This window comes from Ammospiza caudacuta, chromosome 1 (assembly GCF_027887145.1).
Source record: "Ammospiza caudacuta isolate bAmmCau1 chromosome 1, bAmmCau1.pri, whole genome shotgun sequence".
In the NCBI taxonomy this organism is placed as follows: Eukaryota; Metazoa; Chordata; class Aves; order Passeriformes; family Passerellidae; genus Ammospiza; species Ammospiza caudacuta.
The window spans coordinates 47,410,540-47,482,628 of record NC_080593.1 but is presented as its reverse complement, the minus strand read 5'-3'; the positions used below and the strand labels follow the sequence as shown (position 1 = coordinate 47,482,628).

Sequence of the window (72,089 nt, the reverse complement as noted above, 5' to 3'; positions counted from 1 at the left end):
AAACACCAAAAAAAGCCCCAAAAAAGCATAGGGAGGCAAGAATGAGAAATACCTCTCTTACCCAGCCCTTCAAAAAGAATTTACTGAATTTACTGAAGTGAGAAGAACTGATGCTGAACTCGTTGCTAAGAAGGTGTAATATGTCATATTACATTATATAAACTCATTGTTTGAGGTGATTACAAAATAGCTTCTTATCTCTGGGATTGTTTAACTCCTGAAACACAAGGCTTGAGGGCACAGCTACTAAATTAATGTTTGCTGGGCCACGGTCAGCCAGAAGAAATACCCAGGTCCCAGGACAGCTATCACACATGATGGCTTCACAACAGCCTCCTAAGACACCAGGAAAGCTGTGAGGAGCACACTCTCCATTTCTACCAAGTTGAGGGGATTACTGGTAAGGGTTCCAGTAGGAAGAATTGTTACTACTGGTCTTAATCTAGATCACAGCTTGCTATTTGAGTAGTCCAGTCCCAGGTGTCAGTGAGGCTGTTTTCTCTGTTTTCTCAATAGTGCAACTCAGGAGAGTTGCAGTACTGCTCTAGAGAAGTGAACATGGTAAAGTTCTCTGTCAGCACTCACAAATAGCATCTACATAGCACTTAAAATCAGTACCTAGCATCCGTCTACCAGGTGTGGAGCTACAACACCTGCTTACAAAGACATGCTTCCCTGTGTAGGAGAGCATATCTGGGGTAAGGAACTTAATTGCTCTCAGGTGTTTATGTTTTCATTCTAGGTACCCTTAGGCAACCGTTGGCCTTGCCACAACCAACTGGGAAGAGTAGAGAAGTTGTGATATGTCTATTTCCTGGTTAGCAAGCAAGTGGACTGATTTCAGCCCTCAGATCTGGAGGTCTTAGGGCTGAAAAACATCTGTATTTTCTGTGGGGTTAATGGTGCCAAAGATGAAAGGGCCATGAAAAGCTACCACTTTCTTGCTGAAATTTGCAGTGGTGAGTGGAGAGGAGATTTCTGAAATAATAGGGAAGGGGATATCAATGTAGCACTAAAAATTCCATAAAACATATAACTTTTATGTTAGCAGTCATCTACTTCTACATTCATGCTTCCTGTATGCAGCTGAGAACTGTACCCACAGAGCAGCTCCGAGGACAGCTGTACACAGGTAACTCTTCCTTGCTATGCCATTTTTTTCAAGTTGGTGCTATGCTGGTTCTCCCTTACTAAAATTGTCCTTTTTTGACCTGAGGAGCTTGCAAGCAGTCATGTTACAGCTTCTACAGCTGTGGTTAACAGGCTGTCTGGTGCTCCCTGAGAAATGCCTTTTAAAACTCAAGTTGATGCTTCATATTTTAGCAGAGTTCTGTTTAACTAATGGGAGATTGAGTGTAGCATGGAGGTTTGGGAAAAAAATTGTCCTTAAATGGAAAAATAATCAATTGGAATTTTTATTCTATGACAGTGATAAAATCATGCACTATGTGAAGTGTCACTGATTTCTAGTCAGTGTTGGTCTCCTCCAGCCTATTCATCTCCCATATTCCTTCTTTGCACATTTTCTAGGATATGTTTTTGGGTGAAAGAAATGCTTCTGAGGATAGTCTTAAAAGTACATTACTCTTGGAGTTTGATCTGATTTTCTTAGTTACTAAATCTTAGAATAAAATTCTAAAACACAAAACTACTATTAGGATTAAATAATTTTTAAACTAGAATATTGAAAGAGGCAGTAACAAACAAAGACTCTAGGATATTGAATTGATATACCATAGCATTACACTATGTCCCTAAGGTGATGGTTTTCCTTATAATCTCTTAGTTACCTGTTTTTCAAATATTTGCTAATTATTAATATAGCCAGGAGAGCACTACCAGCAGGCTTTCATGTTGAAAACAGCATCATGTTGAAACATAGGTGGAAATAAAGAAATGGAAAAAATCTATTGGTGAAAAAGGGGTATAAAAGATTTTTATTTTCATTTTTAATTTCCAAAAGGGCTGCTACAGTGAGCCAGACCAAAAGATCCATACAAGCCAATACTCTGTTAGTTGCTTTTCTACAAGCTGGCTGAGCAAAGACAGAGGGATCCCTTTTCTGGCATATTTTTCTAGCTTAAAAATATTAGTGATATAAGGACCACTATTCTTCAATACACACTGAGGGAGGGCTTTATCCTTTACAGGTTTGCCTAATTCTTCTCTGAATCTCTTTTTATGCTCCTGACCTTCACAGCCTTCTGTGGCAATAAGTCCCAGAATTTAACAATTTAAATGAAATAGTACTTCCTTTCCTTTAGGATTGCTTCAGGGTTCTTTCATCAGCTACACCTTCAAGTGCTTTGTGAGAGGCAAATACCATCACTTCACTAGTTTTTGGTGTGACATCCACCATTTTTAGGAACAGTTACTCTTAAATATTGTTTAAATTCCTACTTTACTAAAGAAAATGTTTCTTGATGCCTGTCTGATGAGTTATTTTGCAATACTTAGTTTTAGCTGTCTTTATATGTGCTGAAAGTCAAATTGCAGCTGCACCCTTCTTCCATTACAGTCTGTCTGGATTGTCCTCAATAATATTGTCATTTTTCAGTCCTTTTTCAGTTGATGTTGTGCTCTTCTTCCTAACACATCCTTTGAAATTTATCTTTGTATTCATGTTTCACACGTGAAAAATTGTGCAAGGGAGATGGTGTCATTTACCTTAGGACACTACTTTGTAACCATGAGAGGACTGATTCAACAAGGCTGGAGGTTAAAATTTTGTAGATCATAGGAGCAAATGAACCATCTCCCAGAATTTCATTTTTGGGTGATGAGAAGGGGGGAAGAACTAATGAAGTTTAGGTTTTGTGCTTATAAAGGTGAAACGGCTTAGCTACCTTAAAGTAAATTATTCTTGGGCCTTACTTGGGCCCCAAAATGAATAACATTGAAAGAGCACCTATTTTTCTGTGTAGCAGTGACACATTCATGGGGTATGTGTGAGCTGTAGCTGAAATGAGGTTTTTTCAATAGCTTATTTGGACCAATTTTCATGTGGTACAGAGACTCAAATAATGCACTGGTGCTGAGTTTAAGGTGAACAGCGATCCAAGCTCTGCCAGTCTGAACTCCCTTTGCTAGTCCTGCCCTAGGGCTCGCTGCAGCTGCTCCAGTGCCACCTCCAAAGCTGGGCATGGCCCAAGTTAACCCACAGCTGTTAGTTAGCACAGATGATGCTAAACCCCCTCTGTCAGCTCTTTCCAGCATGTGTGCCCAGGGAGCCCCAGGGTGGACCTGGGGATGTGAGGTGTGGCTTAGTGCTGGACTGGGCAGTGCTAGGCTAATGGTTGGACTCGAGCACCTCAGAGGTCTTTTCTAACCTAAATTCTTGTTGGATCCTCTGGAAGAAGTGGTTTTGTACTTCCATGAACTACTTCATCTTTTCCTACATGGAGATGTTCAGGAGGTCTTAAGGGCCTTAAGCATAACATAACAGGAAATGGGGGACTGGCTTTTCCAATGTCACAGTAGTTTGTGTTAGTGAAAGGTGAGGACCAAAAGAAACAAAGAGAAATAAATAAAATAAATAAGACCCTTAAAGTGCTCCAAAAATAAATTATTTTAATGGTACTCAGCACCATGTTCAGGATTAATTCATTGCTCCTTGATATGAAATTATCAAATTTTTATTAGATCATTTCATTAAAAAAAAATGCTAACTTGTCAAAAAACTTTGTAAAGATTCATACGCAAAGACTCTACTCACTGCTTTTACACAATTTTGAAAGGATTTAAACATAAGAAACTAATCACAATACAGATTTCAGTTTGCAGTTATCAGGAGTGAAGAGTGTTTTTTGTGAACATTGTGACTTTAGTTTTCTTGGAGTATTAGTTAAGGGAATGTTATTTGTTTTGGGTTCCTTGGCAAACTGTTGTTTGGCTACAGCTGGAACAAATGCATCATCTCAGACTGGTAACTAATGACATGTTAGAATTTCTTGCCTATTGGAAACAAACTTTTATATAAGACAGAGCACAACATGAAAGACATCCAAAACTGCTTAGAAAATTCTGACAGACCTACCCTATGGCCAGGAGAGGTTGGAAAGGCTAGGACACTTCCAGCTTGTTAGAAAGGGAACATTCTGATAATCCAGTGCAAGAAAAAAAATTAGGTGGAGTTCTGTGTCCTGGACTCCTAATGAGTCTGTTTATCTCTAGCTAAGTAATTCCATCTTCTGATTTAGCATGAGAGGCTGGGTGATGGGAACATAATCTTCTTCTCCTCAGTCCTCCTGTCCTAGAGTTCAAGTACCTCTGTGCTTCCAAGTTCTTTGACACTTTTCCAGCACATCACTCCCATTCTTCAAGCTCCTTCCCCATTCATCCCCAAACTGTTCCCACACAGTTTTCTGCTCTTTCCCCTGCAGACTATGACATTTCACCACCATTACCCCAAACTCACCCCTTTCCTCACCTTATCCATTTCATACTGAGGCAACCTTTGAATAAAACTGTTGGTAGCACAGCGTTTGGTGAGCTCTCCCAGGATCTCCCTCTGTCTCCTACTGCAATTATACCAGATGAACTAGGTTTTCAAATATTCACTCCCAGCTGTCTACAATGGGAGCTGTTAGATGTTGAAATATTCATATAAACTTAGCTCAAATAGGACCCTATTGTAATGAACAAAGGAAAATGGTGTGAATTTCCTCCTAAGAGACAAGAGATTGTGAGTTTGGGTGTGCATACTCATGAGCATCTGGCAAAATGCTATTTGGTGATGAAAGCTTCCTTCACATGCTCAAGCCCTGACAATATCACATGCTGTTTAGTCTAAACTTTTATTTCTGCAAGTGCTACACTTTTGCTGTCAGTGACCTTGTACATCAGTCAGAGGGCATGCCACACACACTGTGATTTCCACTCTGAATGGGGAGGCTGAGGTTGAAAATTGCAGGTTGGAAACTCTACCACCCCAATACTCAGTCCCCATTGTTGCAGCTAAGCTTGTTATTGCGGAATAATTATTGTTATGTCGACAAACCAAGCACTGGGCTGGTGACCCCTGCCATATCAAGGGTGCTGTTTTCATGAGACTCATTTCAATAGACATTTTTTAGTGACCTTGAACTGCAGCAAAGATACCCTGCTGTTCTTTTGTGATTTGGATGGCCTACATGGCATAGGCACGATGCTGAAATAGATTCCTTCCACAACAATCTCTAGAAATCCTTGGCTGTTGGTTGTGTTCTGATGTAGCCCTAATGATGGGACCTAAACTGTTCTCAGAGCTGTGTTACCATTTTCCTCTATGCCTCTTTGCCTTATTTAATTTTCTATATGTGAAAGAGAAGGGGGGGCAGGGGGTGGGAGGAAATACAGTGCCATCTGTACTCTGGTGTTGTTGTTGTAAGTGTTATCTGGAACTGGTATGTGGAGAGTTTTCATCACAGATGTAGGAACTCTAGGACAGGAGAACAGCATCTCTGTCTTTCTGCATTTGTGTTTCTGATGACTTAATGCAACAGGGGATTTTAGAACTGTGGCTCTGCTCAAGTTATCTGTATTACTAAATCCATGTTGGAGCATTATCCAAACATGCAGGAATAGGATGCAAGTAACCAGATCCTTCAGAGATGGGAAGGAGATTGCTGTTGACTCCTCTGACTGCATCAGAAGCCTAAGAGAAACGTTTATTTTTTATTTGAAAGGAAAAGTTGAAGGGTCAAAACATAACACCTGATCCAACTATTTGTAATGGCTACCTATGATGGGATTTGGAATAAAGACTTAGATCTGAATGCAAATTTAATGTAGGACAGTGCCTTCTAGCATTCTTCAGGTCCCCTCTTTTCTTAGAAAGCAATTGATGAGGACATGTAGGAACAGAGGTCATGGCTGAACAGGGGAGCCTCTTGCTTAGGTTTTCAAAGACTTTGTGCTCAGAGGGAATAGGTACACCAGGTATGACACTTTGTGACATCTCTTTTGCATGTTTTCTTTTTTAAAACAGATTTCTGACATGTATTGCTAATACACCTATTGATAAAGTTCTGCAGGAAGATTTCCTGCAAGTCTGTGCTGATGTGAATGTGGAGAAAGGTGTTGAGGAGATGTCTTCTCCTATATAGACAAAGTCTAGACCACAGAAGGTTGAAAAGCCATCTTTTAAATGAAAATAGGGCCTACTGCAGATGCACACAGTGACAGTGCAAGCTGTTTTGCTACTAAGTGCTAAAATAGAGACCCTGTGCTTTCAAAGCATGAAACTAAGGATATTTTGTTACTTCAAGTGTCACAAATGAAAGATGCCAGAGGTGAATTTTTACCTGCTCTACCCCTTTTATTCCAGAGCAGACAAACATCCACAGTGCAGCTAGAGAAAATAGCAGGAGAAAGATTGTATAGTCTGTTATACGGCAGTTCTTAATATATATATGCTTATAGAAAGTTTGAAAAAGTCTGCTTTCACCTTGAACCCCTAGAAATTGAGAGATTGAGGTGACATTTTTCTCTTGAGGGATTACAAGCAAGTATCAGTGGAGTGGTATTATTCAGACTGGTAGTCTATTAAAACAGCAGAGCAAAGGTCTTCTAAACTGATCTAAAGGAGTATTAAGAAAGGTGTAGTTGGGGGGGGGATATTGATATTGTTTTTTTTTTTTTTTAAATATACATTAGTTCCTACCTATGTCAGAGATTTAAGATTGGGTTGGATCTATGACAGTGCTTTGCTTCTCTGGACTCTTCTTTTGCTGGTTTCTTCCACCTGCTTGTGGAGTGCTGTCTCTCACTTGCTTGGACAGTCTCACTGAAAAAGGAATCATATCCTAAGCAGAATTTTTTTCAAATGTCAGATCTTGAAAAAAGAATTTGAAAATCACATTACAAGTGCTATGTAAATCCCTTGTAATTTAGTAGTGACTTTTAAGAGAAATCTGATGTTTCGCATTCTGTACTGATTAATTCATGTTCTTAGCATATCTCAAAGACATTTCAAAGGCTGGAATTTCATAGATCTTTAATAACTGCATAGTTCTTGTCCAGCCAGTTGAACTTCTGAAGAATTAATTTATTTGGAGGTTGAAATGTATCTCTCCCACTAACTTATGATTCCATGCACTAAGGTGGACAGGAACATATCTGCCCTGTGTCTAAAAATAGGCTTTCTGGTTGTCCAAATTCTACTGAGCACAAGATTAAGAACTGGAAGATAAATAGGCATGTGCATATGTACCTGTGTAGAACACATTTAGTTGGAAGATGCTGGATGAAAGGAGTAGAGCAGTTGATGATCACTACTTTATCCAGTAGAGTTCAAACAGAGATCTCTGGTAGAGGTCATTGCTTGGGGCTTCTTTTCTTCTTGCTGTTAATTTGGTCTTAATCACTGTTTACCTCCAAGATATGCTGAAGTCTTCCTGAGACCATCATGTCTGAAATCAGATCAAGAGAGTCCTCACTTGGCTGAAAACTTCTCTTTCCCTTGGATTTCTATACTCAGTGGGGAAGAAAATCTGCTAAAGCTGCACAATGCCCACTTTTTCAAGTCAGACTCTGAGTAGGCTCGTAGACACACAGTGATTTCCAAGCAGTCTTCCCTCAAAATCAGAAAGCTGTGCCTTTCCACTCCTGAACAATTTCACTAAAATTAAAAGCATCAAGAAGAACAGGGGAAAAACCCAACCAACAGAATTGGAATCTTTCTTCCCTCTTTTGCGGAGCTGTCATGCCTTGATTGTAAATTAGAATTTTAGGACTTTAATGGGGAATGGAGTGTTTGGCTGCCTCATTTCATCCTAAATCAGAACTAGCATAATAGAGAGGTTATTTTGCAAAGAAAAGAACAAGAACTACTGCCCAGAAAACTGCCAGGTTTCTCCTGTCTTTGCAGCCAAGCCCTAGGGCCCCTTTCATCTCAGCCCCTGCTATAATTGTAACACCTGCTCTGGAGTTGCAGAGAGCTGAGCCGATAAAGGTGGTGGTTTGCAGACCTGAGCACACTGGAGCGCCTGAGCTTTTTGGAAGGCCCTGCTTTCCCTGGCCCAAATCCAATACACCACTTAGACATCTGCTTAACTTTAAGCATGTGAGTATCCCCTTTGAAGTCCTATGTATATTGTTTTGCTGGACTGAGGTCAATGAGCTCAGTACCTTGCAGGATTGAGCTCCTGAATGTCAGATTTGATTAAATGCTCCCCTTTTCTTCCCCCCTCCTCCTCTCCTACCATGAAAGCCTGACCAGAGCTAAAACAGCCTCAGCAAAAATAAAAAAAGAAAAGAAAAAAAATATAAAAGAAAAGGCAGGCAGCTGTTGGGAAGTGAGCCTGCCTCAGCTGTGGTAGCTTGGTTTTAAACTGTTGCAGATCTAACCAGAATAAAAGCAGAGCAAAAAATTTGATTGGAGGTCTGGTTGAAAATTAAACCATCTACACTTTCCTAAGGGAGCTGGAGAATCTCAGCTAGAAGTGACAGTGATCATGATCGTGCTGCCTTTTTCTCCTTAAACTCTTGGTGCTCTTGCTTCACAGGTATGACTGTCTGTTTTATCTACGTGCCCCCTGTTAATTGTCATCCTGTTCCTGTTTTTTTTCCCTGTGGCTCCAAAACGCGCTCTCCACAAGTGGAAAGGACCGTGCTCTCTCTCCCCCAGTCTGTTCCTTGTCAATTCGCATCAGTTTAAGGTCAGGAAAGCTAACGGGGAACAAGGCACTGCAGCATTTGAACTCAACCTTGCCTTCCCAAGGAACAAACTGACAATTAGTACAGGGATCAGCATCAAAAAAGAGCAACCCAGCGTGAAGCCTGTCTAATTAGTCATATGAACGGAGGGCTTCCCCTCCACTTCCTCAGGAACACATGCCTGTCAGATCTGATCCAAAGAGACTTCTCTCCCTAACATAATACTGAAATTAGGTTGAGAACAGGTAGCCCTACTTGTTTAAGCAACAGGAGGCTTAGCCGGGGGATCGATTTGCACACCCATATTCCCTGTTTCAGCGTGCTTACAACTATGTGCTTTGCAAGTGATTGCAGGATGTTTCCTTCCTTGCAAAACACAGGGGAAAAAAGAAAGAAAGAGTTGATCATGTTGCTAATCTTCTCGATTTAATAACACTTCTTGTTTAGATGGAAAAATGAGCAAGGGGAAAAATTAGAGATGAAAGCTGAATGACAGTCTCCTAATCTCAGAGAATTGTGCTGGTTGAGGGACTACATGTGTCTGACTTTTTTTTCTTTATGAACCAAGCATGCCTTGATCCCCTACAATATGAAAGACAAAATAAGTATAACTTTAAAATTTGATTATGGCTAATTTTGCTGTAGGATTTAAATCGTGGATAAAAGCTTGAAATTAATATCCTTTGCATTCAGTCTCTGATGAAGGTGGTAACCAAAGCTCATGCAGACTAACAGCTTGTCTAGACAGAGACACAAAGAAAAGGAACAAGGTAAATTAACCAGAAGTGTATTTTCTCTGATTAGTTTAAATTCCCAAGTCAAACTCCTAACTCAGAGTCAAAAAGTCCTTCATCTTACTCTGTGATTCTGCTGAATTTACTTTGTAAATGAAGAAAATTAGATTAAATAAAACTGCTTTTACCATGTCCTGAATCTTTTCTGATGTGGGCTGCAGAATGTACGTGGCATGCTAGCAATTCTGAATTTTCATTTTGTTCTTGAACATAAGGTATGTTTTATAGTGCTTTGGCTTATTTCTGAAAGGAGAAAGGAATAAGCTACTTGGACATGTAGAACTTTGCATCAAGGTAAAGAAACATCTGTTTAGGTGCCACATGCACAGAATAAGGAAAGAAGACACACACCTCTATGGGGAAAAAGGGTAGATATAGGTCTAATTGTGTCAGGAACTTACATCTTAAAAAAGGAACTTACTTGCCACGGCAAAACATCCAGATATGGACAACACTGGACAAACTAGACTAGTGAAGAGCATTTTTTTTATTGTTGGCACATCAGTCTCAGAACATTGTTACAATGGAGACAGGGTGTTAACACCTCGCTGATCCACAGAGAATGTCCAAAGAAGGTGGGGTGATACAGAATGACATAAAACCATCTCAGCCTAGATTTCAGCCAATCATACATAGAACAACACATATAGACAAGCATTCTATCTAATCTTATAAAACACACGTAATGGTAGTTAAAGACTGGTTCATAAGAGACAAAGAACAGAGCTCTATTCATGCTAACTTTCTAAAGACATACATTAAATAACCTTGTTGCCATCCTAAAGCCAGTTCTACAGAGGCCTATTGTTATTTGTCACGTATGCTCTACTGCTTGGGAAACTTTTCTGCTTGCTTGGGAAACTTTTCTGCTATATCTGCAATGCTAACAAAACTTCAGTCTGAGGCCTATACTTTTTTTTTAAACCATTTCCTAAAAACCCTCTAACTTTATGGATTCCAACATTTCCCCCTCTCTGTTTGACTTAGAAGTTTTTATTTTCTTGTCGCTTGCTACTTGCGTTTCATAGCTCTATTGCAAAATTTCTGCTTATTATTGGTTGGAGACTATTTGCACTAAACTGAGGCATTGCTATATTACGGCACAGCATCTTAATGCTTTGAAGGTTCAATCTTTGAAAGAGATATGAATCACGTTTGGCAATAGTCACAAGTCATTGTTCAAAAAACTTTGGTCGATTTTAAGGTCTTAATTTAAAACCTTTGTTCATGTCAATACTTTCATCTACTGCTTTCGTGAGATTTCTAACACTCTCTGTACTTCTACTTCTTAACTCTCCTGCTTGTATGACAAAAACTTCTCGGACTGTTTTGTTCATCATTCACTGTACACAACAAAGTACACAAGGTACTATCAATATCAGTATTAGAACACCTAATACATAAAGACCTATCTTGCAAAGTTGCTTTAGTTAAGGTGCAAAGCTCTAATTTTGAAACAAATCATCTAGCTAGGAATGTCTATTTTCTTTAATTTGGGCTGTCAGATCTTTTTGACAGATACAGAATGACATAAAACCATTTCAGTCTAGATTTCAGCCAATCATACATAGAACAACACATATTGACAAGCATTCTATCTAATCTTATAAAACACACAAATAGTTAAAACAAATTGTTATTTGTCACATATGCTCTACTGCTTAAAAAACTTTTCTGCTTGCTTAAGAAACTTTTCTGCTATATCTACAATGCTAACAAAACTTCAGTCTAAAGCCTATACTTTTTTTTTTTTAACCATTTCCTAAAAACCCTCTAACTTTATAAATTCCAACACACCTCCATCACTGCCCCAGTTTAGTCAGTGCATCTGCTGTGTTTTTATGATGGTGACGTGTTGCAAAAAGTTCCTCAGCAGTGGTTTCCATACAGACCATAGCCTAGACTGAGCTTGCTTCTCTCTCTCTCTCTCTCTCTTTCCTTTCTCCAAAGTGCTTTATGCCTCAGTTTCACTGACACATCTGTCCTTTCAGACAAACTCTCTGCTCCTTCTGTAGGGGCTGCCAAGCAGCCATCAGAGAAGCTTTGCTCCCACAAGATACATAGGACTGCCTGTTTCTGACAGGGGGCTGACAGCTGCATGTCCAGGTTCGAATTTCTGGCATGGCAGGAGAACACCAGTACCAGTCCAGGCATCTGTATTCAGGTTGCTCCTTTGTTTATATACCAAAAAAGGAACACAGATGTTTTTTATTTCATATAATGCTGGCCTGAGCCTTGGGAGATGTGCATACAGTTCCTACCATGCCATTTACCTTCTGGTGCTTCAGGGGACAAAGCTGGAACAGTTTATGTAGTTCTTCCTGTCTTATCTATCACGATCATACACTTATTTGCAAAGAACTTCAGCTGTCCCACTGAAAAGTGTGAAAGAAGGTCTTTTCATCATTAGTTATTGTTCTTAATGCAGAAGCATAGGCAACCCTAGCTTGAGCTAGGTGTGGGCTCATGAGGAGCATCCCTGTGCCCAAGCAGAAGTGCCCAGGACCTGAGTCTGTGATTCAGTTCTTTGTTTCCCCTTGCACCAGGGTGTGCATGTCATTTCCTCTGATACACTGATTCAGAAGTAATGCCACATGCCTGCCAGGGAAGCTGCATCTCCCCAGTATTCAAAAAGCGCTCTCTGCTTTGTTCATGCAGATGTTCCATGTATTCATTAACTGCAATCAGATATTGTTGCTTTTAGAAGCTTGTATTTGAATAGACACTTGGTGGCACACTTTCTCTGGGCAGTGCTGTGGGAATACTTAGCTCTTGTGCTAGAGACCCTTTTTGTTATCCTTCCTTGTCCTTGGCATGGTGTGTTCATACAGGCTGCCAGCCTTGTCCTCTGACTTTTGCAGCTTACCTGGAGAGGATGAGCAGGTGCTTTTACAAAACAAACAAACAAACCATTTCCCCCAGGTCCCTTTCCAGTTACCCAGAAAAAGAAGAATATTGACAGACAGAGTTTTCTGCAAGTTTTGATAACCACCTATGTGGTTCCAGCTCAGCTGAATTTCACTGTAGTCTGTGAGTGGTGGAAACACAAAGTCCTGCTCTCATGGATTTCCTGGACATTCCTTCCTGCTCCTGCATTGCTGCTTTCTAGAGGGTACAGTACTCTTCAGTATTTGCATTTACTCAACAAAACAGCAGTGTTTGCTTTAGCTAGTCTTAGAGACACATATTTCTGTCACACTCACACATAAGGAGGAATCTCACTGTATCAAAAAAAGAAAAAGTATTTGTACAAGTAGTAGGAAGATAAGTGCTTTTTGATTTTTCGTCATAAATAGTATTTACCCTGCTGCCTATCTTATATGAGTACTTGCCTAATACTGTTGCTCAGCCATAAAGCTGACTTTTGCTTCCAGCAGAGTTCAGTGGTGTGAACTGGCTAATACAGGTGTCATCTCTCTGTGAATAAGCATTACTGGATCACTAAAATAAGAATTGTGTGTACATTGCCCTGAAATTTTAGTTTTACATGATGCACTGTTGCCTTCCTGTGCTTGCTGAAACATTGGTTGAAATGTGGAAAAATATAGGCAATACCCAATGTCTGTTGAACTTACAGCTCTGATCATCTTTCCTTCAGGCTGTTTCTGCTTCAGGGATGCAATGGACTGCACAGAGCTGGCTGTGATGAACCAGCAGTAAAGGACTCTGGCAAAATCCACTGCCATTAGAGTACAAATGTGGAGAAATGGCCATATTGTAGTGTTTCATATGTTTACCCATAGACAAGAACAGAAGGAGAAGGGAAAGAACAGAGGGACAGTAGTATGTTATATATCAAAGATGTCTGTCACATGATGAATGGGTAACTAGTTCCCTGGTGTTTTATCTGCAGTTTCCCCAGCCCTGCAAGTAGTATTTTAATTAACAGGGTAGTTGTCCAAAACAGTCTTTGCTTATCTGCTCACTCTCCTTACTCAGCGTATTACAGCATTTACTGCTCTGCAAAGCTCTGAGGACTTCTGTGAGGAGGAAAAGAAACAGCAGGTTTGGTTCCCAAATGCTCTAAAGCTCCATTTAAGACCGGAGAGTGAGTAAAGGCTTCCCATCACTCACATGGGAAGGTTTCAGATGATATAATAGTGTCTTTTTCATCCTGTACAGCTCTGGTTCAGGTCTGTTAGCCATTTCAGCAGTGCCCCTCTGAGGGACCATTAGCAATTCTGCTGCTGCTGACTCACAAAAGGCTCCACTTCCTTGACACATCACAGTGACTGCAAAGAAAGCCCTTCTCCATGTGAGCCATGCAGCAGCCCAGCCTGGTTCTTGTTATGTTCCTCTCCATCCCACTGTACTTCTGCATAGATGCAGTACCCACCCAACTGGGGTCACGTCTGCTGCTAGCAATCTGCCGACATATTAGATAATTTATATGGGTTTCTTCACTGCTGCCAAGGGCAAAATATTCCCACATATACCGGGTTTTGTTATCTTTTTTTTTTTTCTTTTAAACCAGATGTGGGTCAAGCTGCAAAAGCAGGGAAAGTTCCTGAAATATTGTGTGTTTAACACTGCCTGGTCTGCTCCCCAGAAGTGTAGGATATGAAACAATGGGGAAGGAACAGTCAGGATTTTCCCCCTTGGCATATCCAATGGATCTTTCACTTCTTTGCTTCTTCCTATTCTCACCTGATGTAGATGCTGCGCAATTTACTGTCGCTCTCTTTTAATTGAGGGAGGTCTAATCTAATGATTCACCTGCAGGACCTTCACCTTCAAGACTGAACACATGGACAGTTTGCAAGATGTCTTTACGTCTCTCACAGAGCTTTTATCCCCAAAGCACTGTCTTTGTTTATGGAACACAAAACAGATATGGGTCGTTGTTTGATATTACCATGAGGGAGGTATGTTTGTTTCCTATTTCTCAAAACCATTCTCCTTAAGGAAACAAGACTGAAACAATTCTTCCCATCCCACCCTTTCTCCAACAAAACTTCTGAACTACTTGGGTAATTTCAATTCAATTTGGAAACAAGGACAGGATGTCAACAAATTTCAATATCTACTTGTTTTGTGACTATAGACAGACTGATATATGAGGCCAGAATTCTCTTCATACTTCCATTCATGGAAGAATTACAGCACGGCTTGATTCTCATATTAGAAAATTATTGACATAGCAAACTTTATCACAAGACATACATAAATTCATGGGTGACCAGCCTTCATAGGTTCTACTGCTTTCTACTACTAATCAAAACACTTCTTTATGTCCCCTCCAATATATGCAATAGAGAAACTGTACCTAAATTTGCACATACTGCTGCTCCACCACATCCCAGAGGAATTGCCTGGTTCCCTGCAAACAGAGCATGGGGTAGATGTACCAGCAATCTTGCTCCTTGAGCCTCAGCAACTGGTCTGGTTTCCCAACACATGGAGTTTTGCAAGCTCTGATATGTTCTTCCTTGCTTTGATTACACAGGTTTCATTTGTTATAAGCTCCTGTTAATAAAAGCAAACCAACCAACAAAAACCCAAGCCAACCAATCAAAAAAAAAAAAAGGTAAATTCAAATGACACCAGAGAAGGCAAAATTAACTTTAGTTGTTTTGTGTATGCTACTATCTCATATCTAATAGTTGTACCTTTTCCAGTCCCTAGCATGTGGATGACTAAATGAGCTTGTTAGGAGCTTCACTGTAAGCTGTCAAAAAGGACCTCACCTAGACATGTCTTAAGTTATTTGGTATCAGTGGGGCACATGAATATCAAATCTGCTGAACAGATAGTAAATCTGTTTTCTGTCTTTTGTCTTAAGAAGGGAACCCAGCTTTTGTAAAATCTGGGTTCCATATGCAGAGCCAGCTATGAAGTCTTTCCTTTCACAGGAAAAGCCTGCACCAGTGTCCTCAAAGTCTCATCAGCTCTGTTATGCCTCTCATGTCCCTTCCTTCCCCCCCCCAGGAGATTCAAAGTACCAGTGCTTTGGTCAGGCATGCTTTTTCTTTACTAGAGACAGATGGTGATAAGTAGGTTTCACATCCCCACTACCTGTTAATAAAGAATCACATCGAAGGACCAAGGTGAAGAGCCCAGCAAGGAACTGCAGCTTCTGGTGTCAGTTGTATGAGACAACAAAGATGATGTGAACAGGTTATAAACAGACTATTAATATCATTCACTCGTAGTTTGGCTGCAAAAGTTTGTTACAAGCCTTCCCCCCTGATTTATGGCTTTGAGGGGAGGTTATTTTAAGATATCAAGAACTAAGTTCAGGAATATGGTGAACTGATGAAATTACCCTGTCTTTGCTAGATGGTGCATGGCATGTTTCCTGTGGATAGCTGGGCCAAGTTCACCAGCAACTGTGGGTTAGCAAAGATCCATCTAAATAGTAGCTTAAGAAAGTATAACAGTGACACACCAAAGGAGGAACACTGCAGAATGATCTCTGTTTATTAACTCCTCTGGGTCTGGGGCTGAATGTGACAACGTTTCAGCTGTATGTCAACATTTATGTGCTTTGAAAAAGAGCTGGCATTTCACAGCAGAAACTGCTTTTCTTTAAAATAATAATAAAAAAATCTAAAGTAAAATGAGAACCAAAGTGAGTTACAGATGTCAAGGACTGTAGGCTGCCAGTGATGACATGAGATAGCATTCAGATGACTTAGGCAGCGAGTGAATAAACTGAAAATTCTTTTGTTGAAAAAAAGACAGGAAAAAGAAAAGATGGTTTTCACTTCCTCTCTTTCTCTAATGCACAACCTTCCTTCTCTACCTCTGAGCTCATGCATCTCTCCCTTACATGTTTCTGAGGCACTCAAAAGTTGGTTATTTTGGGTTCTTGATTTTCTATGAAAGCCCTCTCATTTCCATGACAGCTGATTCTCTTGAATTTCAATATGGTGCATCCTGAAGAATGCACATTTGTGTTAACAGAACAAAACCAGGATAAGGGACATGGGTACATTTGAGATCCCACTCTGTGCTAAGTAGCTGCATCTCCAGTCCCACCATTGCTACCATCTACACCACCATTGGTGGGAAAAGTGCATGCTCCTCCTTCCACCATCAACACCATGTAAAGCACAACAGACACAAATTTTAAGGCAAAAGAGCAAGGTTCAGAAATAGATAATAAATAACAAGGTTAAAATGTTATTCAAAACTGTATATCACAATTTTTAGTGGAAAAGACCAGCAAAGTAATGGTGACCATTGTGTTGTGCTTGTGACTGGTCTGCACCCATTCAGTTCTCCAGTGCTCAGGTCACACATTAGAAAAGGATCAGTCACTGTAGATTAGCAGATGTCATCCATTTTAGTGACAGCAGAACTAAGTAATACTCCTTTTTCTGCAGCAGTCAGTAGTATCTCTAAAGACATTTCCAAATTCAATTGCTGATGGGTTAATTCCTCTTCTCTTATATCATGCTGCAGACTGGACAGCTGCCTCAGCTGGTGTCTGAATCCTCAACAAAGAAGAGGTCAGCAAAACTATTTTTCAACATTTAGCAGAAATCTACTGAATCTGTCAATTTTAGAAAGCTGATGGCAAGTTCTTTGACAGATGCCAAGTGGTAAGAGCCCAAATATACTATTGGGAATGTTTATTTGTGGGCATAATCTCCCCTGTCAAACTGAAGAAACGGAAACCATGCAGGTTTCAGATATTAAGTGACAGATTTCATGCAGTCTTTCTTTCACTGGAAACATGAGTGCATGTTAAACATAGAAGTGCTCTTCCCAATCCCTAGGAACGCATCAGTGCAAAAGGCACACAACCCTTTGAAATTGAACTGAGGAAGTAAAGGGTTTAAATATTGGTTGTTTTGCTAACAAAAATATTTTAAAACCTCTCTGAAAACTGACTTCATTGAATATTATTGTATCATTACCTATTGGTGGGTAGGAAGGTCAGGTTTAAAAATAGACTCTGTTTTCTTTGTGGAAGCTCAGAGAAAGTCTACAAATCAAGGTGCCTTCCCAAGTGCCCAGTTTTATAGGTAATGCTGACACCATCTCTCTAGGTGGTGCTTTTAATCAGCGGACTCTGATGCTTTTTCTGCAGCAGGTTGGTATAACTCCACTTGGGTTTGGGCAAAGCAAAGCAGGAATGCAGAGAGTTGCAGCTCTGGGCTAGAGTCTAAGTAAGACTAGTTAATTCTGACCTTGTGTTCTAGTTACCACATGGTACTGATCAAGGTCACTTGTGGCATTGCCAAGGAAGGGTGGAGGCATCACCTGAGGTACAAAGCTGTCATTACAGCTGTAAAAGTTTAGCTGTGCTTAAGCCACTCTTTCTTCTAAGCATTTCCATCCCTGGAACTTTGCACTACATTTTTTCTCTCTCACTCTTAAATCTTTGGTCTTAGGTTTTTTTCCAGTACCAAATATCCGATATGTCTATACGTCTGTTTATTTTGCCAGAATTAACCTTGGGTTTCCCTTTCTGACATAAAACACCTGTTATAAAGCACTCACTAAATTATGTCCCAACTTTCCCCCTCTTATCCCTCCTATAGCCTTACTGTACACCATTATCTTTCTTTTATGATGCCAGCCTCGGTTTTACGATCTGCTTAGTAAATCCACATAATTTATTCTAGTAGGATAAAGGGAATTTTCTCTTCAATTCTCATTTATTCTAGGCCTTGTTAGGGGATCCATGCTAATCACAGTTAATAGTTTTAGTATTTTGCACACACTATAATGGTGAATATCACTTTCCACATGATCACTTACATCCAAGCGTTTCAAACCTGAGGGACAAGGTTTGTCTTGGCACTGGCACCCAAAGCATTCCTGGTGTTAGAAAGAAAAAAACATTAAAATTCTTGTACTGTTCTTTAGTTGCTGTCTTTGAAGTTAAAAGATGCGGGATTCTGTATTCCATACTTGCTCAAGAGTTTCAGTAACCAAAAGAGGGGTGTGAACTCAGGTGTATGAAAAGGGGTGCTGCCACAGACTTTTAGAGAGAACGCATTCATTTCAGCTTCTGCAAGACCTAAGCTCTTGATCAAATCCTTAATTTTCCAAAAAGTGACGATGTAAAATACATTCCTTAACTGGAGATATACTATTTTAACCTGTTTAAAATAATAATTTCCATTGTTGGAAAAATGTTTCAGTTAATGAAATGGGGTTTTTTATTTGATTTTTTTTTTCCTTTGAAATCCATGTACAGATGGAATTAAAGCATATGACTTCAGCTGATTTTCATCACAAAAATATCTCTTAAAGAGAAAAAGACAAAATATTTAACCTTAAATTTAGGAGACGACCATGGAGGCAAAATAAGTTGCCGCCAGTCCTCAGCAGTGGTTATGGGGGAACACAAGGAGGCTAATCAACCTCTAGTGTAATACAGGGCTACCTTGGCTACTAATCATCAACTATGTTGTGGCAGGACTTGGGTACACTGGGTAACTATAGACAGAGAGAAAGGCCAAATCCTGGTCCAAAGTCCTTGCAGTATCCTAGCAGGCAGAATCAGGGCAGGGGTGAATGGAGGAGGAGCGAGCTTTTTCCACTGATGGTCACCTTGCACAAGAGGAATCTCTCCTGCCCAGCAGTCACTGGTGGGGTTCCCTAAAGCCCAATATTGGGGACAGTTGTGCTTAATATCTCTGTTGATGATCTGGACAAGGGTTTGAATGCACCCTCAGTAAATTCAAAGTTGGGCTGGAGAGTTGACCTGCTGGAGGGTAGGAAGGTTCTGCAGAGGGATCTAAACAGACTGGATCAGTGGGATGAGGCTAAATAAATACAGTGTTGGCTCCTGTGCTTGGTTCACAACAAAAACCCATGCAGCACTACAAACCTGGGAAGGAGCAGCTGGAAAGCTGCTCAGCAGAAAAGGAACAGGGGGTGCTGGTCAACAGCCAGCAAAGTGCCCAGTTATCCTGGCTTGTATAAAAAATGGTGTGACCATCAGGACCAGAGAAGTGATTTTCCCTCTGTACTCACCACTGGTGAGGCCACAACTTGAGTATTGTGTCCAGTTCTGGGCGCTTCACTACTACAAGGAAAACGTTGGAATGCTGAAGCATATCCAGAGAAGGGCAACAAAGCTGGTGCAGATTCTACAGAGAGTAAATCACATGAGACAAGCGGAGGCTCAGGGTGACTTTACCACTCTCTCCAACTGCCTGACAGGAGGTTGTAGCAAGGTCCCTCTTCCCCAGGCAGCCGGTGACAGGACAAGAGGACATAGCATCAAGATGCACCAGAAGTTTAGTTTGGGCATTGGGAGGAATTTTTTTCATGGAAGGGGTTGTCAAGCATTGGAATGCACTGCAAGGTAGTGGAGTCACCATTCCTGAAAGTGTTTAAGAAATGACTGGAAATGGGACATAGTGTTATGGTTTAGGTGACAAGGTGGTGATCAGTCAAAGGCTGGACTTGATGATTTTGGAGGTCTTTTCCAACCTAAATGATTGTATTTTTTTTTTTCTGAAGCTTCCCATTTATGTCCCTAATGCTGGGACAAAAGAGGACTGGAATGCAAATATAGTTCAGTCCTGATCTAACCAAAGATCACCTAACTAAAAGCCCAGGAAACCTGATTTTTCTGCTATGGAAAAAAAGAAGATGCATGATAGATAATAAATGTTGTCTCATTTTTGTTGGAAAGGAGCTGTTCTCACACTTTTAAAATTCCCCTTGTTTTTATCCCTGAGATATCCAATGTACATGACTTATACCCATTTATGAACTATATCTGTGATTGTATTTCTTCAGCACAAGCAGCAAAGTATTACCTGATTAGTTAAGTTTCATTTGTGTTTCATAGTAACAGCAGAAACAATTCTGTCAAACTTTGTTAACCTTTCCCATATCTTGAAAAATCCAGCCCAACCTGGTACCCTACAAGAATGCTTGAGGTTAGCACATGACTTACTCTTGTCTAGCTATATTTTACACTGCCAGATTTGAGCACTACAAGACCATAAAGATTCTTCATTAGCAAAAACTACACACTCACTTATATTTAATATAAGCTGTTACAATCTCATGGCTATCATAAAGCAATATTAATTTCTATGTCCCCCAGAAACCTAATTGATTTGTATTTTCATTACTGCACTTATTATTGGTGAAGGTATTAAGATCAACCATGAATACTGTACTATGGTCAACAATAAGTTAAGCTCTAAAACCGGCCAAAAATTCCTGCTAAGGTTGAGCTGAAATATTGGTTCAAGCTCTTCTCTGATCCTCTGATCCATGCTAAATGAACTGTTAACTTTAAAGAGGCCATAATTTCACCTCTGATCACCTGAAAGCTGATGGCAACCTACTTGGCCTGTAGCCACTTTTCATGGTGCAAATTCCAGGTTGATTGGTTTCCTCACTTTGATATGACTAATGGAAGCAAGCTGGCTTCTCCTGCAAACCCGTGCAGGCAGGCCAGGAAGTGCTTACCTCGTAGGGTTGTCTTCATGCTGCCGAAATGAAAACCCCCTCGGTGTCAGCCTTCCAGCAAAGTGTATGCTGGGAGTTACACAAACTTGTGAACTGTTTTCCCCCAGTGTTATTTACGACCACATTATTTCAAATAAGCTTAGTTTTGCTCTGTGAGCTTAGCTGTTGCCAGATAAATCAGTGGTATGTTATGGGTACTGAAATATGTTATTCAAGCCCTAATCCCGAATGCTTTGGAAACTGCAAGCTTTAAAAAAAAATCCTTTTTATGCCAGAACACCCCCAGTTCTGTTCCCCATACTCTTAAAATAAGCAAAAGCAATGCCTTTCACCATGCCACAGTGTGGGAATGCTTCTCCCTCCATCCTTACCATGTAGACATAAGCCAGAAATATCTGCTGTTTGTGGTGCCTGGTGGGTCCAGCAGCAGGATCCTCTCTTCACCCGCCGGGTTTCTGTGATCATGGCTGTGGGACTTCAGGGAGCAGAAGGCTGCTGGAGCAGCCCTTCAGTGACAGCAGTGCTGCTCGCAGACCATATCACACGCTCTGTTACAAGCTCTGCATGAGCTGGGAGAGCTGTAAACCACAGCGCTTCTTCTCACTTTGAAAGCTCACCAGGCCAGAAATGAAACCTCCTTTTTCTATGTTCACCTTACTTCTCCTTGTTTTCCATCTCTTTTCTTTTTCTTTTCCTTTATTCTTTTATAACTACCTTTTTTTCTTTACGCCTACCAGGAGAGGTGGACAAAAATTACAGATACATCACTGAGCAAAAATGGAAAAAGCACCACTACTGAAGTTTTTGGGAAGTGGCTGATAGCCTTCTTTTAATGCTTTCTACCTCTGGCCTTCAAAGCAAAACCCGTTTTCTTTACTCGTTGTCTTAGGGCGTATACTACTGCTCTATGTTCACAGAGGGAAAATATGCAGAGATCAGCAGTTTCAAAGGCAGTCTCTAATTTTAGGTCCTTAGCTTTGGATATTTTGGGACAGAACTTTGGACACAACAAAAAATTGCAAGGAACTATAAATCTAGATGAAGTAAGTAACACCCAAGATATCTCGAACTGAGGACCCCAAACCAGACTCTTCTATTAAAAAAAAAAAAAAAAGAAAAAAAAAAAAAGAAAAAAGAAAAAGTTTTAACATTTACCAGAAAGTTTTTTTCTTAGTTGTTGAGGTTTCTATTCTTCCCAGCACTTCCCACTATTCCTATTTTCATATTGCCATTACAGGCGACTCTGAAACTCTCCTACCAATCCAAGGGCTGCAAAAGTCAAGAGAAAAATTTGCCCTTTCTCATAAATGTGAACATGATCATTTTTAGGGCTGTGTAAAGTCTGATGATTTTTTTAACCAAAAAATGCTCCTTGAGACTTTTTTTACTTAGCTGAAATTGTTCTAAATACTTCTAAATTGCCAATTTATTGTTTATTAGTATTCCTTAAACAGGCAATTTTCAGCATACAGCAAATAAATCAGCTATTTAAATCTCACTTGCTTAATAAAGCTCAAAAGTTCTGATCCATTACTTTTTAATAAAAATTAAATATGAAATGAGAAAAAAGACAAAAAAGCCTGAAAGAAAATGAAAGGAAAAAAAAGAGAGGTTCACTTAAAATATCTTTCACAGATACAAGAAAAAGAGAAGAACTAAATATTGTTTTAGGAGCTTGAGGAACATTTTCCAAGCTGTTCAACTGCACAATCAGGTCACACACTGGCCAGAGATTTACTTTAACCAACAAACAATGTGAGTGACAGCTTTCCTGAAGACTGCAAGCCCAAAATTTTGGGTGGATCACTGTACCTGATCAAAGGAGAGTGAGCCATCACATCCTTGCAGCCTGCCAGGAACCATCAAGGTGAAAGTCAAGAAGAAGCTCCATCCTATCTCAAGGACAGACAAATAGACAGTCATACATATGCCTGCCAGGATATCTCAAGTCCAGTGAGACTTCAAAAGTCAGGAACTAGAAAAGATTTTTCCAATGCTCCAGCAAACTGCTTCCATATCACTGGCATGAATTTTTTGTCTTTAAAATGAGCACTGAAATAAAGAAGTCTTGTTTTCCACTAAAGTTTTAGTCCAAAGCAGTGGTTTCAGCTTACAGTAAATCTTGTGCTGTGGCAGACCATGGGTTTCTTGTATTGTTTCATGGAAGGCAACTAAGAAAAGCACCACTGGGCAAGTTTAAGTGTATGGTACTGCAGATGTATGTATGTGTATAGAAAAGTGTACACACAAGCACATTTTGTTCATCTTCAATAACATTCCCATGTGCTAAGTAAACAACTCACATTTTATGATTTATAAAATTTTGAAGCGTTCTGAAATGCTTTGTGAGTAAAGAAATTAATAATAGTTTTCGTGTAAAGAAACCAGACAAACACATTCTGTTCCAAGCCATTGAAATGTAGTTCTCTCCAATGAAAAAGTTGGACAGACAATTCTGTGTTCTCTGTTGTCTTTCTTAAGACCTGTGAAGGAGCTTTTCTAAATTTATCTTTCCTCTCTAACATGCCAGCCTTTCTGCTTAATTCTGCCAGTTAATTAATATTTCCTCTATCTCTGCAAAACAGGTGGATGGGCTCCTAAGGACTTTGATCCGAAATTGAGCATAAAATGGTTGTATAAAAATAGAGCATTAAAGATGTGGCTTTTCATCACACTTCTGACTGGATTTAAGCCCCAAAATCCAAAGCTGGTGCTTGGTCCCTTCAAGCCCGGTGTGCATTGCATAGGTCCTGGCAATTCTGGCTGTCTGGGGGGATGACTCATTTTGCTTTAGTTTTCTATTAAGTGATGTTGGGAAAGACGAGCAAGACAAACTTGTGTGTTAATTATTTATATGTGTACACCTTTAAAAAACCACAGAGGCTCATGATTTTTGGTAGGTGTGACATGAAAGGAGGGAGAGGTTGATGAATGGATGAATAGAGTCAGGAAGGCCCTGCTGCCTCTGCTTAGCCCATCCCGCCGTGGAGAGCTCAGCCTTGCTCTCCACCGTCCTCTGGTCCAGGACAGCCTCTTTTGGGGCAGGATGTGCTGCTGGCCGGCCGCCGTGGAGCATCGCCTTCCCGGGGCTGCAAGAGCCTGTCCCCGCCGTGGGGAGCGAGGCTCACAGTCCCCACGCCCCCGGGACAGGCACGGCACCGGCGGCTGCGAACCCACTCACCCCATGACAAAGATTTTGCAATACTGGAATTAAATTATCACATAGGAAGTCGTGTATTGCTTGGTGGTTCTTCAAATTATAGCTGCAGAGTTCAAGCCCTTAGTGAAAATTTCGTCAGCTTTCAGTGACAGTTTTAAACCGAAAAAAATAATCTGTTGAGTACCCAAACTCGGATTTTTTTTTTTTTAGTAAAAATGTCATCGCTGTCATTAAATATAAACTTTAGGTTTATACGGAAAATAGTGTATTTTCTGCACGTGAAGGGACATTAAATTCTTAATGTGTCCAGCTGATGCGGCGATATGTAAGAACTAGACGATCTTCCAAGCTATGCTTTACACACACAGCATAGCACATTGGAATAGGTGCCTCTGGATGCGCTCATCCTGGCGCCTCTGCCGCGGCTGTGCGTGCGCTCGTCAGCTTGTACCACACACAGATTTGCCACTCGGCTCCGGGTCGGGAAGGATGTGTTTAATGATCCTCCTGGCTGCGAGACCTCCTGCGTGTGCATCTGTCCGTGCGTCCGTGTGTCTGTGTTGAGTTGCGCCCGGCTGTTCGCGCTCTCCGCGGACAAAGACGTCTCCCGTTCAGGAGCGCGGCAGCTCGCAAAGTGTGAATAATTTTCAGCGAGGAGTTACACTAAATGGGAAAGCTTTTAGCACATTATCCGCTGGCAATTGGACTATAATCTAATTGTCAGCCCTCGGGTCTTAATAGAGCCTTTCTCTTTCCAGCGTCCGATTTGCATCTGGGAGATACCTAATAGGTTTAAAATGCCTCGCATTTTGCTCCAATAAGCCACCTTCTCGCTGTAGGTGACATTGAGATGTTTTTGTTGTGAAATTGGATCTCAGGTACCCGGGCTTCTGCCTTGCTGGCGCGGCTCTTTCCGCGGAGGGGAGAGCATGGAGCGGCGGCAGGGGAGCGATGTCCCCGCCGGGAGCGGGGGCTGCTCCGAAATCGGGGAGCGCAAAGAGAGGGGGAATCCGGCGGACACAGCAGTAGAATTACGTGCAGCGGAGGACAAAAATCTCTTGAAAGAAGGCTGATAATCTCGTGAGGTTGCAGGGGAGCAGAGCCAGAGCCGCGTAGCGCTGTAGCCATGGTTTTGTAAAGTAGCGGTGCTCTCGCAAGGCACGAACGGGCGAGCCGGAGACCTTGCCCGAGCGAATAAACACCTTTGTTTGTGCTGGAGAAACTGTTTTTATCTACAGGGGTGAAAAATAAGAAAGAGCAAAATATTTTAACTCTTCCCTCCCGAGGCAGGAGTAAACTCAACGCCAAAGCGGCGCTGTAGGTTACCTTGGAGAGGGGCTGCGGGCTGCAGGGTCAGACACACGCCCGGGCAGCAGCGGGCCAGCAGCGCTCGGGGTGGGACGGCGGCACGGAGGGTCTCGGCAGCGGCACCCCGCACCCGTAGGCTCCCAATTAAAGGGAATCGCGGTCCTTGCCCTCCGCACAGGCTGCGGATCCGGAGGGGAGACGGGGAACTAACGGAGGAGGAGGGATGGAGGCAAATGCCAGGTTATCCCAAGGGACAGCGTGAGAAGAGCAGGTGTCAGCTGGGCTCGGTGCCGGGCCCGTTTTCGGGGCGCAGCCCCGCACAGGTTTGTCTCTGCCGCGTGAAGTGTGCGGCGTGGGCGCTTTTGCGGGAACAGAAAAAGAGTAAAAGGGCAACGGCCCCTCATCACTACGCGAAAGAGTTGCTTTAATCCTGAGCGCGGTTCCCTGCCCGGTGCGCCCCTCTCCGCACACCCCGCCCGCCCGCGGGCCTGCGCGGCCGCGCAGCGCCGGAGCTCTTGTCGCACAGGCGAAGGCGCACCTGAAAGCATCCCTCTGGACCTAGGCTGCTCGGCGGGTTTCTGCGGGTTTTCTGTCCCTCGTGTGTCGTTCCCGTCGTGATTTGTGTAGGTGAGGAAAGGGCCGGGAAGAAGCGGCGCTCATGGTTTTCACGGGATCGAGCTTTCTCCCTGGTTTGTCAGGGATCAGAGAGGGGTTTTGGAAGCGGGTTGCAAGCTCCCTGTTTGAAACCTGACGGCGAAACTGAGACCTAATCCTGATTAAAGCTGGGAACCGAACGAGCGAGATGAGGTGTGTAGCGATTACCGCACTCTGCTTCTTGCTGGTGCACAAGAGAGTAAGGAGCTTTTTGAGCAAAGTAAAATGGGGGGGGGGGGGGGGGGGGAAAGTATTTTGAAAGAATTATGAAGCCTAATGAATGTCTCTGCCACAGCAGGCTGACACCAGCGACAAACACATGGATTTGCTAGATTAAAAACAAATCTGCAGTGTAGATTGCATGTCCTTCATATACGGGTAAACAATAACGAAGGATTTAATTGAAACGGGTTCAAGCGAGGCAACCGCCCTGCTGGGGAGCAGCAGCGTTGGTAACTCTGCTCTCGGGAGGGGTCGGTGCAGCGGTGACAGCCGCTCTGTGCCTGGGCGCGGCGGGGACTGGCAGCTCCGGTTCGCATCCCCTGGGAAGAGCGCGCGAACGTTTCTAAACACATCCACTTGGTTGGGAAAGCAGAGAGGCATCAAGAGCTTTGGGGTGGTAATGTATTCCCCTGCCACCCCTTGGTCTCTGGAAGCCGGCCCGTCGCCGGAGAGGGCCGGGGCAGGGACGGCAAAGCAGCCCGGGGAAGCCGCGCTCGGGCTGCCTGATCCCTGTGTCTCCCCAGTTCGGCCCCGGCGGGGGAGGGAGCCGTAGCGAGGATTAGACGGCCGGAGTTGAGACCCATTCCCTGCCCACGGGGAAGGAGGGGGTCCTCTGGGCGTCTAGACAAGGCTCATTTCCTTATCGGAGGCGGAGCGAGGGAAAAAATACCTAAAAAAATACAGATTCTCGTCGGATAGAGCGAAAAATTACATGGCATAACCAAGTAAAAGAAAAGCCATCCCATGTGGACGGACCCTTTTAAAATGAAATAAAATAAAACGAAGCTCCTGGTTTCTTTCCACCCCGTTTTTTTTTACCTCCAAGGTACAAGCAGAGAGCTGCAAGTCCCCAAAGCCCGTTCCTCTCCCCGGGGTAACCTCCTGCCCGGAGGTGACCGGCAGCCCCGTCCCAGCTCCACGGCCGCGCCGCGGCCTCGGTTGCCCCTCGCCCTCCGCGCCCGGGCGCGCCGTGCCCCGCTCACCGCGCAGCGCTTCCCCCGCCGCGGCCGCGTCCTCCTCCCCCGGGACTGGAAATCCCGCGGCCAGGGAGAGCAGAAATCGGTCCGAGCTGCCTCAGCTGCCGAGGCGGTGTTTCTCAGACGGATGCACAGAAATATCCACAGGCACCCACCGCCCCTCTCCTCTCAGCCCCGATGCACCGGGGGCAGCCCCTGCTAGGGACAGGTATGTTACGACCTCACTGCTGAGGGACGGAAATAAGCAAAGGAAAAAGAAAGGTTGTTTTGGAGGTTTTGGTTGTTTGGGGTTCTTTCGGTTTTGTTTTGTTGGGTTTTTTTTTTTTTTTTTTTTTTTTTTTTTAATAGGATCTGCCATTACTTTGATAGGTTTTACTATCCTTACTTGCGCGGCGCGCACAGTAGGTAGGAAACCAAAGGAGACTTTAGCATCCCTGTTGCCAGAAGTGGAAAGGCGAAGAGGATAACTTCCCCGGCTGTTTGTACCCTCCTTTGCCTGTCTTTTCAGGCAGGCCGGACCCTGATTTTCAGGTAGGGCCAAGGGAGCTCAGGGCCGAGGGCTCGGCACCCCCGTCCCGCCGCCCCTCGCACGCCCGGAGGGGTCCCAGGAGCGCGCAGGGAAACCGGACCCGTATTTGGCGGGATGTCCCTCGGGATACAGTGGTAAAGTGTTGAGGGGACTTTTTGTTTGTTGTTGGTTTTTTTGGGTATTTTTTTTAAGATTGGTGTCGGCAGAACCTCTCGTCTCTCCTTCCCTGTGTCAAGCAAGAGGCGATGCTTGGTGAGCTGACCCTCCCGGCTCGCCGGCCGCGGGGCTGGCTGGGCTCTCCCCTTTCGCCCTTCTCCTCTCGCTGATGCCTGAGGCGAGACCCCAGACCGCTGTGGGCCACGCCGAAATCCTCTGCCAGACGCTTTAGGCTCTTCTAAATAGGCGCGTCCCATTTGCGATAGATATTCTATCTATTAGCAAATCCAGGTAACAAAAGGGCAAACTGCAGCTGGCTCTCGCTGATCTCAAAGCGATAAAGAACTGTTTCGTCCTCCCCACTCCACTGGCCGGGCAGGGTGACCCAAATAATTCTTTCTCCATAACAATTAATTAAGTGTAGTAGGAGTGGGATTGACACCGGGTATGTATGGCTCTTGGCACGAGTCTGCATAATAAGAGTGCTTGGATTCTGTTCTAGATTTAGAAGGTGGAACTTCATTGATAAAGTTACACGTCCTCTTGTGAGTTCTAGAAAGTAAATATCTTCAGTGATATTTTTATTTAAATTTAAACGCACCGCTTTTCTTTATTTAATTTATTCATGAGAATATGTTTACATGGTATGTGTGAAGGAGCACTGGTGAGAAACTTACTTAAATCACTGCCTTGGAATAAGCTATCGTTGGTACCATCAGCCCGTCCCGACTTTCTCTGTTTTATGTGCCTGATCAATACCATCTATTTCGGCGCAGCCGATGAAACGGATTTGAAGAAAACTGTGCGATCAGCGGCCCACGCACTGGGTGGGCTGGGAAGGGAGTGCTGCAAGGGTCTCACCTGGAGTCGGTGGGGGGAGGACATCTCACCGGGATGACAATATCTGGGATCCGGTGCAGCAAAACCAAGGGTACGATCAGCCTTAAGGGACATTCTGTCCCAACAGAAAGCACACAACGACGAAAACGGCTGCTTTCAAAGCTGCGGTCTTTTAATATTTGAATGCAAAAGAGAAAACTGACACTCACACACACGCGCCAGAAAAATTCCCAATTACATTTCATCCTTTCAAGCGCCTCTCCGCCGTGTCTTGCCTCGGCAAAGCGAATCGCCTAGGGACCTTCTCGGGAGCATCCCTGGCCGCGCGGCCTGCCCCTCCTTCCCGCCCCCGGGGCTCGGAGCAGCGGATGGCGCTCCCCGGACCGCAGCCGGGGCCCGGCGGGGAGCGGCGCTGGGGTGCCCCAAAGGGGAGCGGCTGCGGGGAGCTGTCCCGAGGGCCGGCCGCCCCCTCCCCACCCTGCGGGCGGGCAGAGCCCTCCCCTCCCTCCCTCCCTCCCTCCGTCCGTGCCGCCTCCTGCTGCCCGCCTCCGCCCCCTCCCCCGCGGCCGGGCCGGGCCGGGCCGGGGCCCTTGACGTGTCCCGGCGCCGATTGGCCGCCGGCCGATAGGATCTCCGCGGCCCCGCGTTAAGGCGGGGGAGCGCTCGGCGCCGGGAGCAGAGCGCTCCCGGTATCCCGGCTCCGCCGTCCCGGCCTGTCCTGCCCTGCCCCCCGCCCCGTCCGGGCAGCGCCGCACCGAGCCGCGTCCCCGCGCAGTGGCCATGGAGTACACGCCGCCCCCCAAGCCGCAGCTCTCCTCCCGGGCCAACGCCTTCTCCATCGCCGCGCTCATGTCGAGCGGCAGCTCCAAGGACAAGGAGTCCCCCGAGAGCACCATCAAGCCTCTGGGTGAGTGGGGACGGGGGTGTCCGTGGGGTCCGTCCGTCTGTCCTGTCCGCTCTGCTTCACCCTTCTCAGCGCTCCGGCAGCCGGGCGCGTCCCCCTGCGCGAAGGCTTCCCGTGCAGAGGGGAAAGCAGCACCACCTAAGCTTGAAGGTTGAGTGCCGTCATCACCCACGGTCGTTTTGAGGCTGTTTATAGCATGAAGAGTTTCCTAAATTCCTCTAGTTTCAGTTATGCCTTTTATTTATCCAGCTTCGCCATTTGCAGAATAATCCCACACCCTAAGGTAGTTAAATTTCTCTTCGCTGACATGAAATGAATTTCTTAAATGGATATTGCAAAACCACCCTGGTTCTGAAGTAAACTTAGAGAACGCTGCGTTGTCGTGCCGAGGCTTACAAGGGGTAGTAAAACTTGTGCATAGAACTGAAAATCCCTTCACTCCACAGCTCCTCGATGTAGGCTCATATAGGCTGTTTTGCTCTACATTGACCGGGAGGAGATTTTTGTAAGCATTTGTGATTTTCGGGTAAGCGATTTCGCTCTATTCGGTTGCCTCGATTCAGAATCCTGAATGCTTTTAAAAAACACGAACATCTTCTCCTCCTCCCCCCGCTCCAAGTTTCTGCGGTTTGTCATCCTTGCGTGTATCCAGGAGTTCGCAGAAAACTACAAAATATGTGTTAAGCTTTCAGGGCGCCAATGAACAGGATTACACTCAATCTTAAAAGAATTTAGAAAAGGCAGCCCCTCAGCGTCTGCTGCACCTAATCAATTGTCTCAAAAGATTTCACATAGCTTAGGGATTCATTGAGAACTTCAGTTTTAAATCTGGGCGCTAATGTAGGCCGGGAACGTTGTAGCATTCCTGGTCGGCATATTTACATGGTTTGTGTTAAACTTTGTGTTAGTGGGGTTGGTTTGGTTTTTTGGTTTTGTTTCGTATTTTTCCTGAAAATGCTTATTTAATTTAACTTTTCAAAAATGTTTAACCCCTTCCCTCATGTCGCTCAACCAAAAATCGAAGGGAAAGGACTGCCTGTGACTCGGTTTTTATTTACTGGAGCTTTAGGCAAAACCTTTCCCTGGAGGGGCAGGGCGCGTTCGTGCTCCTCCCGTTCTCTGGCGCCGGGCGGCCGATCCGCCGCCGCATCCCGGTGCCGCACGGCGGGGCCGGGCAGAGCCCTCGCAGCCCTGCTCCCTCCCGGCCTCGCCTCCGGCGGAAGCTCCCAAGGGAGCTGCTGAAGCGCCCGAAGCCTCCCGGGGCTTGCGGGGGCGGGCGGCGGAGCCAGGCGCGGCGGGCGGCCCGCGTCGGCAGCAGCTTCTGCACCCGCGTAGGTTGCGCGGCCGCACGCAGCTCCTCCGGGGCCTGTTTCTCCAAAGGAGCGGGCCCAGGGTCAGCTAACTGTCTGGGATAAAGGCAGAGCCAGCTTTCCGGGAGGGTGACCCCGTGCCCGCTGTTTCATTAGTATTTGGGGTTCGCTTCCCCGCGAAGGAAGCGCGGAGCCTGCGCGGCCGCGTTCGGGCTCCTTCTGCTTTGCGCTCTCTGCCAGCGGCGCAATCCAGGAGCAGCGTCCCGTGCTCCCCCAGCGTGACCCTGGCCCTCGGCAGCCCCTCGGCGCCCAACGCTCCCGTTTTAATGAGAATTAGTGACCTTTCCGTGGAAGCCCTCGGCTGGCGGGGGGCAGCGCGCAGGGCTGGCTCTGCTCCGCCGTGCCCCGCGGAGCGGATCGCGGCCGGGCGGCGGCGGGGCCGGGGCCGCGCTGCTCCCGCCGCCCCCCGAGAGTCCCTCCCGGTGCGCCGCCGCGGGCTCTTCCCGGAGCTCAGCTCCCAAAATCAACCCCGCCGCCCTCAAATGATGAGCGGACGTCTAAAGAATCGGCCGGGTGTGCGAGGGCAGTTAAACGATACATGCCTTTCATATATATATATATATATAATATATATATTTAAGTACCTTGTCTCGGTGATCCTATTGTCCTGGCTGAATCCCCTCTCTCTCTCTTTCTCTTTTTCTGTCTGTCTCTCTCTTTTTCTTCACACTCTGCAGAACAATTCGTTGAGAAATCCTCCTGTGCCCAGCCTTTGAGTGATTTATCCAGCCTGGACCCTCACGGGGATTTTAGCAGCAGCCCTTCTTCCCTGTGCACCGAGCCCCTCATCCCCACCACCCCCATCATCCCCAGCGAGGAGATGGCCAAAATCTCCTGCAGTCTGGAGACCAAGGAGCTCTGGGACAAGTTTCATGAGCTGGGTACCGAGATGATCATCACCAAATCCGGGAGGTAAGGCTGGGCAGCCCCGGGGTTTCCCTCCGCGCATCCTTCGAAAAGCGGCTTTGGACAGGGGAAAAAAGGGCAAAGTTAGCGAAACCCCGCAGGTTTTTTTGTATCGGGAGAACAGCACGGCGGGGTTAAGGAGGGGAGGAGGAGGAGGGTGAAGCCCCATATTTGCCGCAGCCCCTCGGCGGGCCCCGCTGGGGCAGAGGGAGAAGCGGCCGGGCCGGAGCGAGGTGCGGTGCGCTGCGGCGGGGCCGGCTGAAATCCATGCGGGGCGTCCTGGCGGCGGGGAAGAAGAGTTGTTCCCGTAATAATCAGGTTCGTGACTGAAATCCTGCGGTGATTTTGAGGCGCTGGGTTGGTATAGACCGAGGGAAACGCGGGGTCGTGGGGAAGTGATCCTGTCGGAGCTTGGTTTGGTTTGTTCTTTTCTCTCGGTTGCAAAAATGCGCAAAAGAATTTCAGGCTTTCTTCTTACCTCAAACTATGCCGTTTCTTCAGTAAAGCTTGTGGGGTTTGGGTCAGTCAAACGCAGTCTGCAGGAGCCAAATGTTTTTCGGGGTTTTTAATCCCCAAAGTTACTTTTTATGAACGTAGTTGCCTGAAGAATTTTTTTCCCCCCCTAACTGATAAGATCTATCGGTATGTGTTTTTATTTTTAAAAAATAGATGTAAAACATGCAATATAAAGTTCAATATGTTAAACTGTCAGAAATTATTTAACTTTATTTCTGGTCTACAGGATAGCCTTACATTTTAAAATTGTGTTTTGTCAAAACAGTACAGAAAATAAATTGTTTAGTTTTGAAAATTCCGTTCAAAAATATTGCGAACAGGCTTAAGAAAACACTCACGTAAAATATGTGAGAATAACAACGGAAATAATTTTGGAATATTTCCCTTACAGTAATATGGATCCCGCAAAATATAAATAATGAAAGAAAATCCAAGTTCCTAAGTATCTATGTACCTTAGCTACAACTATTTTCTGAAATCGTTGCGTGCTTTAAACTGTCAGGCAAATAGTGTATTTCTCCTTTCCTTATTCACTTTTAACAATGTTTTTCTTTTTGCTCCCCCAATATAATTTCGATTTCAAGCTGCTTTTTGTCTCCCTATTAGAGAGACACAAGATCTAACTCCCGTCATGTGGAAGCAAAATCAATACATGCTTTAAGATTTTGCAGGGGATTTAAAGATAATTCTTACTTTTAGCAGCTTTTCAGATACTTTGTTATTTCTGTTCTCTGCCCAAATATTTATTTTCTGATTTGCTTTTTTTTTTTTTTTTTTTTTTAGGAGAATGTTTCCTACGATCAGAGTTTCCTTCTCGGGAGTGGATCCTGAGGCCAAGTATATTGTGTTAATGGATATAGTTCCTGTGGACAATAAAAGATATAGATATGCCTACCACAGGTCTTCCTGGTTAGTGGCTGGAAAAGCTGACCCTCCTCTCCCTGCAAGGTTTGTAGATTTTATTGCTGGTCTTTTATTTCTCTTTACTATTATTTTCCCCTTCACAAAATATCTTGTATTAATCTTTCCGTTCTGTTTGCAGACAGTGCTCTGAGATTTTGAGTCCGTGTTCAACAAAGCTGGTTACAAAACTCTGAATACAATTTTTGTGTTGCAAAATCTAGCTTCAAATCTCTGCTTGAGATTTGATTTATACTGAGTATTCCAAGATTCCAAGATATGCACAATTTGGTTAAGAGTTGTTTTACACATTACCGGGGTTTTATTTTTTTTAAAATATTTTAGTTTGTCATGATTCAGATAAGAAAACTTTAAAAAAAAGTGTCCCTTGGATTTCCCCCCCCTCAATATTTGACCTCATAATTTAAAGCCATCCAGGCGCCACCAGCCAAGCCAAAAGAGGAATAAATTGCAGCTCATTGCTGTTTATGCCTGAAATGATATTATTTCTGTAACATACCCAGCATTTGCTAACCAACGATTTTATTCTTGATCTTAATCATCTCTTAGGCAGCAGGCAAAGTACAGATCGGTTCCTCAGTTACTTTTCTTTTTGTTGAAAGATCTTTACATATCCTGAGACATCAGGAAAAAAAACCTTCTGTAAAATAAACCCTCTACAATAAATTCCCTTTTCTCTACAGAAACAAATGTTTTAGAAATTTAATTTCTAAAATCATTCCATTAATGCAATTAATGACTGATTCCTTTAAGCACTGGGCAACCGAGGCTGCAGCGCTGGGCTGTACAGTGGGAGGGCAGGTCAGGGGAGACCCACACTTCATCGTATTCAGCCCAGCACTTCTGTACCTACTTCGGTCCCCAAGGCCAGTGAGCCTGCAGCACATATCGAAGGGCTTTGCTGAGTCAGAGCTGGAGATATGGAAATAACGTGGATGGAGCCTCTCTGGCTTCAAAGAAACTTTTTGCGGAGGGCTCCCCGCAGGAGAACAGATCTGCTCCAGGTGGCTTAGCCTGGGGTTAAGAACTTGCTTATTACAGAGGCAGAAATTATAAGTGAAACACAAGAAATGGAAACCATTTTTTTTTTTGGTGTGTGAGTATAGGCACCAAATTCTGCGCGATTTCCTTATATAAATAGTTGAACTGAAATCTTGGTGACTGGTGATCTCTGGAAGGCTGTTCAGGGGAGTAAACAAACAAAAAGTGCAAGCAGAGAAGCTGTGATTAAAGACAGCAACCTAGGAGTTATGTCTGCTTTGTTTTCATGGCCAAAAACTCCTTCTTGCAGTGTGGTTAACGTCTGAGGGCTTCATTTGACGTATTGTAATAGGCACTGATCAAAACCCAAAGAAAAAACACAGATCCTGCTCCAAAGGAGTCAGCATCAAAAGAAGAAATAACAGAAGAACAGAAATAATTTTAAGGCAGTGTTTCCCCCTTCTTATTTTTCTGTTCACGCCCCTTTTGGGATACCTTTAAATAGATTTCTAATTCACACTCTCTCTGGCATAGACTTGTTCAACAAGGAAATATTGGAACGTAAGACAAGAGACTGGAATAATTAGCGATTGCCCTACTGAGTATTGGATAAAACCTTCTTGAAGTTTAACAGTTATTTTTATTGTACTGCGGTAACTTTTGGGAGTCCTCAGCAGATCAGTGCCCCTATGTGGAAATTTGTGCTGTTCCATTTTCAGGATACTTTGCCCCAATGTGTGAATGTACACCTTTCCTGCTTCATTTTCAGGATGCTTAGGTAAACAGACTATTGATCAGAGCACAGGCAGAAGCTGCTTTTTTTCTTTGTGTAGACAGCACTTACATATACATTTATGCACTTTGTCCTCCTTATACTACTCTTTGGTGAGAAAAAGGATGTCAAGAGGTTCAGCGTGCTAGTGTTTGCATTACCAGTGCTTCTTCTAGAGTGTTAATGCATCTTTTCAGGTGGGAGGCCTCAGTCTTGCTTGAAAAGATTAAAAGTAGTTCTCCTCCCATCTTGAAACGAGTTTGGTCCTGCTTCGGTAACAAAACCCTTAACGAAGTTGTGATTTCTTGTCCTCCAAACTCAGGGTTTTAGCTCTCCCTGCTTGAGGAGTGTCAGTGAGAGGCGTGTGTGTGTTTAAGTGTCTGGGAGAGGCGTGTGTGTGTTTTAGTGTCTGGGAGCTGGTATCAAGGTACTTACTCCCCACACAACATCACTGCCTGCATCTGCCCAGGCACAGTGACATCAGGGGAATAATTCAGGAGTTGCATTGTGCCTGGGTGTAAGGCTTTGCAGGATTGAACCAGTTTGATGGTTTTACTCTTTCCATTATACAAATAACTTTCAACACTGTGAAAGTTTTGTAGGGTTTTTTTTGGTTTTTGGTTTTTTTCAAATTAATAAGTATTCTGTGATTCTGTTTGAAAGATTAGCCCTTCAGGGAACTTTCTATTAAAACCAGTTTTATCCTTGTCTTCCTGCTGTCAATGTTGAAGACAAGTTTATGTTGCAATGAACAAGTTTATGTTGCAATGAGCACTTAAACAAAAATACTTTTCAGAAAGTCTTTTGTAAATCTTCTAAAGTGGTATCTGGGGATAGAGTTCCTATGTGATATTTTGTGTTTGTCATTCACATTGTTAAAACTGTGTGAAACATCAGTTCAATAATTTTCCATATGTACCTTTATTTGATCATCTTCCTTTTTTGCCTCATGTCTTTCACTCAAAAGTTTATCACTATATATTTTTTTTAACTGTATTTGTCTACAATAATTTGTTTAATGAACTTAGTGTTTACAGACTTACAGAAAAGTCTAGGCAGGAAACCTTTAAAAGGTATTATATTTTGAGAATTATTTGAGACGTTACGGTAAATAAAAGTAGCATGCACAGGGACCAGACCATCTGTTAAAGTAAATAGAGGGAATGCAGTGTTGCATTCCAAAATACACAAGAAAGAAGCAGTACCCAAACCTTGTATATATTATGAATCATTATATACTGCAGAGCAAATTCACACCCAAATATGGCTCCTAAATCCTTTGTGAATAGAAGCGAGGAGCCCCTCACATCTGGCTGGCCTTAGGCAGCAGATCCCGGACAAACTTCTGGGAGAGCCTCGTGTGCCACCCTGGAATGTGCACATTTATCTCACTGACCTGTTTGCTCGTGAACCGTGGTCTGGCCAACAACTTCTGCTTCCAAAATTGCTAAATTGCTGTGTCAGGGGTTCAGCCCTCTTCCCTGAGGTGTGCAAGCTCTGGCTGTGGGAGAAGTGTGGGAAATAGGTGTAACTCACCAGGTGGAACCCTGTGTTGCAGTGGGATTGTTGGGGTGTAGCAAACGGGCAAAGAAAAGGAAGGTCTATTATTGTATTGTATACCAGTAACTGATATTCTGGTGCCCATCCTTTGGTGACTCTCCTGTTAACACTCTGTTTACAGGCCCTTGGTAATTTTAAAGCAGTGCCAAGCATTAGCCATGATGGTGTAAAACAATTGTGCTCAGCTTTTCAGCACAGGGAGGTCTTTACTCATTCCCTGCACATATTTGAAATACTTTGGCTTCTTGGTCCCAATTAGCCAAACCTTGCTGAGCCTGACACTCTGTGATGGCAGTAAACACTATTAGCTAGTATCCAGACACTCAAAATTAGGAGGCAGGCTCAATTAAAAAAAAAAAACAAAACAACACAAAAAAACCCAAAAAAACCCCCACCCAAAAACAAAACCCAAAACCAAAACCATCACAACTCTGGCTGAAAATTTGCAGGGCATGTTCGACATTCTTTTTGTTTTGCCTTCCCTAATTCATGGCTCTAAATATTGAAATTTTCACACAGTTTTTTAAAGGAAGGCAAAGTTAGTTTTCATCAGAGCTAAGATTCTTTTGACATAACATGATTCCAGGTCTTGGGATTTCAGATATATCATAATTTTTTATGAGCTTTGCAGTGCAATCAGCAGAGTCGATAGCAGTGAGGACGCCTGCATGCTAGGAATATTTTATTGTGACAGGAACCCTGGCTCAGCATCCCTCCCATGGACATAGCTAGAGCAGCCAAGCTGTGCTTTGGATCAATGTAAGGAAAACATCCTGCACATCTGAGACGAGCTGTGCTGGTAAAACTTTAGTTTCACTGTGTCTTGGGGATTCTGCTGGCAAAAACAGAACACAGGATCAAATCTCCTTCCTCTTGGAGCAACAGGGCTGCTCTCCCCAGCACTTTGTTATGGGCATCCCTTGATTAGGGATCAGCGCGCTCTATTGGAGAGTTACGCCCCACCGTTTAGTGGTTTTTCCATTCTAAAATCGTAGCTCAACAACAAGAACAAATGTTTATCTTCCTAACCTGGCAGCTCAGTCCTGCCCCACCCACCTAATGGAAGAAAGTCATTTGTGAGGCCAAAGACATCACCCAAAATGAGAGTCAGGCCCTGAGTGAGTGATAACCAATGCAGGCAATAGCAAACCAGGGCTGGTTTGCACTAGCTGAAGGTCTAGTCCAGCTCTTAATTTGCCATCACAAAAGAATGGCTGAGTTAATAATTTTCAGCAATACATTATTCCTATAAAATCATTGCTCTTAAACAGCATGGCACTTGTAATTAGTGTAGTCATAATGTATATATCATAATGTATATATCATTGTATCTGCATGTCTTCTTGCTTCCTTTTCTTCTGCTTAATTTCCCAAGTGTAGGATTGTTAATAGCAGAGCTGCAACTAATTTTTCATGTCAGACCACTGTGCTGGACTGCAGCCTTCAACCTCCTATAAACAGACGTCACCACAGCAAATGTGTGATCGAGTGCAGGTTAAAATCATTATCACGGCTTAATGTTACATATAAAGAAAAATGCATTTTTATCTGCATTCCCCCATTATCTCTGTAATGACACCATGTTTTTTCTCTTGGAATTGTAGTCATTGTTATTTTAAGTGCTTGTTAGTACAGCTGTGGGGAAAGACATGATCAATTTTTCATTTGGGAAAAGACACAACAGGGAATGTTAATGTCTCCATTTTAGATAGCGGGATAAAATAATAGTTATGGTTAAGGAGCAGTCTAGCACTCAGACACAGGATTCTCGGTTATGTCCCAGTGAATTAAATAAGTCATCTGCTTTACTGTCCTTCATGAATAGCTTTATTTCAGGAATTCATTAATTTGGGGGAGATGGTGTCACATTTTAGCAGCAGATTTGTATTACCCTAAGTTCTCAGGATGTCTATGCCTGGGGAACCACTGCAAATCCCAAAAGCAAAATGACGTGTGCATTTTGACTTCATACAGAGGTAGTGCCCACACACAAGCCCAGAGGTGAGATTTTATTTTGAGCAGGCATTTTCTCTGTGTTTTTTAGGTTGTATGTGCACCCTGACTCCCCGTTCACAGGAGAGCAACTGCTGAAGCAGATGGTGTCCTTCGAAAAAGTCAAACTCACCAACAATGAGCTGGATCAGCATGGTCATGTGAGTAGCTCTATGGGTGGGAAAGGGAAAAGAAATCACCAAAGAATTGCTTGCTTGTGCCACAGGGCTAAATGGGAGAGAGACTGCCATGGAACGAGGCTGCCATGGCCCCCATGTTGCAACTCTTTTAGCCAGCCCTTCATACCACAGGGGTAGAATATGTTGGGTGAAGCTTGAATGTGTTTGGTTTAACATGTTTAAGGGTCCTTTTGGGTTACTTTGTTGTTGAGGAACAGGCAACTTTCAAAGTCAGGATTTTCTGTAATTTCATAAGGTGGATCTTGGTTCGGTGGTTCAAATCATGCTCCTACTTCCATCAGAAAAAAAACATCCATCAGGGACAAGTTCAGGGTGGAGTTGAGCATCAGAGCAAGGGATAGAAGGGAGGCAGAAGAGCCTTTTGTTGTGCTTCTGCTTTCATTTTGCTGTGATTTGGCAATATGCTCTGCCACGTGCCATGGCCAGCCAACCTACGTGCTTTTATATGTGTGCTTGGAAGCTCCCTGCAGGCCACTTCAGTCCACCTCTCAGGGTTGGGTCTGTCAATAAGAGCTCTTTTACTTCCAGACTCATCACAGTATGGGCTCAGAATCAGAAAAAAATACTGACCTGACACCAAAGCTGGGTCTATAGAATTACAAAACATAAGCGTGCCTCAATTGCCCTTGAAATAACTGTGGGCTGCCTGCCAGTCAAGGTGCCACAGGGTGGGCTTGGGCCTCTGAAGGAGACAGGTCCCAGCTCTGATTGGTGCCAGTTTGTTTTCCTAAGCCCTGGAAGGCTGGAAGATGGTGAATAGGATTCAGAGCTGCTTGCCACAGGTTCTTGCCATGCTCCATCAGTGGGGACAACTTCTGTAGTTATCTGAGTGCCTAGTGGTAGGTGGTAGGAATAGGTCTTGTCTGTCCTGTTCTCTCCGTGAAAGTGCCTGTAAAGTGCAGGAACAACTAGATAGTGCTCCCAAATTGCAAAGAAAGAACTAAAATTGTTGCCTCTGGGCTTGGTGATTCTCTCAAGGACGGCAGAAGGATGAAGGGGACTGATTTGGAAGAATTGTTGACTGAGAACAGAGCAGTTCAGTTTAGAAGAACGAGCATAAATGCAGTGTTAGTAAATGAGGTGTTGGGAAGAGAGAAATTATGTTGAATTCGAAAACATGTTCAGCGATAACTAATTCATTCAGCTGAATAGTTGCTGAATACAATGTATCAGAAATCCCTTCCCTAGTGTGGTATTTATTGCCTGGACTGTGAGAGACAGTGGCCATTTGTCTCAGCTGCGTTCTGTGCAAATGTTTCTCATCCAAAAGAGGATTTTCACTCATTTCAAGAACTGAGAATTGAATCACAGCCATGACCATTTAAAATACATCCTGGAAATAACAGCATCAAAAACAGCTGAAACCCCCAACAAATAAACAAAAGACGGCCCAGATAGATGCCTCTGTGTTGTTCTTTTGTAGAGATCCATCTGTGGGTATATTGTTCTTGAACCAGTCCCCACCGTTGTTCCCTTCAGGACTAGTGGAGAATGGTTTTGCTTTTTTCCTCTCTTTTATTTCATAATCTGTAGAAGGGCAAAGCTGAAGATTTGTGAGGTCTATCACCGAGTGATGATAGAGCAGTATACGTGAGCACTTAAAAAGAAGCATTTTTCATCATAACAGGGGCCATGTGTGCCTCTAATAAAGGGCTCGCAGCAGTATATTGCAAGCTAGTTAGGAGAGCTGCACTTCCCAGAAGCCCAGAGGAGTAGGAAGAAGAAGTGGGTCTGAGGAGCTGTCGGGAACAGAGACATGTGGCAGAGCAAGAAGATGTAATCGTCTCAAATACAGGCAGCAGGAGAAAATGATCCCCAGTGTTTGAGACACAGCCTTCCCATTCATTTCCGGAGAAGCAGAGCTTGATCCCATTCTTTACACAAAGGCTCTGGACAGCCAACGACAATGGAAAGTTTTGTGTGCTCAGCTAAGGATAAGCCCTGAAGGCTTGATCCTGTGTTGATTTGAGTGTCAGGTGTTACCCCTTCACAGAGCACTGTCTTTTTAATATTTTGTGGGGCTTTATGTTCCAAATTGGGATGTCAGGTTTTATGTGCTGCCTTACGGAAGGTATACAAATGCCACCATTGGATGATCAGTAGAATTAAGGAAGAAATCAGTTCTCTTGAGCCTTTAAGGAGGGTTCACTCTACTATGGCTCAAGGCATTTCCAAACTCTTATGCATGAAGAGGAGAGGAGAATTGAAACCTCCTGAAATCTCTCACTTCTGTTTGCAAGAGCCAGTCTTCACTTTTTAATTATGTTTGATAAGGCTTGTTGGCTCCTGAGGAAGTTTGGATGACCCAAAAGACGCTTTTAAATACTAGTTACAGGTAGGGAAAATGGATCCAGCGTAATTCCAGTTTGTTCTAGTTGTTTGCTTTCTTCACCATCCAGAAGACAGTTTTGGGTGTTAAGGTAATTGTGGTTTATTTGTAGGGTGGTTCGCTTCCTGAAAAGGAAGAAGCAGAGAAGAGAGGCATTTGTTTGTTCTAGCATATGTTTGTTTTGTCTTATTCCCAGACTTTAGGGTTGGCAAGCATTTCTGATTGTCTACCTTCAGCAGCACGTGTAACCCCAGAGTTATGCACATATTCTCCTCAAGCCTCAGGCAGAAGTCTTATCTCTGTGCGCATGGCATACAGCTCACTGCATGGAAACACTTTCAGATTATCCTTACCAGAGGAAGGAAATGGCTCCTATCTCTAGATTTTTACAGCCAAGCAAGAAATTGCCATTTTTCTGACAGTGAAATATATATGAGTGTGACATTTCCCCCCCCATTTTTTTAGTGATACTTTTCACAGAGTGCTTTCTTTAGGACTTTTCATTGCCCTTTATTGGAGTGCTATCATTTCTGGTTTATGGTGAGGTGAGCCATGAGTGTATACATTATTGTAATAATGTACTTGGCATTATTTTTGGCATTTACTCAAACACATGAATCTATGCAAAAGCAAACTCAAAGCTGTGAACATGTTTAATAAATAACAGTGAAAACTGAAAAGGGGTCATGAAATAGCCACAAGGATTTATGCCTAAGTTTTTTTAGTCCACAAGGCACAAGTTAGGAACCTTGGTGCTTTCAGAAAGAAAACTTTACATGGTAATGCTATTGTTTGAAGCAGCACTCACAGCACAGTTCCTGAATTCAAAAACCACCTTGGAATTTTGCAGCTGGCATCCAGATTGCCTCTGGTGGCTGGTCTGTAGCCAGTGGGAGCCAGATGCCTACAAACCTGCCTGACCTTACAGCAGTCAGGATCCTGTAAGGAGGTATCCTGGTCATCTCCCCTGACTCAGGCTGTCAGCACAAAGGTGGATGGGGTGGCTGAGGGCCTGTGGCTGCCAGCAAGTGTGTGCAGGGGGGCAGCCATGAATACATGGGCACCTGAGGTACCTCTTGGGACATGCCAGCAGGATTGTCACTGAGCTGGCATAAGGCAGCTTCTGATAGCTACACCATGCAGGAGGGGACTGCTTGGACTTTGAGGCCGCTCTTGGAGCCTGCTCTGTGAGGGACACCCTTTGGATCTCGCTCCTTTGGGCTGTTTTTATATGGTCCTAACACAGATATTAAGGAGTGTCTTTGTGTGTCACCAGCAGCTTGTGTGGGGGTGGAGGTGGGGAACTACACATACAGATCCTCACATGAAGGAAATGGTGACATTTTCCTTGGTCATGGGTGTTTTGTGACCTCCTGGCTGCATTCAGTACTTGTTTTGTACATGAATGACCAGACTTGCTTCTGGTGGGAACGAGAAATGTATAGTACCACGGCAAGGGAAGTTATCCATGTGCACTCTGTTTTATGGAAAACTTTCATAAGGGATTACACGGTCTTGTTTGAGAAATGTAGTTCATTCATCACAATTTGCATTCAGAGAGGAGTGAAAGGAAAGGGCATGTGTGGGAGCTGCTCTCAAGTTTTTCCCTCTTCCGCCTGACTGCTGCTCAGATGTAATGCCTTGGTGTGGATATCATGGCCATGAAAGGCAATGGAAAGCACCAAGGTCTGTGGGCCAAGCCCTCAGTAATCTCATCACCATCCACACACGCTGCTTTAAAATGTCTTTTCCATCTGCTTAGAGCACCCCAACTATCTAGGATGGCAAGACAAAATTTTACAAAGAGAGGGAAAAGTGCTAAGGAGGCAAGGTCCGCAGCCACTGTGTGTGTTCCTATACAAAATGGTGAAGTGCTTTGAAAAAGGACCTGAGCTGGTTAAAGCAAACATGCAACACTTTTAGGATGATGGTTCACTGTCATTGCAATGTCTTTCTTGTTGCTCTGTGCCTCCCCCCAAGTCCCAGGGTCTTGGCAATATTTGGCCCCAAAGGAGCAGCAAAGAAAAACACTAATGGACATTGTAGCTGTGATAGAACTGTCTCTAAGCTCTCCACTCCAATGCAATGTGCAACCTTTCTCATTGACTTAGCATGAAATATACTGCTATGTTTCAGCTGAAGTTAACGCTTCCTGAGGAATGCACATTAGCTATTCCAGATGTAGGGAGCTGACTGTAATGTCGTTATGGCCCCTGCAAAATAGAACCACCCACACCATTGCCAATTTTGTCTTGTGACTGTGATTATATCCAAAAGAAGGGCTGGTGTGAGCTGAGCTCTGTATTTAATTCTTATATTGTAATACTGTGGTTAGAGACCGCCAAATAGGCCTCCAGCCAGTGGTAACTAAAGCAAGGGGGACTCTTGGTTTGACTCCAGTGAACGTTGAAATTGGTTGGTTGGTACCTTGGGTTTAGAATTGTTTTGGGAGCTCGTAAACAATTATTAATGAGGATAGAATAGCAAAACCCAGTCATTTGGGGGTTCCGTACTGGTTTCCCTCCTCGCTCTCATTTTGGGTAGTCTGCGGCGACGAGCACTCCTGAAGGAGTTTGTTTTAAAGGTTTGCCACAGTGAAAGGCTACATGGAGTTTTACTTTTGGTCAGATGGTTTGTGCTGCTGCTGGTAGGCTTTTGGATGGGTCTAATTTTTTCCATAATTTTTTTTCTGAGGGATTTGTGGCTGTTTTCATTCTGCACATGTGCATTTTTGCAAGTGGCGGCTCTTGGCCATTAGCTTTCAGGAGTTACATAGTCACACCTGCCAACCAGGGCACACTCTGGCAGTGACTAATTCTGTATGTAAAACACCTTACCTGTAGGAACAGGTATTTATGCCTCAAGAAATGCATGCTCGCCAGTGGCGTAGGAGTGAGAGGATATTAGCTTCTGGGATGCCTGCTTTTCCACCTTCATTTCCTGGAATTGCCCAAAGGAGCTGGAGAATTTGCTCTGAAAATCAGCCCCTGGCTGGGTAGATTTCAGGTGCTTCCCCTGTAGTGTTAATTAGATCTTTCTCTCCCCTCCTCCCCCTGTGGTTTTATAGCCTTTAAGGGCCCTGTCAACCTTCCTCTCAGGACAGTGCTCTGTCATTCTTCCTTGCAGATCATTCTGAACTCCATGCACAAGTACCAGCCAAGGGTGCACATCATTAAGAAGAAGGATCACACAGCTTCTTTGCTAAATCTGAAATCAGAAGAGTTCAGAACATTCATCTTTCCAGAGACAGTTTTTACTGCTGTTACTGCCTACCAGAATCAATTGGTGAGTAGAATTGCTAATTTCCACAGATGTAACTAGATCCCACCCTGCTAAAAACTCCCTTCTGCCCAATCTAAACTAGGAAAATTTTTGCTATAACCTACCTTTCCATGCCAATTTTATTCATATTCATGAGTAATTCCTGAAGATTCAGTAGTAGTACAGACTTCAAAGAGCAGTAAGAATTATTCATGAGAGTAAAAATGGCAAGTAGGAAGTTTTCTTTTGTCTTCCCCTCTGACTATAAAAAGCTTCTTGCATACTAACATTTAGTCATTTTCTAATTATAGCTCATTAAAGAACTGTTCTTATTTACAGTGATCTTTCATGTCACAAACTATGAGCTGAGAGAGATTCTGGTTTGCACATGATGATTTCATGCGCTTAAAAAGTTGACTAATTAAGCTGTAAAGCTCAAACGTAGGGAAAATCACTCAGAGATATGCTTTTCAGAGGCTGCCCAGATTACATCCAGATGTTTGAATTTCAATTTGCATGCCAGTGAATAATATATACAAAATGGAGGAGATCATAACAATGGATTGCTAATGAGTAATTTTAGGAAGTCTATAAACAATCAGAGAACAGAGGCTCTGTTTGATGATGGATTGGACTTTAATATTTAAGTCAGTGGAAATATGTTGTTGCCTTCAGTGTGATTCAGAGTATGCTTTAAGGACTTACTGACTATGGTACTTCAAAAAAGCCACACCTATTTTGCTGTTTAGTTCCCTCAAGTTAAGAAAAATATAGGCACTGCCCAATATGTGGGCAGGCAGCATCAGAGATTTAACGTACCTGCTGGATTATTTAAAGAAGAAGGCATTTCCTAATATGAAGCAAAAGCAATTTTGAAATGCTATGAATAAAATGAAACTAATGCATAGGGTGCCAAGGAAGCTCTGAAGATAATATTAGTAATATTAAGTCAGTCCTCATGACAGACCCCACATCCTGCTTTAAGGCTTTAATAATGTATTGATTTAGACTTAGATTTGTACCTGAATGCTGTAGAAAACATACTCAGCACTTGGCAATCTCAAGAAAATAATGTTTGGACAGGCAGTTAGATTTTTCCATGTAACTTTCTTTAGAAACCAGCAAAATAGTAACAGGCACAAAACCAGCTAAACCCAGAATTTATTTCTGTAGGATGGATTTTTGTCTACCGACGATATTTACACTAGAGATGTTTCTAAACTAAAAGCACATACATTGAGTCCTGGAAAATTTCTCAATGGAACATCTCCGGAGCCCCTAGAGGTTGATGTTGTCATTTTATTTATGACTAATGAAAATGGAGCCTTTTTTCATTTTTGCCATTTCTTTCAGAACTGTTTTAAGGAGGGATTGATTACATTTCTGGAGGTTATTAGATAAAAGCTAAATACATTACACTTTCAACAAACTATCTCATAATTTAAGATTTAAAGGGCATGCATTTATTTAAACAGTCAAACCACTGCCACAGAGTTGAATTGTAGGTCAGATTTCATTTTAAAATGCTTTCTAGCAGATGTTCTCTGATTGTTTGTGAGGCAGTCTCTCAGGAAAAATATGGCCATAAATGATTGTGAGTCTCATCTGGCTTTGGTGGATACAAAAAGTTTCTTCTGTGATGTCATACTAAAACTTTAATATCAGGAAGATGGAAGTTTGATTGGTGAAAATATGCTCAAGAGATGAATAGACATCCTTATTGTTCTGTAGTGCAGTTGGCTTGGTGTGTCAGTGATCTCAGTCAATGGAACTAGTTAGAGCTTGTCTTTTTTCAAGGTGGTTTTCAAAATGCTGCCATAAAAGTCTTCACTGGATGTGAGACACCAACTTGCCACTCTGCAACATCTCCGTGAGCTGAGGGCTTATGGATGTCTTGGAAGTAGAATGAGCCTATAACTAATTTTCTGAGCTGTTACAAGGTCCTTGTGACAAGGCTTCAAGATTGTTTCCACCAGCTGTATATAAGTGATGAGACAACCTCAAACCCTCCACTAGCACTCAGGTCCCCGGTGTTCGACCGCTGACAGACCCTTAATTAAAAATTTAGAATTTCCCTTTGTCAGCATGTTCCTTCCTCTTTGTGTTTTCCTCAGAAGACCTCTTTCTCAGAATTAAAAGTTGTTTCCAGTTGCCCTCTTTATTTTTTAACATTTTATAAAAATATATATTTTTCCTCCTTATTATTTTCTTTTTATTTTGTGGGAGAAGCCACCCCATTTTGAAATATATTTGTTTGATGAGAGTGTTTCATTGTTTGAGGAATGGAAAAGATTGGAAAAGATCCCATTTCTTCTTTTCTGAGTCTTGAGGCCCAGTTATTAAAAATGAGGTTGTAGCCTCTTTGATACAGGTTTTTTTGGATGTTTTTTTTTGAAGGAAGTCAGGCTGACAAAGCCCCTTAATGTGAAATTTTGAGAGCTGTTTGATTTTCTTAAGCTAGAGCTGGTGGCATTCACTGCCCTGCAGGATGGGTCCTGTGTTTTCTCTCATCAAGCTCTAACTCCCACTTACAATTTTACTTTTAGCTCTTGGAAGAAGTATGGCTGGAAAATCCAAATATTACAATGATGTCTGATGTTTTATTCACTAAATCTAAATTGGTTGGCTAGATTGAAAATTTCACAAGAACAATGGTGCATTTTTTTCCTGGTCCTCGAAAAAACATATTGAAAGCCACCACCATATGCCTGAAAAGTTTCACCACAAAGGGGAGCTCAGCTGTTTTGGGGCAGGAGGGATTCCTGGTCAATGGGTTGCTCATTCAAAATGGAAAGGCTGACTGAATGAGTGGGCAGGTTTATAGCTACCTTTGAAGAAGGGAGGAAAGTTTTTATTCATGATCTGTGGTATTTCAAGATAAAATAGTGATAGTTTCAGTGGAGTTACTCCTTCAATCCAAGCTCTGTCACTTTTAATCTGAGCTCTCCCCACATTTTTCCTTCCCTTCCTCACCTTCTTTTCATACAAAACCAGTTAAACTGGCCCTATGTGGTGGCTGGTAGGCCTGCCTAAGAAGATTTCCCTGGAAAATAAATATTTTTTAATACCACCAGTAAAAAAAACAAGGTGGTGGTAAAGTGAAACTGTGGCATCAGGTCACTGGGGCTTGTGTTGGTTATGTTCAGCTCCACCAAGCAGGCTCAGCTCTTAGCAGGGTGATTTGTGCTGCCTGTGAAAAGACAACCTGATTGATGCTGGTGAAGTATTTGGAAGCTGTAATGCTGTCTGTGGGTGGGTTCCTCCGGCTCCAGGCAGCAGGAAGGCTGAGCCTGCCGTGCCCTTTGGTCTTCCCACTGCCACACGTGTAGTGAGCCTGGTTTGCCTCCTCCTCAGCTCTGCAATGTCTCAAGAGCAGCACGCGCGCACGGGGCACGCGGATGAAATGGGCAGTGAAGCCACAGGGGATGGATTGGCCAACACTTTGTACACTGCAGTACCCTGACACTGTATTCGTGTAACGTTGCTCTTTTTTGTGTTCCCAGATAACCAAGTTGAAAATTGACAGCAACCCTTTTGCTAAAGGATTCCGTGACTCTTCCAGACTCACTGATATCGAGAGGTAATGGGGACTTTCTGTTTACTTTCCATGCAGATAAGATAAAGAGAGTTTGTAGGAAAAGCATCCTTTCAACTCTTGAGAACCTGTGCATTTTAATGTTATCTTGCTGCATATAGTAAGACTCCTCCATATCCCTTAAAAATACTTATAAACTTTATGAAGAGCTGTTTTGAGTTTTGACATCTGTTCCAGTTGGGGCCAATATATTCGTCTTCCTCAGGGGGCTTCTTGAAGGGGGAAGAGGGTCAGCTTTACAACTTCAGAATGAAAAGCTTTTTTCTTATCATGCCATTTAATCCTATTGAGAGCTGTGAATTGGGTCAATGGGAAACAAGGGCAGTGGTCCTGTGAAAAACACTTTACAGCTCCCCACTGCTCAACATAGTGGAAAAGAGAGAGGGGAGCTCCCAAAATTGACTTCAGCAGTCCCAGACACCAAATTGGCAATTACTACCATCAGGATGACTCCCATAACTCCCACTCTGACAACAAAGATGCCATTTTTGTTTCACCAAAGTTGTATTACAAGCTGCATCAAGGGAAAGCTTTATCTGGAAACTGTTCTCTGTGTGTACAGCTCATTACAAGCAACTGCTGCCATAGGGACAGAAGCATTAACCCACAGCTGAGTTAGGAAATAAACTTCAATCTCTTGGTAGCTTTCCAGCACGTCACATTTTTATGGTGTCATGTCAAATAACTTGGCAAATGAAGCAAATTAAGTTGCTTGTGTCCTTTAAGCTGGAAGAGAACTCGATGGAGATGTATATAGCACATCCAATTTTTCCTATAAGCACACAATCATGAAAGAAAGTTTGAAGAGTCCAAAACCCTCCAGGCTCCTATATGGAGATATCCAGATGTATCTGTGAATAATTTTTCACAGGTGCATGCAGGGGACAAACTGCTCAGTGAAGTCATAGCCACAGAGCTAGAGAAAGTCTTTACAGCAGTTCAAAAGTACATCTATCTAAGCAGGCACATGGATGGGAAATAGTGGTATCCTTTACACCTTACTGGATCATAAGTGATCTGTTGAGTAAATGGGTAAAGGAACAGTAATTTGTGGGGAAAAAAAGCTTGTAGGCTGAACTGCACATTTGCAAATTTGTTGAAAATTGTTTCTTAAGTAAAAGCCTTCATTGAAAATGAAAACAAACAAAAAAAGGAGGCAAATTTAATAACATAGCATGGCCTGCTGTATTGAGAGAATACTCAGGTAAACAAGATCCAAAACTCAGGTTAGTATGCAATAAATAGTAAAGGAAGGACCTGTCAGAAGAGGTTTCCTTGTTTTACAGACAAGAGACATCTAACGACACAGCTTTGCAAGGGCGGAAAGAGTCTGAACAGATAAGCTGGGAGAAAAACTTAGTTACCTCTGTGCAGATGAACTGACTATCGTGGTGCTGGATATGAAGGGAATTTTTCCAGAGGACATCTTATTATAACAGCACATGGCATGGAGTCAGAAATGCTGAGCATAAGCTGCAGTGCCCTTTTGTTTATTGATAAGTGTAAGAATAGAGCCTGAGACAGGCAGCCGAGCCCAGGCACAAATGTTGCCACGAAAGATAAGGCAGACAAATGTGAAGCCTACAATAAATACAAGAAATGGAATGCGAAAAGTATTAAACTTACATTACAACTCTGGATTTGAGAGGCCAGGTTTTGGTCAGGTCTGATTTTGATTTAAATTAGAAAACCTAGCCCTGATTACTATTACAATATTATTTAAAAATTTAGAACCTGCTGCAAAACACATCAAGTAATGAGATAATACAAGTGTAACAGGCAAGTGGGCTGGTAAGAGAGTATTTGAGAATTGCCTAAGTCATAAAAATGGTGCAGAAATATCAAGGGTTTTTTGGTTCTGCCACTAAAATACTCAGGCACGTGAAGACATCATTCTCTAAGTACCCACTGGTTCTATATTAGCACCAGAAAAATCACTTAAAGAAATCCAAAACAAAGTAAATAGCAAAATAAATGACAATAGGGAGAATGGCAACAGGAAGAATTTCTTATTTGATGTCCATTGCAACATTAATTGGAAATAGGTGAATCTTGAATAGCACAGCATGACTCTTCCTCAGTCTAATTGGAAATGATAAGATCACTGCTGGAGAAAAATACTTATTTTCCAGAGAAAAGACTGTGAAGGCCAAAATACACTTGCACAGCTCTTGAAAATTGACTAGTTCTCTAGAAGCTGTGAAAATACTTTCCCTGCACTGCTCCCTCAGCAGGCATGCACTCAGCACGTGTGTGTGTGTAATCTACAGTGTGGTGTGGGGATCCTAATGGCCTCCCGTAAAGCATCCCATGATGTTGGGGCCAAGACAGCACTCATTTATCCTGAGTTCTAGCTTTTCCAAATGACCTAAGTAGTGTGAAAGCACACAGTGCTTTGTATTTCATTTCCAAGTATTTAAGCCTGCTTTTTCCTAAACAGCCTTTGGGGAGGGAAACAAATCAGATCAATTGATCTTTAGAGACCTAAAGAAATTAAATTAGTCTGGAGTCAGTTACTGCACTAAACCATCCAGTAATTGGATTGCTTCTTGTAACTGATTGAAAACAGCCTCTATCTGTAACAATATAGGGAGCTTTTCTTTATAGTAGATCTGAGAGAAAAACACATCTTTTTATGACATGATGACAGAAATTGCACTTTTTTAACCTAATTGAATATGATTTTATAAATATGTGACTTTAACGATTTCAGGCTTCCCATTCTAGATTTATGATCCTTATGTAAGAAATTCAAGCTGCAAATGCCTCTAGGATTAAATCTGTTGGCATTGTATGTGTTGGAGCTGAAATAATATATATAAAAGTAGTGAAATTTGCACAGCAGTAGAGGAGATAGGCAAGAGCAATGTTTTTGAAATGCCCTGTGTTTTCTTTTGTTCCTATCATAGAATGGTTTCCTTGTACTCAGAGCTATATGCAAGTCTTTTAACTATCAAAAGAAATCTTTGGTGAGTTTGGTATATACTGAACTTTTTGTAGGATGCAAGGTTCCCATGACTATCAACTCTTTCCCTATATTACTTGTGATCTATTTATAGCAATGTGGCAGACTTTATCTGGGGCTACTGGGATTTAGATAAGTTTCTGACTCACCTTTTGATCTTTTTATGCGGTATTTACATCTCCTCTACTATAAAACGGCTTCCACTATGGTTGTGAAAAAAATTGAACACTTAGCAGCAATTACCAGAATGTGGAGCTTAGCATACTGTGGGATGTGGGACTATGGGATGCCAAATTGAGTAATGAGGCATTTCTGCTGAAGAAAAAACTGTCACAGGCATAAAGGATGCAGAGGCAGAACCCAATAGATTAATTTTTTTTTCATTTGAGTCTGAATTAGCTTTTGAGTTGTTGTGAAGAATAATTTTAGCCCATTAAAAATAAATAGATAAATAAAACCATCATACCATTTAAAAAATCCAGTGAAAAAGGTGATAATTTTAAGAGCAGGAGCCAAGTATGTGATTGACAAGTTCAGGGTGTGAATTTTTAATATTTAAGGAGAGAGTTAAATGAGTATACCCATCTGCACAAGTCCAATAATGCTTCTGGGATACTTCAAGAGAAAATATAGAAAAGTATAGTTGCACACCCAAGTAATTTTAGGCAGAGAAGGAGAAGGGAAGGATGGGGGGATGGGGAAGTTAGAGAGCAGCATCCCAATTGGATTTGCATGGTAATAAAATTCCAGATTTTCCCCTGAGGAGCTTCATCTCTGAGATGTGGAAATACATCACACTGGCTTCCAAGGCAGTAAGCAAAGTTCATGCTAATGCCTGGATAGGGGCACTTCCCTGCTGCAGGATCAGTCAAAGCCACGTGCTCAGTGCTGGGCTGAGCGCATCTGTCCTCTCTCCCAGCCCTTCCCTGCTCACCCCACTGAGCTGCCCTCTTCCCCATTCCTGTTGCTGGTCTGGAAGATCTTCCCAGACTCTTTGAAGCCTCCTACCAACAGCCAGAAACACACAGAGGCTGTATGGCCTACCCCCACACCCATGGTTAAGTAGGGCTTTGTCACAGTTCTCCAATAAGTCAAACTGCCAGCTGATCCTTTATTCTCAGCCAGCTGTCAGTCTGTGAATGTCAGCAACCAGCCATGAGATATCATCTCTGATGTTTAGGTTCAGACAAGAAAAGAAGTCCTGAATTTAGGGAGAAATGCCAAGGACTCTGGCATAAACACCTGGTATCTAGTGCCAGTATTCCAGATGTTGCTGAGGTTACTCCAGCCTTCAGCTGCTGCTCAGATGTGGGGGTGGATTGTCTCTATTTTCTGCATCATCCCTTCCAGAACACTGCAGGTGGCTTGGATGCCTTAGCAAATCTTGAAAACACTACCTGCCTATGTTTAAACACCTGAATTATTCCTTTCAAATCTAGTTCATCTGACTCTGCTTGTTGTTAGCCAGGCAACAGCAGAAAGCCCCCCTGTGCCACTTAAATCCTCTTTAGTTGCCAAGTTTTTAAGCACTCACACTCTGGCTCATTTTCCACTTAGGTTTTCTGTTATCTATCTTCTTACTTGTGCAAAATGGTATAAAAATATTATTCTAGTTATTTCCCCTCACCTCTTGCAGATGTAGTGTGGGCATGACAGGTGGGGATGATGTCAAATCAGATCTATGGTTTCCACCCCAGAGAAATTTTTCCAGGGACTTCCCCCTACAATTTCATAGGACTTCTCTGTACTCACCTCTCATAATTTTCTGGTTACAGTCAGAAAGAAATGGTTGCTCCACTGGGTGAAGTGGAGCTCCACGGGGCTGGCTATGTAAGATAGTTTTGTCATTTTTATTTGCTATTGACAGAAGTGGTGTGAGTGTATTGATAACTTCATGCCCCTTCTTCATAAATGTCATTACTTTTCCCATGCCATGGCATCAGCTAGGCTTTGTCACACCCATGCAAAATTACAGCTCATCTACAAGTGCTGGATTTTTACTGAGAGGGTGACAGTAAACATCATTGTGGAGGTACACTTGTTCTCCTACAGTCATCAAACCCTAGATTTTTCCTAATTTAAGACTCATTTCCCTTCTTTCTTGTATGAATTCTTGCAGTAATGCATTCATCCAACACTTGCCTAGCAGTTTTGACTCTGTGTGAAAGTATTTTGCAGCTCTGGATGAGTTTTTGGGCCAGGTCACATGAGCTACTGTAGCCTGTAGGCTTTGTTTTGTCCCGGGTTGGCTCAGTTCTGACCAAAGCACTGGAACAGAACTACTTTGTTCTGCTCAAGCATTTGGTCCATACCATGGACCATCCACACCTGAACTATGTTCCTGTGGTCAGCCTCCATCTACCAGTAGGAGCAAGTATATGTAGAAACTTATATGTCTGTATGTTCATGTATATGTAAAGTTGCAAATAAAAGCCAGAGGGACATAAAGGCTGAGTGATATCTGAACAGTGGTTCTGACAGCATAAATTGTTCACTTGTAGCTGCTGTTACAAAAATCTATTTGCTCTTCCTGCTATGTTGTTTTGGTTTTTTGGGAGGTAAGTGGTTTTTGTTGGTTTTTTGGGGGGAGTTCTATTCATTGGTTGGGTTATTTTGTTAGTTTCTTTTTTTTTTTTTTTTTTAGAGACTTGTTTTTAGCACTTGTGTCTTGGACAAATTAGTCATCTTTTCCCTTAAAAAAAGTCCTATTACAGTGTGACTTCCGACAAGTTTATTTTTGTGCCTTCTCAGCCCATTTATTCCATCTGTCTTCACCTCACCTCACTTCTGACATCTTCTGTTATCTGGGCTTTCTTCCAAACATACTAACTGGCAGCTACAAAAAAAAGGAAACCTTTGAAATGCAGAACTAAAGAAGTCATTCAGGCTGCAAACTGATAATTCATACACTTTATATCCTGTTCTGTTCTGTATTTTTCTTTTTGTTGGAATGGTCAAGCAAAACATGATTGTCAGTGTTACTACTTTATTATTTTCCTTATTTTTAATTTTTTTTTTAATTTACATTGCCTTTCTTTTCAAAGAACAAGAAAAAAAAAGTAGAAAAAAGCAAACCCCATGACACCAGGAACAGGGAGCAGATTCTGGGAATATCCTTACCCTTCTGCATACCTAGCCCTTGGATAGCAAGGGGTAAAAAAAAAGAAGTTAATAATAAGAGGCTTCTCAGCTCTGCTCTGGATTTTTTACCTCTTGTAGCCATTCCTGAAACAGCAGGGTGTGCAGAAGACATAAATTCAGAGTGCCTGACTCAGCCACTTGCTCTTTCTCACCACAGTTTGACTTTAGCATGTTGTCTTCAAAGAAGCTTGATCCTGGCTCCCACTGGAAGGGATGGCTGCCCCTTATGTCAAACTTCACCCTTTTTGTAGCCATGGTATAGATCTGAGATAGATACTGCATGTCCTGGTTCCAGCAAGCTACTTCTGAATCAGCTTTCTTGACACCTAATATATTGTCTTAAATATTTTTGTCCCAAAGGGAGAAGGTAGGCTTCCCACCTCCATCTCCTTTCTGCCAAATTCAGAATCAGGGTCGTGGTGATCACCAGGCTGCTGTGCATGCACAGCTGAAGTAGAGTAACAGCAAAAGGAGCAGAAAAAAATTACATCAGAGATGCCTGCTCCCACCTCCAACAAAGCCCTGTTCTTTCATCTTGATTAAAGATCCTGCTCAGGGTAATCTGAGACTTTATCATCTCCTGAGAGAATTTCTATAATCTGGGTTGACAGCAAAAGAAAGTGAGCACCCTCACACAGAGCCTCAGCTCCTTACCAAGCCAACTCTGTTCTCTGCCCTCTCCTAGCTCAAATCCATGGCAAATCTTGGGTTTGGTCTGTAAAGTGTTAGTGAATCATTTGTGAGTAGCATCCAGATTTTCCCATCTTTTGGTCCTTTGAGGCTACTCTGTACATAGAGGGCACTGTTAGCTGAACAAGGCCAAAGACTCAGCTTGGAACTTTATGACATAAAGCTTCCCTAACCAGAAGTTTCGTTTCAGAATCAGTTGCCAGCAGAGGCAAGAGTGAAAAGTTTATTCAAGAGGTTAGAACCTGCAGATTAGCAAAATGTTCCCTGTGCACCCTAAACCCTTTCCAACTGACGAATTCTTTCAGACTTCCATGTGCTTTGATTTCAGGTTCAAATTTTGCTGTTTTATTTCTTGGACAAAGGAGACAAGTGCTTCATTCATAATAAGGTTTATTGACAGGGCTGGGCTCAAAGTGTGCTTCTGTTGGAATGCAGATTATTTGGATCAGTCTGAGCTCCTTTTCCTATTGTCCCTCTTCACATTTATCCTTCCTTGCATCATCTCTGTGGGCATGCTTGCCAATATGAGCTTAGTTTTCTGCTTTCCATTTGGCACATGGATCCTTTTCCTCAAGCAGCTCCAGTCCCTAACTTGCTCTTCTCCAGCCTGTCATCTCCTACTACTATCCAGTTGCACACATTTCACAACTTAATCATAGTAATATATTGTGTGCATGTGCATGCTTTTCCCTCCTCTGGGTATTTCCAAGATATCTGTGAGTTGAAGAACAGCATGAAGACTGAATTTGCTGGTAGACCACACAAAAACATTTGACAGAAAGAAGACATCTTTATTCAATTGGCAGGTTGTGATCTCTCTCAAAACAAGGTTTAATGCTAATTTCTTGCTCATAGAAGAAACTGTGGAGTTCTTAGACACATTAAAAGGTAAAAATTGTTAGGTCCCACTATTAGATAACAAGTCTCTGATCTCAAACAAAGAAACAGGACAGAAGTTGAGTATTGAGTTACTGGAAGTCACTTTGTTCTTCAGACAACATGTTTACTGTGGAACAATGCTGAAAAATTAGCAAAGACAGCTTTAAAAAACCCTCCACCATATTCTTCACTTGCTATTTTTTGAAATTAAGCATAGAATCATAAAGTAGCAAATATTAATTTATGATTCAGTAATTTATAAAATTATTTCCATAAATCCTTGGAACCACATTGAAATATCTGATGTTGCATACAAAACTAAAAAGCCAGAGGTAATAATGTATTTCCCTTTTAGTAGTGTTAGTGTAATATTTTGTGATTTGAAAAAAATGTATTTTATTAATCCACTCTCCAGAGCACCATATTTGGGATAACCTAAAGGGTTCATACTTCCATAAGGACAATTTTCAGAAAGATTTTGAGATTTAAGTCCCTTTTGTACCTAGTGGAAACAAGGATATAAGAAGGAATCTGTGTTCCAGATTGCCAGCTTTGCTCCTGCATTTTGAACTGGATTTCACAGGCACTTAAGTCTTGTTAAAGTTTTGCTTCCTCCTACGTATCTGTGCTGGAGTAAAGTCCTGAGGCACCTCTGCCTTTAAAGGGTGGAGTAGGTTAGTCTCCTCTTTCCAACCTATGTGGGAAAATCCAAATATTTTTATAGGTGAAATGAATTGCAACTGCTGCTTTCTCCATCCAGACTCCAAGTGGTGCTCTCTGAGGATGGAATATTGCAGCATGGTGCAGAGGGCACCACACCCTTTTCCTTTGAAACATAAGGGGAAGGAAAGACTTCTGCTCTTGTTTTCCTAAGCAGAAGAAACAGTGCTTGGAGTATAACTCAGAGATATGCCTTTTGAGTGGAGAAAATACACCACTTCTTTTTTTTCTCCTGTTTCCTTTTGCACACTTAGGTGGCACTCAGCCTTTTGCATTTTGTAAGTCTGTTTGGAGGTTTATATGCAGTATGTGTTGTATGTGGAAAGAAGAGGAGCCACCTGGAGACTGTGGGGGCAGGTGCTTAAATTCTGGTATGAATCTCAATGCTTTGCACTCACGATGAGAGTCACAGCCTCAACCTCTAAAATGAAAATTCAGTAGGTGTTTTGTGCTTATAGCATAAACAACACACATGGTTCGTCAAGATAAGCTCATACAGTTTTGAATATTGAATCTCAGCTGCACAAGAGGAACTGTTTCTGTGAGATTATTTGCTTTCCCTGATCCAAGTTTCCACATTCCCTCTGCCATAAAAACCTTTGCCTCTTGTGCCGATGAATGAGATTAATCTTCCAAAACCTTTTGCATACTATCTGCAATGCTACATCATAAAATAAATAAATAAACCTACCACACAGTTCCCTGGTTTCAAACTTTGCAGATTCAGGGTTCACTAAGAAGTCATCTCTCTTTTTCCTTTAAAAGAAGACAACCATATAGAATAATAGAGTTCTCTGTCTAGCATACAAACCCATCTGGAAAGAATTTAGTCTGCAATAATTGTGGGCATTTGATTTAGCTTTAAATCCCTGTAGGTAATTCAAATGTAAATTTATTGGGGTGAGTTTATCCCCAAGCTGCCATTAGATCCAATGTTTTAGAGGTGAAATTGGCCCACTGTGCTAAAACTACAGCCTGCATTGTTTCTGTTGCATCAGGATATTATTACGTGCTGTAATATCTGCTGTTATAAGCAGACCCTTACTAGAAATAGAGCCAATAGAGACAATACAGACAATCACCTGTATTAAATTTATTTTTCAAACCTTGATAGACTAGTAATTCCTAGATTATGATATGTTTATATACCAGTATCTAAATCACTCGGACAACACCAGTTTAATTTGTTATTCTGTTCTGCTGTACTCATATGAAATAGCTCTTTTGGTCAAGTAAAATTCTATGCATTTCACATTCTGCTTCAGAAGAAAGTCCAATGTTTCAAGAGGCATTCAGCACATAATGTAAACAATGCCATCTGTCTTTTTCTTTGGAAAATCTTCTTCAAGATAGCCCTGATATGCCTACTGTTTTCAATCACTTAAAAGGCAGTAATCCAATTATATCATCCTCTATGTAGGAACTGCCATTGCTTTCAGTCCACTTCCAATCCTGACACAAGTAAATCACTTTGATAAGATCCTCTTTTTATTTATTTTTTTCTGAGGAGACTAGCATAAGTAATGATGGCAGCGATAGACCAAGGACAAAATGACCATAATGGACTTTCTGTAGGAAAGGAAAACATGTGCCACTGTGATTTATCATGTTACTTGAAAAATATTTTTCCTTGGAATTTCTGGAACAGGAGCACTCTCTAAGCAAAGGGCATTAGCAAGTATGAATGGACGAATGGTAAATTCAGACAAAACATTCATCAAGTAGCAGATTTAAACAACTATTGCTGCTTAGATTTCTTAAACAGGAACAGAAGGTCAAAGCCATTTAGGAAATGTGCCTAGGCCATTTTCATCTTTGGTATAATGCCACCTACTTACATGGAAATGCGCTTGGAATGTGTAAGGTTGGTTCTTCCTTACAAACTACTAAGGCTTATCGTGCAGATATGCCTTCCTTCTATTTAAAAATGGTTTGGGTGACTTCAGTGATTTGTGCTACCAGCAAGGCAGGGGCCTGGCAGACACGTCTAACCTCCCAGAATAGACGTGGCACGAGATCAGTAGTATCTGCAGACTTCCTGCTACAAACTGCCCTCCACTGTGATGCTGAGAGAGCATAGTCAGAGCTGAGTTCTCTCTGGACACACCTATCTTTGCCCCTACTTTCAGAAAAAGGGGAAAGCAGCAATTGAGGTGGTCATGTGCAACGCAAAAGCTTGTTTGAAAGGAGCTGGACCACAGGTGTCTCTTTGAACCCAGGCTCATCACTCAGCACAAATAACTGCAGAGTTTGCATTTTCAAATTTATGAAGAGCGCTGGTCTGATATTCACTGTCTGAGACCACATCCAGGAAGCACAGTAGGAAGTTCACTCTGCTGAAGAAGCTGGCAAGTTGTGATCCACAATATTAAAAAATGCAGGCCAAATCTGGCATTTCCAATGTCATGCTATGAGATAAATCTTTTGTTAAGTAACTTTGGAGAGCCAAAAAAGCTGTGATCTGGACAGGAAAAGACACTGTATTTACCTGAACAAAATAGGATGCTGTTTAGGATGGTATTGATACATTCGATTGTTTCCTTTTACAGGGAAAGTGTGGAGAGCCTTATCCAAAAGCATTCCTATGCTCGATCCCCCATTCGGACCTATGGAGGAGAGGATGATCTTGGAGATGACAGCCAGGCAACACAAAGCAGAGGTAGGAAAACATGCTCATGATGCAAACTGTGGTGACTCAGTTATGCTGGAGAAAAGCAGGACCACGGGCAGTACTGTGGCATTTCTCTGGTGTGTCTCTCTGCCATGAAGTCGTATAATGAAGAAGAATACTTGCTACCTTTTGGCTCTTTGGGACATCTGATATGCCCACAGCAGTGGTGTGGGTGGTTCAGTTCAGGAGGCAATTCTAGACATGACCATATAATCTTTGCCGTCAGGAGAAAATTAGTTCTGCTTCCTCTTCAAGATATCTGCAAACCAGAAAACTTCATTACTGAGAACAACTTCATTGCTGAGAACAAGTTAACACTCTCCATCTCTTGGCAGGACTTACTAGCTGGGCTCCACACCACTTTTAAAGCACCATGTAGATGTGGCACTTGCTGCCCCTCCAGCCTTCTGTGAACAGAGGACTTAGTTCTGACAATCTTCAACCCACTTGCGGTTAACCTGCTTTGCTTCCTCAGGAAGAAAATTTGGTAGCTCCCAAAAAAATTGATGTTTAATTGTTATCTGTTAGTCTCTTAAAGGTGCTGTTCCTGCTGAAGCAATTAGCCCCAAATGCTTTATCAAACAATTTGTCTGCATTAGCAGTAGCAAAAGTAGTAACAAGACAGACTTGATCTTTGCAGGGATGCTTACTGGAGAAATTGCATCTGTCACAATTAACCACTGGAAATAGATCTCAAACCCTTCCTGTAGGATTGCTGACTGGCAAAAACTTGTCTTGCATTATAGTTTGCACGTTGACTTTGTGACCTGCCTGATATGCCACAGCCACTTGAGGTAAAGCAGTTCTATCTGTCTTCCGACTGGCAGTGCCCTTGTCTTGTCCTCTAACTTCATACAGTGCTGCTAAGATAACAGCATTCTTTCTGGTCATGAGCTCTTTGGACTTGTGCAGGGAAAACACACTTATTTTTAACCATGAGTTGCTCTTCAGCAAAATGTGATTAGGTAGGCTTGTTTTTACACATCCATTCCAAGTACAGGTCCTTAGATTATGAAGTTTCTCAAGCAAGTTCACCTGCTATGATGCCATCCTTTCACACAGTTCTGGGGAATTACCTTGCTTCTTGTCAGCCTAGATCCCAGGCCAGCTATTGTTGAAGACAGTATTAAATTTTGCTGAAAGTGCTCAGAGCAAAGCACCTTCTCTTCAAGAATTAAATTTCTCCCTACTATGATGTCCTCCCTTGGGAGTGACAAAATGAACCAGGTGAACCTCAGTATGAGAGCTGGCTGTTAAACCTCTTCAGAAGAGGGTCCTTAGAAAGGTGTCATGGGGGATATACTACTTTATGACAATTAATTTTCTGTGTAATAAAAGGGTACAGTTCTGCATTTGCTTGCAATATGGCAAATGAGTAAGTGAGGAAAATTGTGAATCATGGCAAAGAACTTTTTTCTAATCTGGGAGCCATATGCTACATGGGAAGTGAGTGTTCTGGGCAACCAGAGACATGCACAGAAGGTAAATCATACTTCTCTTACACATGACTAACTGGTACTGCCTTTGCTCTCTCTTTAGGTCTAGTGTCCTTAAATAGGAAAACTCCTCCAAGATACAAGGAGAGAAACAATGTTCTCACTGAAATTCCATAGATATTTTAATTTCTGCCAATGAATTTTAAAATTACCTTGCATGAAAAACTGATGGGTGTTTCCCCACAAAAATGAGAGTTGAGAGCCAAATACATATGCATTGCTGGGTGGTGTGTGTTATAAGCTCTTTGAGACCTTGATTGTCTCAGAAGTACTAATTCTCTTGGTGGTGGAAAAAGTGGTATGTGGAGTACTAAGCTGAAATTAGAGACCAAATCAGCTGGAACAGGAAAGGATACTTGAGGAAGTTCCTCATGAAAATCATTGGATAGTTACTGTTGGAAGGGACTGATAAAGGTCATGTAGTGCAAACTCCCTTCAGTGAGTAGGGACTTCAACTAGATCAGGGTGCTTCGAGCCCCATCCAACTTGACCTCTCATATTTACTGGGGTGGGACATCCGGCCCCTCTCTGGGCAGCCTGTGTTTCACCAACCGATGTTTCACCACCCTCACAGTAAAAAATTTAATTCCTATATCTAGTCTAAATCTATCCACCTTTAGTTTAAAGCCCTTTCTTGTGACAGATGATGGTAAAAAATTTGTTCCCAGCTTTCTCATAGGCCTGCTTTAAGCACTGACAGGCTGCAAGTAGGTGTCCCAAAAGTCTGCTCTTCTCAAGACTCCACAAGCCCAATTCTATAAGCCTTTCCTTATAGAAGAAATGTTCCAGCCCTACAATCATTTCACAGTCATTCATAAGAAAGAATCACATACCTTATTCTGCATAAAACAAAGAAATAAATATCAGTGATAGCCTTGGTAATTACCTAGGCACCCTCCCAGAGCATTTTCTGCTCAGCAAATTTCAGCCATCCAAAGATGGAAGCAGCTAACCTACAGTACAAGATGTCTAATTCCAAAGGAAGTAACAAATAGGAAATATATAAATTCAATGGAAACTCTTTAATGCATAATTTCTCTGTGCCTACATGCACAGACATCCACAGGATTCATAGTAGCCACCTGGAAAGAGAGCCAAATGAAAACCTTCTGGGCAAATCCAGATTTGCACCCTGCTTTCCCTGTAGTGCAGCAATGCTCAGATACCCTCTTATTTGACAAGGGTTTTGCTGTGGTCCGTGAGTAATGTGTCATACTTAGAGTTTGGCTCTGGATCCTAATTTCCCGGCAGCTGGGATTTGGTTCAGAGGTAGGACCAGGATTTGGTTCAAGTTTATCTCCACTGCTAAATTGGCACAATTTATTTTTCCTGTTACTGGGCTGTTTTACTTGTTTCATTAAGCAGAGGAAAAATAATTCATGGCTTGACAATATATCCCACAAGAGATTTATGAGTTTTTTTAAAAGCCCCAAGAATATACACTTTTTATTTCTGGGGTGGTTTTTTTTTGCTTATAGTTTGGTTTGAGTATGTGGCTATGATTGGTTACTTTACTTAATTCCAGTAAGTTTTCCTTGATGGATAGACATCTTCATATGTTTTCATTCTACAGTCCGGATGAACCTCCCTTCTTGAATTAGATTTATGAAATTAGCACCTGTTACAAAATTTGTTGTCTCTGAATATTTTGCAATACTGAATTGAAATTATATTTCATCAAACAGTCTTTCCAAGAAATTTATTTTCTAAAGTAAGAAAGCTGGTCAAGTAAGAAAATACATAAGAGACAAGAGGTAAGTTATAGTTTAAAGAGGAATACAATGAGTTTATTTGTAGCATTTTGTTGTAGTTCCCATTTCTAGAAATCAGACATATGATGATGACCAGATGCATATAGGAACTACAGATATGAAGGACAATACAGTCATCAGATTATTTGAAAATGACCATGTGTAATTATCCAAACGGGTTATTGTTTCCCCAAAATTTTACTGTCAACACAAGTAATTAGTTCTAATTTTAAGAAATAACTTTTCTTTTTTTTTAATGATTCTTCAATCTTCAGGAAACAGAAAGTATTTTAAAGAGTTGGAAGATTTGTGGAAATAGGTTTTGAAACTTTTCAAATTAAACAAACCCAAAACAAAATGACAAACAGAACACTTTCATTTGATCTAAAGTAGATAATCACCTTCAGAGCAAGTTCTGCACCTCTTACTATGAATTAGCACTGGTGTTGTTTATTAGAGATGGAAAAACAACAAATACTTTGACATTTATGTTTTTTGGATTTTTTTCTCTATATTATGGAAAGAATCATGTTGTATGGAAAGATGTAATGTTGACAAGATTAAAAAAAAGGGAAAACTTGTAGAGCAAATTGCATTTTTCTGCATTTTCCCCACACTGAAATTTTGGGAAAAAACAAAACAACAGTTCTACTAAGGATCTGATGTAAAAATCTACAAGTATGTCTTCCAAACAGGGATGTAATACAGTGAACTTCCCTGTGAGAGGAGATATTTCAGTGTTTAGAGGCCGTATTACAAGGTGCTTCAGTGTTTAATATCTAAAATGTCCAATGCGCAAAGCTGATTTTACTGTTGAAACCACTGCAACCAGCTTCTGAAAATGGAAATTTGTCTAAGACAGCAACCAGCAAATAATATTTTAAAGACTGAAGTATGTAGGAAGTATTTCCAATGATAACTGGTCATTGAAACCAGTCTTGCTGTGAAGGACTAATTTTCTCCCTTTTCCCTACTTTACCAGCTTCGTGTGCCAATGTTAGGTATTCTTTCTCTTTGCTTGCAGGGTCAGCCTTTACAACATCTGATAACCTGTCCCTCAGTTCCTGGGTTTCCTCTTCAACCAGTTTCCCAGGATTTCAGCATCCACAGTCTTTGAGTGCCCTGGGTACCAGCACTGCCTCCATAGCTACACCCATTCCTCACCCGATCCAAGGATCTCTGCCTCCGTACAGCCGCCTGGGAATGCCTCTTACACCCTCTGCTATAGCCAGCTCCATGCAAGGCAGCGGCCCCACTTTCCCATCCTTCCACATGCCAAGGTACCACCATTATTTTCAGCAGGGTCCTTATGCAGCTATCCAAGGACTGCGTCACTCCTCCGCAGTGATGACGCCGTTTGTATGAGTGACATGCGGCAAGAGGAACACGAGATTTTAAATGTGCAAGTTTGCTATGACAAAATACAAGGGACCTTCCTGAAAGGCCTGTGGCAGGAGCGCTGAACTCATGACAAACCAGCTAAGAAAATGCATCGTGGATACAGATTCCTCTCTTGAGGGATCACAAGAAGAGAGCACGCAGCTTGGAGCTGCTGACAGATCTATGTGTAACACAGCCAAAATGGATCCCAAAGTCCCCAGGATCTTTGGTCGCGTGCAGCTTGTTACAAAGGTGCATTATACCTAGTGGAAAGAGATTATCTTTAAGCAGCAGTGTACAAACTAATTGTCTATAGGTCTTTTTCCATATGCTAGGTGAATTCTAAAAAAGGCAATACTCTTACTCATCTTCATCTCTTCTTGTGACTGACGAGCATCTAAACAGAAAAATGTATTGCTATAACTTTGAGCATGTTTTAGGCTATCTCAGCATACATTTGCTGAAAACAGGATAAAGTGGAGAAGACCACTGTCCTTTTTAAGACTGGCATATATTCACCAAAACCAGTATTTCTTATTGCTAATATAATCACAAAGAGAATGTTATTAACAAGTCTTTCTTTCTTTCTGTGTTTCTTTCACAAAACACTTATTGGTTCCAAAACAAGAACTGTGTTACAGGACTGTAGTAGTAACAAGGTATTCTGTCATTCAGTCTAAAAGGAAGTTTGTCCAATATCTGAGGAGGAACAATTTAACTGTCAGTTAAGATACAATGAAGAAAAATTTTGATTTGGAAAAATCTGTTACTTAAACTTAGAAACCCAAGATTTCCTATTTTAAAGCAGTGCTTGTTTACTGCTGTGTGTGCCACTGAAGACCTGTTTCCAGCTGCACATGTGTACCAAGTTAACCCACCTTCAGGCTAGATCAGTCTATAGACTCTGTGGATCAAACTATAATTAATGGACTGGTATGAGTGGCATTGGAGTATCTTTCCACTTGTTCTGATTTTGTTGGGTTTGGTCATGGCTTTTATTATACAAGGCATCACCTTGGCCAGGAAAATGAGGGTTGAACTACCAGTTTTTTCATGTCCCACTAGAATGGTGGAGTTACCTTGGGAAAATATCAGTACAGAGCTTCACATGAAAGTGTTTTTAAATTCATGCCTGACTTTTTTTCAGTTAGTATTTGGGGCTCTCGTTCAAAGTACTGTCCCCTTTTTCTAGTATGTTGTGTCTGATGCCATGGAGGAGCTATAGAGGCATAAGAAAATAATGACCTTGTCTGCAGAGAGCTAGCAGGAATCTTTTGCACTACTGGAAAGAATAATAGTGTGATGTTGGTTTTCTATGTGGCATGAGCTGGGATTCCAACTGTAAATAATAAGTTGACACAGAGTTTCTGTGTGAGTTGCATCCAAGCTGTAGATGATAATGCATCTACTGACAAATGAGAACTAGCATATATAATTTCATATATTACAGATCTCTGTAGAGCTGGAACGCAAAAGAGATTTATTGTCCTCTGCTTTTCACCATTCTGCATTGGTGTTACATGGTAAAAAGCGGAGTGCAGTACACTGAGTCACCTACTCTCATCTCTGAAAAGTGCAAGGCAAGGCATATGCATCCCACAGAAAAAGACCACCATTATGTATTTTCTAGTAGCTGAATTAAAAATCTTCTCAAGCTGGCCATTTCAACCACCTTTTCAACCAAGTTATCTGCAATATCACCCTAATTCCCCATTAATCACCGTTGGACCTGCTGATGAAAACTAACCTGGGCCAATTTGCAACTCCTGTGCTCTGTATGTAAATAAAAATGAAAATTTATTTACAATTCAGACCTGCTACAAGGAGTTCCATAAATTAATGTAACAGGCCAAGCTCTGCAGTATTTAAATGGCTCAGAATCAGACACTGAATTTGTCTTGGTGTACCCAAATATTAGATTTGCTGTAGGTTACCAGATTTACAGGAAAAGTGCATGTTGCAAGATTGTGCCTAGTTATAACTGGTTTTGAGATAAACCCCCTATTTTTCAGGAAATTAGGTGGTTCTGACCCTACAAGAATGTAATTCTTCAAGTAAACATGACCCTACAGAAACAATAATTACAGAAGAGGTTTGGAAGAAAGTTTTCTGGTAGAGTTGTACAAACACACTAGGATGATGTGCACTAAAGCCTGTGGGGAAATTCTGTTTCTTTTCTCTGGTTCCTTCTGCAGCTTCATTAACTTATCTGGAGTTCAGGGGATACGATTAGGTTCAGAACTCAAGCCAGGAGTTTTACTGCTGATACTTCCATTGGAAAGGGTCAAGTGAGTGGGCAACTTTTATTTGACCCCAGAAACAAGTTTGAAACAGGTGGGCTGATTTAGGCATGGTCGACATGTGACATTAAGTCTGCTCATACATCACCTTCCTTCATGAACCAAATTCACAGAAACAAACTGCACAATCTTTTCAGCCCTGTCCCAGTCCCTGCTCTGAGAACACCAATATTTGGATGCAGAAATCCCCCTTATATTGTCTCAGAGAAAATTCTCCAGGCTCTTTCTGGAGAATGAAACTGGATTTTGAAAACTTCATTTACAAAAAAAAAATTAAATAAAAGGGCTTTCTACTACAAATGAAGTGTGATTCATATCTGAAATAACATGGCAGTAGGCTGTCTTGATATAAAAACAGGATAAAGTCAACACCTCTTCCAAATTCTCTCTGATGAATTTTGTATTACAGATGATGCAGAATTATCTGTCAAAATCCACAGCTTGATTTTTCCAGTCAAACCAAGTCTCTCTCAGTGGGCTCATCCCTCCTTGTGCTTCTCTCAGATGGTTTAATTCCTTTGCAGCAGAAACCCATTGGGTTGTCCACTAATGCAGAATCATAGGCAGGTCCCAAGCAAGGGAATGAAGGTAGCTTGTGACCAATTTCCCTAGGAATGAGAATGTGTCCATAGGTATGTCCATAGTGAGGAATGTCCATTCCTCACTTCCTCTTCTTTGCCCTCACAGTCTTACCTACAAAACCTATTGCAGAGATTTGAGGCTAAAGGGATTAAGTTCACAGAGGCCACAGGACATCCAGTGAAGAGGTCTTGCCACCTCACAAAGTTGCTGCTCCATGTCCCCCTCACCTTCCTGTAGGCCTGGGGAAGCATGGGAGTGATTCCAGGAATAAAATTTCCAGGCAACTGAAGTCAAATGGAAATTTATTGACTCTAATGGGGACAGGATTTCATTCCTCATTGTCGTCTAAAAATAAGGTCTGGCAGTAGGAACAGTGACTTAAATGACAGGAACAATATAGAAACAATACAGGAAAGATTAAAACTCAAGTACAAACCAACTTTAGCACTGACCTCACAACTGGAAGAAAATGAATGCGAATTTATAATTGATTGGTTAAAGAGTGAAATCACTTTTGCTAAAAAGAAAAAAAAAAAACAAACTCCACCACTTTGACAATAGCCCAGTAATTTATTTAAGGACTTGCTATATGGCTGTCAAAATTGCATCACTTTCAGGACAGAACATCTGTTGTTAGTAGATGGGCTAGGAATGCCAAATATAATCTAAAATTATTCTCCAAATGCAATTCACGTTTTATATCCCATGAGAAGTGCTCTTCACCTTTATGAGCTTTTGTCTTGGCTCAGAAAAACTGAGCTGGTTTATGTTGTTTGATTTTGTTTGGGTTTTTTTTCAGGGCGGGGGGAAGAGCTGTTTTCCTTTTTTTAAGAAGAGTGGAGAGAACATGCCTGAATATGCTTTTCAAAGAGAATGATAAGATTTTACTTGGAAGTGTTCCAAGTATTTTTGTGTTTTTCCTGTATTACCATTTTATCCATAGATTGTCAACACCCTCCAGTCTTTAATCCAACAAAAGCATCTCATATATTAACAAAACTGATTTGGATGTATTTATCTGAATATTTTTTTCTTCTACTTTTGGAGCCCTGAGAATCCAAACATAAACCCTCCCATTTTTAACTTACCTCTTTGGTTTGCAGCATTGCTTTGTACAGCACTGTCTAAAGACAGCAAATCAATGCCACTGGGTTTCAGTTGTACTCTTCTGGGTGTAAATTGAATAACAAGCATAGACCAAGTAGCTAAAGGTAGAGTTCCCAATGGAAATGCTTCTTCATGAGTCCAGGGATGGTAAGTTGTATGGTAGCTGATGTGCTTGGTACCACAACCTTCAGAATGCAATTGCAGAATTTCTCACAGACAGTTTTACCCATAGAGGCCGGGACACTGCATCAACATGTACACATGTAAGGTGTTGCCATTTCCAACATTCAGCAAACACTAATTGGCACTTGAAAAGGAACGTTTTTTAACTGAAAAGTATTTGGGCTGGCAACTTGATTATGTAGTACACCCTCTTCATATGTGTGTACTATACAGAAAGAGAAATACCAATGAAAATTTTTGCAAAAACCTGGGATAATTTCCAAAAGTGTAAGTCAATATAAATTGTGGTAATTTACTCCTAGATAAGGGTAAAAGCAACAGTGAGATCAGTGTAACACTTACAGCTTTTTGTCTTGAGGAAGTTGTGGCCACAGTGCATATACTCATCATCTGCAGGGGGATGACACTCACTGCAAAATTAATTTTGTTTTTAGTGAAATTTTATTCACACAATTCTTTACAGAGCATTTCTGCTGCAGGAGATGTGGTTTCTTTACTAACCACCTACTTACTGGCCAGAGGATTTATGTATTACTCTATAATCAAATGTCCTTGCATATAATCTCTAGATTATCAGATCAGACAACTTCTTTTTCTTTATTTTATCTTTTTAAGAGAAAACTAAGCAGTGAATTAAATAAGCTCTGAAGTAACTTTTTATGATAGTTTAAGGACAAAAAATACAGTTTGCTGTATTTTACCTTTAGCAACATTTAAACACTCTTTTTCTTTTTAATTGTACCTTCAGAAACATGAGGAAAGATTTGGTTTAAAAATAAGGAAGGTAAAAAAACTGGATGTAGCCTCTTTAACAGAATGTACCACAGTTCTTCTGTTTGCTGTGTTGACTTTGTTGTTTATATTGCATTGCGTGAGCACATTCACCATGTACCGAAGTGTGTGTTTGTGTGTATGGGGTGGGGGTAGAGGGAAATCTTTTTATGGAAAAAAAGTTGTGAACATAAACTATGAAGCAACATCTAATGAAAAGTTTCTTTTTAAGTGCAATATATTTATTTCTGCTAGAAATATAATATCAACATTATGTAATATTTGAAGCATTAAATGTTATTTGTAAACAGCTTAAAATTATATATATATCACAAAAACTGTACAGAAGTGCAAATGTGTGGATATTCAGTTTCTTTCATTAAAATATTGGGTGTTTTGATATATCATTCTTATTTAGCCAAATCTTTCTGTTTTATTTTTCCTCTAACCAAATTGCTGAGGGCAGTGGAACCAGTCACAGATGTTTCTGAGATTACACACAATTTGTTAGGGCTGCTCATCTACAAAAGGTAGTCTAAGTCTTGGATTCATATGGAGTGATAGTTGTACTGTAGTTAAATACAATTGTAGCTTGAATGGAGTTGCACAAATGATTTCTTTTTCAAAATGCTTTGCAATCATATTCATAAAAACTCCTGGGTCTGCCAGCAGAACTCAAATAAATGGCTGAAATATGGGGTTCTCAGGGTCCCCAAGATAGTAAATACAGACCTAGGAAAGGCAGTATAAGAAGAGAGTGGAATTAGCTCTGTTAAGTCAGGACAAGTAAAGAACATAAAGAAGTGAGGAGCAAATTCCTCTACATAAATGCAGCAGGCCTTTTATTTAAAAGGATTTCATTTCAATTATAATAGCATATATTAAAGCAAACAGAGTTACCTGAGACTCTATCTAAGGTATTCAAAGAAGAAAGATAGTGACACAGAGTACAGGATTACCTAGAGAGTATAAGGAGCAATACCTATCATTCAAGGTCTTTTAGAACAGGTTGAACATGCACTACTCAAGAAGGATGTGATTAAAACTAATCTTGCCTTAGGACAATCAAATGATCTCTTGAGGTTCTTCCAAGCTTCCTACAAGAGCCTTCCCTTAAAGCAGCTTCTGACAAAATCCTCGTGTTGCTCGAAAAGTTTTTTGTTATGCACCCACAGTTTATCTTGTTCCCCAATTGAGATCAGCTGCTGGGAGTTTTGCAGCTAGGTCACAAGATCCCTGGTTTGCAAAGAGGCTCAGTGGGATGGAGGAGCTGTGAGGTTCCAAGGAACAGTAGCAGCAGCAGCATCGTCTTGGTTTGCGAGTGTAAGCAAGGAGGTAACAGCCTCAGGTAATTCCAATCTACCTTGAACTATGCTAAATTGAAACCAGGCATTAATGTATCTCATTAACATTTGGAATGTATGAAAATTAGGATGGATTGCTGAGTTGGTAACTCTGTATGATGCCTTTTGTCTCTGCATTATATTTTTATGGCATCTTGGTAGCAAAACAGCTGCATTCTCTCATGGATATTCAATGCTGTGAAAGTCTTTTGCTTAACCTCAGGCTAAGGGGGCTTTCTGGATTACAAGTAACACCAGGCACATGCACTGGCACTCTCCTGAATCTGAACTATTGGCTGCACACCGGTTCAAGACATGGTTATGCCAATGAAATCAGCAGCCTTGCTTGTGTAAAATTAAATCAGTGCTCAAGCTCTGCAACAGCAAAACTCCTCATGCTTTGCAGAATCAAGACCTTTGGGAATAAGCTGTCTGTGCAACAAACACCTTTATAATTGGAGCCTTTATTTGCTATTTTCCAAAGAGAAACTGGGGGATTAAACAAAAATGAAGGTTCTGAACTGTCTCCCATAGGGTTACTTTGAAGAGACTGATGAGTAGTCATGATGACTGTAGGCTGCCTTGTATCACATTAGAAAACAGATTTATATCCAAATTATCTATCTTGGAGATAGGCAGTGCAGAAAACAAGTTATTTGGAGAATGCTATTTTCTAAACTTCCTGTGCAGAAGAACAATGAAACCATGATTTAATGGTATACTTGAACTACAGAGCAATAAACAATATTTTGAATCATGATCATTTCAAATACACATAAATTATTTAGATTATATGCCAACAGTTCAATATATAAAAGCTAACAATAATCACTAATAATAACTCTAAAAATTAAACTGACAGTGGTCTAATGTTCAAGATCTTTATTAAAGTTAGCCACTGATGTCCTGGTTGGTCAGTGAGGCTCTAGGGACCTTTGCAGGCAGTATAGAATCTGGTCCTTGTTCTCCAGAGTAATAACCAGAGGAACCAAGAAAAATCTATGGGGATGCCTATCAGAAAAGTTGGACAGAGAGGTTTTTTTGAAGAGTAGGTAATGATTTCTCCCAATGCAGAGAGTATTAGATATATCACCACTGTAGCATTTTTAACTGTTAATATAAAATATAATATAACAGTCAGACACATCAATATCCAGTATTTTTAAGGCTTTTTAGGATGGGAAATAGGTCTATTCTAATAGGTCTATTCAATGCAGGAACTGCATTGAATAACTAATTTGATAAATTAAAATAAAGCAACCATTCTCAAGCAACAATTTTTGCCTCTTGCTTGACTGAATTGTTTTTATTTCCATTGTGAAGCCTACCAGGAATATATGCAGTAATTCTAAGTGGTTTTAAGATGTTGTGTCCTAGAGAATCTCCTGGGTTTGAATCATGTTTTCACAAAGTCCATGAGCACCTCTTTCAAAGGTTTGTGTTCTCCTGTGTTTGAGGAAGGATAGTTGCAGAAATGGTTGTGAACTGAATGGCTGCCCTCGGATATGCAGGGGGCTCTTTGCCTGTTTAAATTACCAACAACTGCAGCATAGCTCAAAGAGTAAGGTGAATTAAAAAAGGGGAAAATGCTTGCAGCTGAATCTGTAATTGATGACATTTGGAACAAATAATCCCCCAAAAGGTGGAGTTGATAACAGTTCTTGAACAGCTGTGGCTCTTGTCTATTTAGATGTTTAACTTTGGTTAGCTCTTCTGAGACAGCCAGAGAAGGAACAAAGTATATACAAAAAACCCATTTCAGAAGTCAGCAATTCCATTTAATTCCTTTCACATCATTTAAGACACCTTAAGACATGTGTAAAAAGCACAAAAATCATTCTAGACTTTGTCACCTCAAACTAGAATGATTTCTGTGCTTTTTACCTGTGTCCATGTCTTAAGGCATCTTAAATGATGTGAAAGGAATTATATGGAATTGGTGAAGTTCATGCTGTCGTTACTTCTAGTGTGCACTGTCTTCCAGTCAGCTTCTAGAGACAATGCATACATAATTTTAGTATAGATATTAAATCATTTAGGTATTTGGTGTCATCAGAAACAACCCTCTCTTTGAGTTCTTGCAGAGGTGGAGTAAATTGTGATGCTTAAACTGGCAGTCTGTGCTTCACAGG

General features: G+C 41.9%; 1 protein-coding gene across 1 annotated transcript; it reads left to right on the top strand.

The window, feature by feature from the left end:
- Positions 1–29,413: 29,413 nt before the first annotated feature.
- On the top strand, positions 29,414–68,990 carry TBX20 (T-box transcription factor 20). Its single transcript, XM_058807669.1, has 8 exons — positions 29,414–29,578; positions 31,623–31,857; positions 33,151–33,315; positions 38,646–38,754; positions 44,249–44,407; positions 47,887–47,963; positions 58,923–59,032; positions 63,316–68,990. Exons 1-8 carry the CDS (start codon positions 29,452–29,454, stop codon positions 63,654–63,656), a joined length of 1,323 nt encoding a protein of 440 aa, XP_058663652.1. The 5' UTR covers positions 29,414–29,451; the 3' UTR covers positions 63,657–68,990.
- The last annotated feature ends 3,099 nt before the right edge of the window (positions 68,991–72,089 follow it).

Coding starts and splice junctions, on each gene's coding strand:
- TBX20 (XM_058807669.1), top strand. CDS start 29,452: ATGGAGTACACGCCGCCCCCCAAGCCGCAGCTCTCCTCCCGGGCCAAC. Junction 33,316..38,645: donor GACCCTCCTCTCCCTGCAAG/GTTTGTAGATTT, acceptor TGTGTTTTTTAG/GTTGTATGTGCACCCTGACT. Junction 59,033..63,315: donor CCAGGCAACACAAAGCAGAG/GTAGGAAAACAT, acceptor CTTTGCTTGCAG/GGTCAGCCTTTACAACATCT.